General features: G+C 40.0%; 1 protein-coding gene across 3 annotated transcripts; it reads left to right on the top strand.

Annotated features, from left to right (window-relative positions):
- Positions 1-2,775: 2,775 nt before the first annotated feature.
- LOC105563579 (homeotic protein Sex combs reduced) lies at positions 2,776-29,819 on the top strand. 3 transcript variants are annotated; one of them, XM_012015278.1, is made up of 3 exons: positions 2,776-2,896; positions 4,618-5,690; positions 26,345-29,819. In XM_012015278.1, the coding sequence occupies exons 2-3, from the start codon at positions 4,877-4,879 to the stop codon at positions 26,647-26,649; spliced, it is 1,119 nt and encodes a 372-aa protein (XP_011870668.1). In that variant the 5' UTR covers positions 2,776-2,896; positions 4,618-4,876; the 3' UTR covers positions 26,650-29,819. The 3 variants fall into 3 exon arrangements, with proteins under 3 accessions (XP_011870668.1, XP_011870667.1, XP_011870666.1); XM_012015277.1 differs by lacking the exon at positions 2,776-2,896 and adding an exon at positions 2,908-2,926; XM_012015276.1 differs by lacking the exon at positions 2,776-2,896 and having other exon boundaries at positions 2,938-5,690.
- The last annotated feature ends 33,135 nt before the right edge of the window (positions 29,820-62,954 follow it).

The raw sequence follows: 62,954 nt of genomic DNA, 5'->3' as shown, positions 1-62,954 counted from the left end.
TTTACTGACTTTTACTGATGACAAAAATTATATGTTATTTGCTACAATTTACAAAAATATACACCTCTATATTAGAGAGCTATAAATTGAATTGTCAATTCACAGCGCGTATTGACTCAAAACTACTCGTAAACCGGTTACTTGGCGAAATCCGATCTCAAACTTAATAGTTACAATTAATTTGATGCGATCCGTTAAGTTCGTAATTGTCGAATGAATGACGACAATTCTATAATTGTAGGGCTCTCTGACGGGGAAGGTCTTCCCCACCAAAGTCCCGATAAATCCGTCACGTTGATATCGCGTACATAAAGTAACGCGGTGATCATATCGCTCAGCTATTAGAATCGCTATTAGAATTCGTACTATTCGATTTGCTATTTATTTATGACGTCATACAATCGACTCGCAATTGCCCGACGGTTGAACATTTACAGATGACTCGAATCATTCTTCATGTATACGATTGAAACCTAATTTCAATGATAATAATTGCTTTGGCGAAGTCATCGAACCGTCGACACTGGACGGATGATGGTGCGGGGTAGATTATAGCAGTGCAGAAAGAGAGACAGAGAAAACGCGGACGGACGGGTGCATAAACCATCCCGCGAATTACCGAGAGAAAGCATAACAGATACACGTGTCTTGGCGGCTCCGCTTTGCGACATATGATTCATGGGGGTCTTGATACGTTTTTTACACCTGCGACAGCTTTATTGGAAATTCTAATGGAGAGGGTCCACCGTGAAGAGTGACACGAGACCTTAAGGCAATGCACCTTGGATCGACTAAAATAGGCCGGCCGGGCCTTATTTCTTGCCGTAGAACCTCGCCATTATCACGCATCAATTGCGTTAAATCGAAACACATTGACCCGCTGACACGCGCGCGCGCGCGAAGAATGAGATAATTTTGACGATTAAATATAACAAAAAGACTGAATAAAAGTTTTATTGTATAATTTTATGTTATCTTTACAACTCACGTCCCCTTCTTTATATTTTAATAGTAAACGTCGTAAAGTGATCATAAATAATATCTGCATTAATAAAAAAATACGCAAAATTGCTAAAAATCACAATTTAATATTAGGTCAATAAACTTCACAATAATCATATCTTCCCACTTATTTATCTGGAGTTGTACGTGTACCCTAGTAGCACAGTGCATTGGCTAAACATAGTCTAAATATTGGTCCAATGTTGGTTATATTAGAAATGCATTGGCCGATATCCAACGTAAAGTCATGGAATAAATATTTGCACGACAATAATTATATAATATTAGATTTATATTGGAAGTGCATTGGCCAATATTTAACAATAAAATAACCAATATTCAACTAATAAGAATTCTTCAATGTCGCCAGCGATAATGAACAACGTCAGTGTTTTCTTGACCACACCTGGCATTTTTAATAATACAGAAAATTTATTGCGAAAAATTTTACCTCAGCCAGGGTTTGAACCTGGGCCTCCCTACACTCTAGGCGGGCGTTTCACCAATTCGACCACCGAGGCATATGATAATATTTGTCGCAATAATAGTATAAAGATGTCTACGCGTCTACTTAGACTTTTTAAACCAATATTGCTAAATAGACACATTGGCTAAATAAGAGAAGGCGTCCATCTTGCAATATTGGACCAATATTGGAAATACTGGATTTACATTATTTCCCAATATTGCGCCAATATGTTGTGCTACTAGGAGTAGTGATCCTTGTTTATTTTTCTCTCCCCTCTCTCTTTCTCTTTAAATTTTGTAAAAAAAGAATGTATTAGTTATTGAAATAGGTTTTTAATGTTTCGTAAGTAAATATTTTCAAGCGGCAGCATTAATGGAGAGATAGTTGGGCGTTGCTTATTGAGTGATTAAATGGAATTTCGGTCCATCGTTTAACAGATCTTTGGATCACGATTCATCAGCCGCGCGAAATAAAAGGCCTGAAGTGATAGTCGGTGTAGGACAAACAGCCGATTCTGAAGTGGCGACTGCTATGGAAATAGTGGGGATACGGCCGTATACGTACACAGATGCGACGACTCCAAGTAGAAGAGATAGCCAGTTTCGGCTGAGCAGTGGGGTAGACGATTAAGTGGTGGGGAGAAGAAGAGGAAAGGGTAGGACGGCCGGGGGCGGGCGCGCGCCACAATTCAACGAGAACAGCCGCACTCGCCACATCTGGCGAGCAACTGCCACACTATCGGCCTATATTCAAAATTCTATTCTTCCTTTCGGATTAAATAGCGGCCGATGCCGCGAATTAAATAGCGATCTATACGACAGTAACATAACGCGAATAAAAGGAGACGGAGAAAATTATGGAAAAAAAATTTTAATTTGTAGCTTTCATAATTTTATTGTGCGCGAAATAGCTGAAAATTTATTGTTTTGACGAGACTTAATATTATTATGATTGTTACGGTGAGACTTCGGTAATGGATAAAGGAATAAAAGTTTTGAACTCTTTAAGAAATGAAATATCGGGAGTAAATAACAAACTCTATAAACAAATCGCATGCGAGAGAAGAGTACACAGGGGCGTACTGTTTAAAATGTCAAAAGAATTTTGCATAAAACTCGTAAGAAACTCGTTTAAAGCTCTTATCTGCGACGAGCAAAGAGAGCTCCGCCTCCTCAACCGTCCCCTCCGCCCCGATGCTACCCCGGAGTGCCCCCCGTTTGACCAACTGGCTACTACGTCACACATGCTTCTGCTTAGAGCCGCCAACTCCGAAGGCTCTCCTCTCAGGCCGGCTCAGTGAGTTACGAGTTGCGTCCGGGTTCGCCGTACGAGCGATAACGGGGGCGTCAATCGAATCGCGATTGGGAGAGGATTCTACCTCGTGCACGCTCTTCCCTCCTTGTCTTTCTCGGCTACAGGCAACAGGTTTGAATTTATGGGACAATAAAGAGTGTGGTGCGTAGTGCGCGTGTCTCTCTCTCTCTCTGTATCTCTGTTTCTCTCTTTTCCTTCCCTTTACGCATTTCTTTCCTGCTCTAGGCCGCCCTTTCTCTCCTGTCCTTTCGTTGTGAAAAGAGCGAGCGGCGAAGACTATCAAACTCTCATAAAACTGTCAGCCGCGGCCACCGGGCTGACTTATGCGCGCCCCTTCCTTAGCCGCGGTTGGAGAACCACACGCTTTCGGGTCGAATCTGCACCTCGCGCACGACAAGCGCGATCCCGCATCGCAAACTTGTTAACGAAAGAGCGGACGTGCGATCTCCGCGGTCTAGGGGGAAGAAGCGGTCGGAAAAGTGGACCTTCCACTACTCACGGTCCCGCGCGACAATATGCAAGTACAGCGATCCGCACTTGTGAAACGTACTCGTCTTCCGTCTCCCGATCAGGAAGAGATACCATACGTATGATCGAGCTAAAATGGATTCGCGACGGGTGAAATCGGCGAAGATACGGCGATATTAATGGGCGAATCGTTTTCGGTCGATCAGTAAGGAACAATCGCGCCTTCGTGTGCCGCGTACCACCCCTTTTCTTTTTCATCCGTCTTGAGCGCGAGGCTATACAGTAGGGGGCGCGTGCGCGCGTAGCCCCCCTCGCAAAGCGGACGGAAGACTGCTTCTTGGTGACGTCGCGGCTAGAAGGCTGCAGAGGAGAACGAGAGAGCGATCGAGATACTTCTCCCCCACCAGCGGTTTCAGGGCTCCCGAATATCTCTCCATTAGCCCCCCTGACGGTGCTATCCCCTCTCCTTGACCCCTCTCTCGCCCTCTTTCTCTCTCTTACGCACACCCCTCTCATCGGTTCCTGTCACGTCGGGTAGCAGCCGGGCAACACTACCACACGACGAGCGCCAGCGGCAGCGGAGACTCGACGGAGACGCAAGGAACGGGGTTGAAGAATCGTACACGCCGACGGAGAGACCAATCAAGGTTTGACGAACGGCAGGGATTGGTCGAGGCGCTCCTCTGACACGCAGAGAGCGCGGGCACGTGACAAGCTACCGCACACACCGGCCTTCCGTTGGATCGCGGCGAGGCCTTCAGTACGATACCAACCACCCTTCGCGCACGCAACAGGAACGGCCAACTCGCGCGCGGGTACACTCTTCACCCTTTGCCGTGCTCGAGCCTCTGCTTCTGTTGCCGTTGCCGTTGCCGTTGCCGTTGCCGCGATATAAAGCCGTTTGTTAAGTGCAACACACACCTGTGACAACGTTCAAGCGCAATTAATCATCGCGTGAATTATTTTTATGCGCGCACATATGTGTTACCTCGCACGTTACTTCATTGAGGAGAGACTTTGCAAGGTCATCTTCAATGGGGCGCCTCGATAAGCTGTTCGTTACGCGCTACTGCACGGTGGGCCCACGAGTTCTCTGTAGGTAATCGCGACTCCTGAGATCGTAAAGAAGCAGAAGACAGTTTTATAGCCCAGGCCCACGTGGCCCTCATAAACTTGACTCGCAGGTCGGTTCGAATTCAGGCTCGACCCGCCTGCCGCCAGACGTCTGCCTCTCTCTCTCTCTCCCTCCCTCTCTCTATCTTTCTCTCTCTCTCTCTCTTTCTCTTTCTCTCTCTCTCTATTAGTCCTGAACCCCTCGTTCATTATCGCATCGCTTAGGGACGTGTTTCTCTCGCGTGTAACAGGTCGTGATAGCTGTGAATCGTTCGACGAACAAGGTGAAGCTTGTCGGAGCAGCTGGCCACGTGTGCCGCGCGATTTTCGTCACTGCGCGATTTTCGCCTCGTCGCACGATGACGGGTTTCTATACTTAATGACAGCGCGCGTTCTTCAGCCGCGCCTCAACCCAACCAACACAACGTCAGTGTCTTCGTTAATGACGGAACGTAGACGTGCAAAATTGTCGGTATAGTGACGTTGACGGCACGTGAAGGTACGTGAAGAATGAGTTCCTATCAGTTCGTCAACTCGCTCGCATCATGCTACGCGGGCCAACAGCCACAGCAACAGCCGAGACCAACCGCGAACTCGCCTGGAGAACCGATGCAGGCAGCATCGCCGGCCGGTGGCGAGTATTACAATCCGAATGCGGCGTCCACCAGCTATCCCGCGCCCTGCTACTCGCCTCAGCAGCATTATCCTCAGCATCCTTACGCCACGCCGGCGTCGGGTATGCAGCATCCAGCGCCGACAGGGATGATAGACTATACTCAACTGCAGCCGCAGCCTCGGCTGAGCGCGACCGCAACGTCGCAGCAGCACGGTATGCACGCACAACAGTCGCACCATCAGCAACCGCATCATCCTCAGCAACAACTTCACTCGGACCCAACGACGCCTCTTATGCAGAGCGCCTCGGCAACGTCGGCGCCGTCAACGTCCAGCTGCAAATATGCTGATTCGACCTCGTCCACCAGTGTGGCGTCCCCTCAAGATTTAACCACGTCCACTTCGAGAAATAGCCCGACGCCCTTAGTGGCACCCGGCACGAGTAAAGCCGCGTCCGGATTGACTTCACCGCCTGGTAGCTCGTCAAGGTCGTCCGTGGCTGCGTCCGCTGCCTCGCCGCCCAGCGGTAGCTCGAGGGGCGTCGGCGAGGGAAATTCAACGCTGACAACAGCATCTTCCGCTTCGTCGCCCGCTTCCTCCACATCCAGCACCTCTAGCACGGGTAACAATTCGTCCAACAAGGGGAATTCTTCCGGCACTAACCCGCCTCAAATATATCCATGGATGAAAAGAGTTCACATTGGTCAGAGTAAGTCACTAGTTTACCGTATCTTTTTCATCTTGTCGTATTAGAAATGGTGCTTCTCGAGACGCGTCTTCCGTTTCTTTTCTCATTTCTCAATGAGAAGGAACTTGCTCTTAATCTTATTAAAACGGTAAATGAGAAAATCAACAGTGTTAGCATTGTTTGATAAGCAATTTAAGTATTTTATTTATTTTATCGCTAGAGGGTTGCAACTCCATAGGATTACAAATTCTATGTATTTTATTTTATTCTTTGCTTTAATTTAACGATTTAATGTTTTGCTTAACATGTTAATGTATGTGGACGCGTATATTTCTTCATTTTAACTTTCAAAATGCCACCCATCTATTAAAAACGCACAGATACTAAATTACAGCTAAAATATACGATTTCACGTTATAAATCTATTTAATTTTGACGATAGCCATCTCTCCGCTCAAATGTTACGTTTTGTGTTTTAACGGTAAACACAGGACTATACGAGTTTCGACATTCACCGAAATATCACAATTTAAAACGCAAATATCTACTTATTTGTAGACATTTATTTATTTTTCATCGTATTTTAAGCGCAACGATGTGTTAATTTGCATAATGCTGCTTTCCGCGATTTTTATGCTAGAAGATTAGGAAAATCATTGACTTGGGAATAGCTTACGGTTAGTAGATTCTACAAATATTCGGCATTCAGTTTAAAGGCGGATGATCGTTGCAAGGAGTCATATATTTTAGACAACGGAGTAGCATTTGAGACAATTAATTAAGTACAATGTCAAAACGCATATTACGTATTGCTCAAAAGAATATTAAGCAGTATATATAAATATATTTTATATCGTGTCATACAATTACAAATATCTTCAACGAAAAGTACGGATTTTATCAACACGGATATTGCAAGAAATAAGCGGGCAAGCTATTAAAATGCGAGAGCATAATTATTAAGAATAATTGAAAGAGATCTCTATAAAATTACTCGCGTATTTTAAAACTGAAGTTACCGTCGTCGCGAAATAAATGAGAAAACGTTATTATCTATTAAAAAATTTGACGCACTTCGTAAAACAGTTTTCTGATTTTAATTTATATACGAGATATAGAAGATATTTGTCGAGTACAATTGTTAAATACCATACGAATAACGAGATGATACGAGCTAGCATTCGTCAAGTGTGAAATGTCACTGTATCGCTATTCTTGCCGCGAGAGAAAACAAATAAGGGACGAGACGATGAAGCGGAGACAGTGAATAACGTATTGAGCAGGTGAATAGCGATTAGGATACAAACGGAACAAACGCGTGAAAACCGCCGGCACAAAACGTCGGCAACTTCGTGCTCTCTATCTAAGATCGAGTGTATACGCGGAAATGATCTCGTGCCTCGCGGTTCGAGATACGAACGAAAAGCAAGTGCGGGGGTGCGGTCAGAGCCGGATAACAGTAATTCAGCGGGGACCAAGACTAGAGATTCACCTGCCCCCGTGGTTCAAAGAAGATAAAACAGCCCAGCGCGCTGGTCGCGCTCACATTAGTCGCCCCGCGTGATTTACTGCGCGGCCAGTATGATTCAGTCAGCGGGGAATTTGACGAAGAATTAATGGTATTATGATATCGTGTGTAACTCTATGTATGTGCGCCCGGGCCATAAATCAGGCTGCATTGTAAGGCGCGGGGGGTTGCCTTCTCCTTCTAGTTCTCTCGGGTTAGCTCGAACGAGGGCCTCAGATCGTTCGGCTCGGCCCCCAAACGGGATACGCGGCTCAGATCTTTCTTGTACAAGTTTCGGCTTCCTCTCCCAATCGTTCGCATCATGCCCGCCTGGTTAATGTAGCATCCTTTTACTTCGGCTTACGTCTCCGCCGCGATTATTTCGCGTACGCTTCGGCTCGCGTGAAGCGAAAGGTACGAGCAGACTCGCCGCCTCGTACCGATTGTAGCAATATCATATTGTAAAACCAGAGCCTCGTACACGTAGCGAAAAGTACCCTATCTGTTACGGGATAGGTTTCTAATATGTGATAGCAGGTTTTCAACACCTAAATTTCATCACAAGCCTTTTTTCGCAACGATTGCGCAATCCAACAATGAATCTTCCACTAAACAAATGTCGCACCGAGGGCAATAAATTCATGGGAGACTCAACTGATGATGTCCGTTAATTTAACAGAAACCCCGCTATCTCGTATTGGAATCCTATCTCGTAATAGGGGACTTTCCTCTAGGTATATATTAGCATGATATGGATCTGAACGGTCTTAGTGAAATTGGAATTAAACTGCAAAGCAATATTCGATAGTGACGTAAAAATTCGAGATTGCTGGTGATAAACATAATTAATTGCGACGATAACGCTGATAATTAAAGAAAATAATAAATAAATTTACATGTCAAGCAAATGAGAGATACATTTTCTATAAGTCCAAAAAACATTGGGTAAATAGCATTAGTCTATAGTGAGGAATACCATTATAAATTCTACTAACGTGAGAATAATTACTGCGTAGCAAAGAGTAGCGGCGAAGTAAAATCATAAATCTTGCGCGAATGCATGGAATGCCGTGGTTCTGAGAAGCTTGAAATAGTTATCAAGGACTATTGACCTGTCTTCTAATATCTTCAATGCGAAATCTTTGTCTGAACTCTTGGCATTTATTTACCGATGAAACCCTTTCAATTGCGTCCCGTTTGAAATAAATTTCAAGGGCGCCTTTTGTAAAAGAAACTGTTAAATTGATCTCAAACGTGAAACAGATTAATGATTGTTGATACAAATTTGTACTTGAAATTATGAAAGATTTACGAAACTTATTTGAATAAGCACACGGAAATCAAAGTTGCGTGCAAAATAATAGGCCAGTTAAAAGTGAAAACAAATAGTTTACGTCCACATTAAGAGGAAAATAATTGATTCGTCGAGATGAATGCTCACCAACAGATGACATTCCGTTTAGACTTCATCCAGCCGTTCCGACGCTTTTGAACCCGCTGCTTCTTCTGATGCATAAACGTTTGAACATTAGATTTGAAAAAATAAACTATTTATTAATAGCCAAAAGAATGAATAAAAGAATCTGGCTACTCGAAGTAGTACATCACTCTATGATTTTACTTCTTTGCTCTATGCGAGGGAAAATACATTTTTCATTAAAATATATAAATATATTATCATTTAACATATTTGTTGCATTATTTAATAATACATAAACAAGCAACAAAATCTTAATCGTATATTGTCTCTGCGATAAGAATATTTTAATAAACACGCATTTCTAATTAAATATAAGTTTAAGTTTAAACATAAGTGTTCAAGTGACATCGAAACATCGTACGATGTTATTCATAATTTCACAAAAATTATTTACTTGGTGCGCTGGTATGATTGTTAAATTTAAAAGGATTGTACAAATAATAGCAATTATTTGTGAACGGTTGGCGTAGGTAATTTAGAGAAAATGAGAAAGAAAGGAAGGATATTTTAAAAAGCAGGAAAAAAATGTGTGATTAGGCAAGCGGAAGGCAGATTTACTTTATAGAAAGTATAATAACACGCTGTGATTATTCTTCCATAAACGAAGCTGACGTAAAATAGTCACGAGAGAGAAAAGATTATGCGCTTTCTTTACGTGCGTCGTATCAATAGCAAAAAGCACCGCGGTCTCTGATTTTGATTATTTTATTGTAAAAGTTTTATCCCTGTCACGCTCGCCGTTTGCCAACTTGCTTCACATTTTTCGTCGCTTTAAATCATTTTAACTATCTACCAAATGTCGGAAGATACTCTTTAATAAAACTTGAGAAATGTTTTTATATAAATCTAGAAGAGGTTTTCGCTTTCTTTTTCACACGTTGTGGCACCATTTTGAAAATTGTAAAAATGATCTAAAATACGTCCTTGCTGCCGGCAAGAGCAGCCATAAGCAGCCATAGGCATGTGGGTCATCTTCGGGATAAGTAACAAGCCCGAGATAAGTATCTATCATCCGTCGAGCAGCAAACGCGAATAAACATGCAATTGATGCGTGAAATGAACAGTTGTGCAGTTTATTTCCGAAATATCGGGGCCTGCATGCGTGCGAGTGGGCGCCGCAGCCCCTGTTTAGATAAGCAGAAGGTCGTTTTCGTCATGGAGTCTGTAATTATGGGCCGATCACTCCGCCATAAATAAGGATGTGCGGAGCGCCGCGAGGAAAGGCACGTTTCTGTGTCCCGATTGATAGATGGCTACCAACGTGATTCCCAACGTACGAATCCCCCACGCCGGAAGGGTAGACACAGTCGAACCAGTGGAACTGGATCTCACTTAATGCCCTTAGCACATTTACACGTCATAAATATGTGATAGTTGGCGGAACAATTTTCTTGTCGAGGAATGGCGTCTACAAATGATTTAAATGAACCGTGATATTATGTCAGGCCGTCTTGGTTGCCATTTTATTCAATTAATTTGTCATAATTCTAAGGTTGCACGTATCTATACTAATAACGCAGCGGTAGAAAACGACCTTTCGTTCATTGAATTCTACGTACTGTATTTCGATGTGGTGCAGATGAAATAAGTGCCTTAAGCAAACATATGCACGCATGTACGTACGGTTACGGCGCACTAACAGGAGAGGGAGATACGGGGACGCGCTTCAAAGAACTGGTTTTACTAACCACATAGCATACTGCATTTTTACGCTGACGAAAATGTTTTTATTTCGAGACACTTAATCAATCCACGCCGTACGTACAACTGTTCTAAGACATTAGGGTTAGCAAAATCTAGGATTGTCCGTCATCGTCTAAAAATAATTTCACGAGCATGTTTCTTTAGAAAATTCACGCTCCGCATATTCTGCCTCGCGTTTATAAATGTTTGTGGAGTTACTTGTTAATTTAGTAATTAAATGACCGGCGACGTGAACGGTATTTTAAAAGGGGAATATTATTGCTGCTGCTATTTTAGTTAACTCAACGACATGATATACAAAGTAATGACGGCAATAATGACAGAAAAATTGACGACATGACCATTAAATTATTTGTGTCCTTTGTCTCTCACGATTATTATACGCAAATACTTAAGGGGGTCTACCGCATTCGGCAATAGGTGTACAAATTTTCGGCAATAAACGGCAATAACTTATGCAATATTAGCAAATGTTTCGCTTAACAAAAAAAAATGTTATAACTCTGAACTGTTTCAAACGAAATAAGTACCAATCTACACAGACAGTGTAGGAAACGAAGATAATAACTGCAGACATTTATCGCCGCTTTCGGCAATATAGGTGTACACTTTTTTGAGGTGCGATAAACTCCTTGCAAATACTATTGTGCAACGTACGTACACGGAGAGAATGTTCTCGTAACATTTATCCTGAAAATTATGTGATCGTGGGGCAGCAATTTTACGAGAGTTTTTGAAACTTTACCGCACATTCTACTAGTAAAATATGTACTGAGTAAAGTTGTTGAAAATGCCATGTCGTCCCACGATTACATGGCCTTCGGGGTGAACTTTGAAAGAAAATTCTCCCCGTGTACGTTTGTATAATATTAAATTTGCTTTGAATCGTTGAAACGTCGTTTTTCAAAATTCAGTCTTCCCGTCACTTCTCACTCGCGATCCTCAATTATGATGCGTGGGATCGGCCGAAGCGAAATGTGTCGCGCAACGAGAAGAAAGTTATCACCGTGCTGCAGTTTGCGTATAACCGCGGGAAGAGCGCGAATCACTTATTAGGACATAAATTTTCATTGCAAGCGCCTAGTGCAAACGGGATGAGCCGATGGGGTAATGGATGTGTGCCGGGGGCGAAGTGAGGCCGCCTGTTGCTGCGTGGCCCGGTCGCCACGGGGATCCTTGATCCTTATGCTCCTGCAGTCGCCCTTTCGGCCGACAAACCCTCCCCGAGGAGAAGATTCCCTCTTCTGAAAATTTACGAGCTAACGCTGAATGGCGTAGTAAAGGGCGATGCCGCCGGTACACACATTTCGTGGTTTTGTCGTGACGCGCGAATCGAAAAACTGCCCTGCAAAAATAACCGCAAGTATTATGTTTTCCTTCGCCGTATATCACGAGATCCCTTCAGATTTCGAGAAAATGTTTCGCCGCCACCCAACACCGCGCTGATTACGCACGAGCCGTAGTAACGTTTGCGCTAGAGGGCAGAGGGGAAGCGAAGGAAGAGAATACGAGATGCGAGTATTCAATTGTTGGATGACGGCATGCAACGTCAATTAAAAGTACACGGAGAGAATTTTCTTGTAAAATTTATCCTGAAACTCACGTAATCGTGGGACAACACGGCATCTCGAAGACTTTTATGAGAGTTTTTCGAAACTTTGCCACACATTTCACTTTAAGGGGAATTTTGTAAAAAAATCGACCAAACTGGCAAAATTGATGTTTATTTTAGTCGCTACGTTTCGACCCCTTTATCGGGTCCTTTTCAAGTACAATCTGGAAAAATTATAAGTGCTCAAACCGCAATATAGAAAAGGATTCTTTAGTGTGTATACGGACCAAAAAAAAACCTAAAGTTGATTGAACATTTTAATTTATGTCGAAACAGAATGGGTTCACGAGTCTGTGGTAGCAAATTCATAATATCATATCTGATATTGTTACAGTTGAATAATTAGATATTTTCGTAGTTAGATGAAATTAATAAATTTCACTTTACTAGTAAAATGTATGGTAAAAGTTGCGAAAACTCTCATAAAGTTATTGAAAATGCCATGTTGTCCCACGTGATTTTCAGGATAAATTTCCAGAGAAAATTCTCTCCCCGTGGTGATAATAAGTCTGATTTAATTTATCCGCTGCGACGAACCAATTTTACAATCGTATATCCTTTACGAATTAGACGAGGGGGAAACCGCTGAGGGCATTGTGGTGTACAGATTTGCGGCATTACCGGGCATTACTAGGGCATTTTTGGGGCATTACGTCTTGCTGAGACATTATAAAGATAAAATAAGATAAAATAAGATAAAATAAGATAAAACAAGATGAATAAGATAAAAGAAGATAATAAGATAAAGTAATGCCCACTGGGCATTAGTGGGCATTGGTGTACAAGATTTTGGTCAGCGGTTTCCCCCTCGGAATTAGATTATAGTAGTGAGATAACTATATTAAATATAAATGGTTACATATTTATAATTTCATGCGTTTCCCACGTGCATTATTAATATATATATCGCGATAACATTTCTGCACCTTCTAGGAGGTTCGCTAATGATTATTAACAACGCTCGTTCCGCGACGGGCGACTGTTGCGAGCCATCGTAATGCAAGAGTCGTGCGGGAAGCGTCATCGTTCGTCGCGACAACTCGATTTAGAAGATACACACAAGTTGCATGCAATGTATAATAGTCGCGTATATACCGGCCAGAGCCCGGCCGTGCCAGTGATAAATAAATCACGCGAAGATCAACGGTTCTGTGCACTTACATCATCCTTTTAAAATGTACAGCCTAATGTGATGTAATCAAATTCTCGGCCGTTTTGCTCCGACCGCCGCGAAACAAACTCTACCGTGAAATATATCCTGCGTAAATCAGATGTAGATATTTGTCATTCGTTGCTATTAGTTAAAACACCCAGACGTTCCTTCTCTGCAACAAATCGCTAAATTCAAATAACTATATCCAAGCTAAATAATCCTCCAGACGGTTCTTTCATAAATAAGTAAGCGGCATTATATATAGGAATTTATATAACGTCTTCAAAATTATTTTGTTCCGCGGCAACAGGATCTCATGTAAATTAGTCGAATGTAGTTGAAGCGAATTCCAACATAAACTCGAAAAGATAAAAGTAAAATAAATCAATATGTTATCAGGAAGATAATAAAATGCCGCGTATACGTTAAATATAAATTACTGCTGTCGGGCGCTATATTTTATCTAGTAGCTTAAAAAACATATTGAATTAAACTTATCTTGAGATCTCGTGACAGAATTTAATTAACGCCAGCAGAGAGATCCTTGAAGTAGTATGCAATTATTATTTATGTAATGTTGCTCGACGTGGACATCGCCAACGTTGATACAAACCCTTTCCACTGGGATTGAGTTTTTCAGGAACCGACACAGACTTTTTTCCACGCCTCAATTATCTAATTACTCCAATGCTTCAATCCATGAAAGTATAAACGCGCATTTTGTCATGGCAAGTGCCTCGCGCGGAATCACGCTCGGCACACAGCTCCCCTTTTTACTTCTGGCGCAACTATTTCGGTCCTGCTCGTTCAACTCATCGAAAGTAACACGGAGTGAACATTTCCGAGGAAGCTTTCTACAAAAGAAACTTAAATTTACCAAAGAAATTCTTCAAACCTATGGAGAAAGGTACAACGACCGGTGATCCCACACGTTGTATATTGTTTATCTAAACGAATAACGCTGATATATTTAATTCTTTTCATAAGATTTGGAGTAAAAGTAATTTGCGCGAATATGTTTATTGCTGAATAAGACGTTTTTAACGAGCACTCGTTGGCAAGCCTGTAATTATTCCCGAGAAAAGAATAGGATCATTACTTAAAGATGCGAGAATCGCGATCCTCCTCGCCGATACGACGAGAAAATCATGGGCGAAGATAGATTTTGGACGGGAACAGCTTTATTCCGCGGCGATGCTCTGGGTAAAGCGTGTTTGGGTGGTGCAGAGGCGGTCCTACCGTACACCCCAGCGACTCGGGACCATAAATAAATGCTTGCGCGAGGCTTATGTACCAGCACGAGGCGTTCTGAGGGCTTGCGGCACCACTCGTGTGGGGTAACTAGGAGGAACGCCATGGACGATCGGAACGGACAGCCTCCTAAGAGGAGCAACCTAACATAGGAACATAGGTACTGCATGATTCATAGAGGACGTGGTGTAGAGTTCGGGAAGGGACACGCGCTTCCGATGAGATTTATCCGCCCGACACGACGAATGTTACGCGAAACGAGGGACAAATGGCGTTTGTCGCAGCTGTCGATGGTCGGGATTTTATGACGCTTTTGGCGGGTGAAATGTTACCGCCGCACGTAATAATCTCGCGGTACACATCTCGAGTGGACAAAAAGTTACAAATTATCTAAACAGCGCATGAGAAAACGCCAATGTGGGTCACAAGGCACGATGCAGGTAGGCCAGCTTGTAAATTTTACTTTTCAAATGTCAATTCATATTCAGTTTCTTTCCACCTTTGTCCTGCGCGCCGGTTTCTATTCGGACATAACGCAGTTTTCTCTTGCGGGTGGAATTATTATCGTCAGCTAATTCACATATTCAAATCGATAAACGATTGGTAATTATATTTTTTATGCTACCCCCCATGAAAAAATATATTTAAAAATATATGTGTTATATAAATTGCATATATATACATATTTATATAGGTATATATTCTTGAGCACAGTAAAAATATATCGGCTTTACTTATATTCATCATATATTTTAAACGGCAAAAAATGATTTAATTTCATATATGCAGGCATATATTTCATATACATATATTCTAATACATCTATTTTATATATTAGATTATGTATTAAAAATATATTTTACATATTTCACGTAAATATATGGTATTTTCTTATATTTTTTCCATATCATAGGCGGCAAAAAATTATTTAATTAGTTATATGCATTCTTACATTTTATATATATACATTTGTATAGATTAACGTATAAGTATTGATATATTATATAATATATTTTGGGATATGTACCTTTTCATGGGGGTACATTTAGCATTCCATCCCTCCCTTCCCCGTACTGTAAATTATTCTTATTGCGAAAAATATTACCTCCGCCAGGACTCGAACCTGGGGCCTCCCTCAAACCGTGACGGGCGTCTTAGCCAGCTCGACCACTAAGGCTGTGTTGGCGTTTTCTCATGTGTTCAGTTTTATTTAGGTTACTTTAAGTCTATTATATTCCTCGCAAATTATCATTGCTGAAACGTATGGTCCGATTGTATGATTTGCTTTCACCTCACCCGCAAGTTTCCGCGGCGCGAGATGAGAGGCTCGGCGCGTCATCGGGAGGAATATATGTATAAATGTGCGAGCCCGTCGAATGAAAATTACGCATTTGCATTTTCTCCTAGCTCTCGATGGGAATAAATCAATTCGCAAGGTGACACGCACGAAATGTATGTATGCACGCACGTATACGCGGCTACGCGCGCGCCTGTGTGTTTTTGTTCGACCTTAGGCAGCTCGCATCACCGCGACGCGCTGTACCCAGACACGTAGAGAGTCGCAGCTGACTGTATTGTTCCCGCTGAAGGTAAGTCATTAATTTTCCCAGCGGCAGGAACGCTCTACGTGGCCCAATACACGTATGTCGCCAGCACACACGCGCGCGCGCGTGTCCGAATGGCCGTACGAACATTTATGGAACGCCGATGCCTACTTCGCGTGGTAATAGCGGTATATCGCCGCGCATGATTATTGTCAATTAGCAGCTTAAGAGTCTCTTAAACGGACCATTGTTGGGCTCCCAGTGAGCCATCCAAGTACGAGATACCGAACCCGGGTCCAGTCCACGCTGGTCGAGGACCGATGAAATTCCCAATGCCTCCCGCAATTGTTGTCGTTCAAAATTGCGTCTCGGAATTTTGCGGAATTCGCGAGACCGCTTCCGGTGTTTTCGGCGGCGAGACGGCGGTGATCGCGAAGACGCGGCAAGACGGAACAATGTCCATGAGGGATTATCCGAAATCGGACGAGAAGAGGGCCATCGGTCCAAATGATATGCGTGTGTAACCCTCGAAGGGAAGATAATGCATTCGGAAGGTTGTCGGTAGGTTTGAGTCGCGTGTGTCGGACGCGTCGGTCGGACCGTCGCCTGATGGATGGAGACGCGCGGGCCTCTATCCCTATTCTTCCTCAATCCGAGGGCTCTCTCCACCGTCCCTCCTCCAATGTGTATATATGTATGTATATGTACAGGCGCGCGCGCGATCACGTCTTGTGCCTCTCTTTCATTCGGTTGTATAAAGTAACCCCTCGGAGAGACGACAGTTTGTTGCGCGAGCGCTCGGGCTCGTGCGCGCACACATGCAGGCCTCGTATACGCGCGGGGATTGAATCCATGCAGCGAGAGAGAGAATGGATAATATGTTATTCTCGGTTCTATCAATCCCGCGGGGATGACCTAGTGCGGGAGAGGAGGATCTAATTTTAGTGGAATGGCGGTTTTAAGCGAGGCACACGACAGAGTTATCGAAAAGCGATAGGGATCAGCATAGTTTCGGTAGGACCTTGTACACGCGACTCGCGAACGGGCAACCCGTTCGCACTGTTTCGCATTCGGCAGGACGTTCCGGAGGTTCAAGGTCATCAGGACTTCGAGGCACGTACCTCAATATTCCCATGGTTCATGCGCCATGTATAAAAGAGACGAAAGAAAGACTGTACTGGCTTTTGTATGCTGTCAGCGAGTACAAAGTGCAAAATGAAGGAAGGGAGGTAGACGTGCGCGACGGTGGGGACGACGAGGCGTTAATTGAATTTGAGTCCGCGCGGATTATTGTGAAGCGTTTAAAGCGGCCAGAAACAAACCTATTTGCGTCAGAGAGCTTTCTCGTGGAAGATAACAAATGATCCGCGGAACGTCCGCTGCGCAAACTTCGGCATAAAAGCTTCAGCAAGGCTGCCACTCTCTTTCTCCCCTTTTCTGCATCCCTTCCCCCCTACGTTCCTCCGCCACTTTCGCGCCCTTCGTTCTTTCGTCACCTCGTTTCCAGCGTCTCTTCCAACTGAATCCCCGGCCCTTGAAAACCACTTGCTACTCCCCATTTGAATTGAAAAGCAATAGTTTTTGAATCTATTTATAACTGTCCGATGCACACACCCGGATGCGTCTGGCGGAAGAGGTGTCGTTGACCCAATTCGAGTATCGCGTCTCTTTTTCAGCAAATGAATTTTCCGCCGCGAGAGAACTCCTACCAGTTCTATCATCGCCATTCTTCGTGACAGTACACGGTTCGCTTTGACCCACTTACCTCGCGCGCGTCCATCTTTTAATTTTAGCGATGTCTATAAAGCGCCACGTAAAAATAACAAACACGTGTGACAACCCTCATTAACGTAGCGGAGGAAATCCCTCCCCGGGCTATATGATTGAGCGTAACAGTCGGCAATAAAAGGATTTCCATGCTCCGCGAGTAGAGCAGAAATTAATAGATCCTTTTGAAAGAGCGACTAGCTTCGTGTACCCCGAAGATTTATAACCGGCAACTTTCCGCGGTGTGGTCCGGCCGTGTCAGCTGTGTACCGATCGAAATAGATCCCGCGCGGATTCCGGTCCGAGCTCTCGAGGCGACAGGTCTCGGTGTCCGGACGTTTGGTAACAGGTGGATCGTAGACACCTAGAAGCCTGATCAGCTCGCGATCGTCCAACGTCGTCGTCCTCCTCGCTCGCCTTCCTTCGTCGTGGAATGTTGGACCGTTGATTTCGCTCGAGGAAGGCCGATCTTCGGCGCGCGATTGGCCGTCAGCTGCGCAAGTACGGGCTGCTCACAAATCAGCTCCGAGACGGACTGACGGAGCGCGCGGAGCCGCGCGCGTAGATAAATTTAAATTGTGCGTGGATTACGTTTGCTATATATCGCCAGACTCGACGCAACGTTTCGACGAAAATTCATGAGCGCCATTGGCTATTCACGCTGGCGGCGAGCCAGACGGAGGCGTGCGTATCGGATAATCTCCTATCATTGCTCCGACATCGGCGGGCCTTACATATAACTTAAGTCTTTACCTCGCATACAGATCAGCGCGAATCTATGTCCTAGCGCAGCTACGAATTGCGAAACAAATTATTGCGAGGACAAATTATTATGGCCTTAATATTTTACAATTAGATAATCATCTGACAACGGGGCACGCGCGATTATTAATGCCAACTTTCGTAAAGACATCAAATTTCTTGGCGCGCGATTAAGCGACGCAATTGACTTCTTTCGTTTATGTCATTTTTATACCAAGGTGCAAATCACACTCGCCAAGACGAGCGAAAATCTCTTGTGTCGAGTTTTGAAAATATGCGCAGCACGAATACACAAATATTAACTTTTCCTCTCGTTGTTATTCCGTGGAATTTGCCGAATAAAAAAAAGAGACGAGTAGAAAAGAACACCGACTACAAGCCTGTCATTAGTAACGTAGAACTCGGACAGAGCAGAAAACGAAGACGGGATATGCCAGCCACGCGATACCACTAGCTGAATGTCTCAGCTGAAACAGTGACAACTTTTAAGGGGACACTATCTTGTACGGTCGAACATGAGATCTTGAAGCCTTAGACCACCTATGTTATAGCGATGCAATCGTAATTGCATAATAGCCGCGGCGAACTGCTCGGGATTATTTATGAACCTCTCATTTTCTTTTGTCAGTACCGATGCTGTTTGGATGCAGACGGTGTTGGATATTGTAATTCTGAGCGTCGCCCGCTTTATCATGGGATTTGCAATGTAAATGGAATCATCTCCATTGCAATTAATGTTTCAGCTGAAATGCAGAGGGATTTTAATAAAGTCCGAACATTTTTTTAAGACCATTCCATTTTCTTCTCGCGTCGATCCTTTCGCGAGTAACGTACCGGCCGCACGAATGCCAATTCCGATCGAGTTAAGCATATAATTTTTCCAAAGCAACGGCCATACTAAGAGTTACGTAGGGGATAACTTTCGGAAACTTTCATAGATCCTCCCGTAAGCTTTGCCGTAAAAATTTGCAAACTGCCCCAAGTAAGGCGCGGACGATCGAACTTGTACGTGATTAAACCCACTTAAACGCGATTCATTAATACCGTGAGAAATTGGCGTCTGATATATCTAATGGTAACGAGATTTGAAACAATTCCCGCTGTTCATTACGTCGCGAAACTTGCGGATTTTTATTGCTTTCTTTGGAATTCTCAAATCGATCGTAGAGATGGAAAGAATTGATACGGCCGTACTTGAGCTCTCTCTCGTATCAGATAACCATTCAGATATATGCCGGGGGTTGAGGGTAGCAAAAGAGTTCTATATATACTTTCGTGGAACTTGCTCCCGACCGACATACTGAGCTTATACCTATGCGCGTACACAAACGCACGTCGCATACCTATCTACTCGCACTCGCGGAATGCAATACAGCACGGTCGCGATCACGAGATATTTTGATTCCTTTCTCAGCACCTAATCTGTAATCTATCACGAATAACGATATATAATATTTCTGATCTACACAGCCGACAAAGTCAGCTTAAATACCCACGCGTTACTTCATAGGCAAGCGAACAAACGATAAAGAGCAGTAACTGGGGCCCGGTTTCGCCGAACGTCGCTTAACTTTAATCGCGGTTTAATTCGCGTTTGTCTCTTTCGAAAGTAACAGTTGGAAAGGGACAAAGAACGAATTAAGCTGAGCTTACAGTTAAACAACGTTGGTGAACCCGGGCCCAAGTACATTTCTTTTCCTGAGGATTGTGTACAATAGCTTAGATATTTTTAACGTGTTAAAGTTATTTACGAGGGGAAAACCGCCGAGGGCATTGTGGTGTACAGATTTGCGGCATTACTGGGCATTACTAGGCATTACTAGGCATTTTTGGGCATTATAAAGATAAAATGAGATAAAATAAGATAAAACATGATAAATAAGATAAAATAAGGTAATAAAATTAAGTAATGCCCACTGGGCATTAGTGGGCATTGGTGTACAACATTTTGGTCAGCGGTTTCCCCCTCGGTTATTTATTATTAATGCATAGACTTTCGTATACATTTTTCTATTTATACAAATTACATTTTAATACTTGCTTTCAAAAGAATATTTTTTCTTCATTGTATTCTTTAATAGTAACAAAAATATTTCTAGCTAATTACATTGCCAACATACATGGAGTTAAAAGAGTTCGCGAAATGAGTTGAATAAGAAATGTAGGTTTTTTTAACTGGAATTTGTGTGAAAATAATGAATTTTACTACATATCTACTCATCGAGTCAGATTTAACAGTGTGCTATATATAATTCACGAGTATTTCAATGCAGTTATATTTTCAGTAGAGTTCATATCGTTTCTCGTTAACAAAAAATTTCTTTCACGTGTGTCACTTTCTGCTTTCACCGTGTTGTAGTTTGAAAGAATTTACACATATTGCGTACGTAGCAAGTAAAAAAAACTTGCTTACTCAAGAACCGAAGGAGTCGCGACAAAGAGTGTGAGCGCGTATTAGAAACCAAGAAGATCAAAATCAGGCATACCGGGAACACGCCATGGAGTCGGGCGGGATTTTATCCCAGTCACGTGTTACTCAGCCTTAACCAGCCGATCTGTCAGTCAGGCAGACGGAGGCAGTCGTCAGACTGGCAGTCGGTGACACGTTTGGTACAGGGTTCGGTGCAAATACACGCGCACTCCGCGTTCTATTAAGAGCGAGGCACGAAAAGGCTAGACGACACGAGGTGACATCGAGATGGGTGACGCGACATGGCCCTGCGCTTAGCCTGCCTCAGTCTTACAACGACGACAGCTATGCGCACCTCTTCGGCCCGCACATCTCTCGTTGCGTGATAGACACGCCGAGCGTTTTTATTTCAAGCTTTATCTCTTCGCTAAAGCTGCTCGTGCGTCTCGATGGGAGACTCCAGGACTTTACACGACTAACTTAATCGCCGTTGCGTGGATAACGTGTGAAGATATGCGATTCACTTCATTATAGCAACATTGACTGTTGGATGAAAACATTAAATAATTACTAGATAATGTATGGGAAAACGCAAAAGATAATAATGCATCGCCCTATGTATCTCTCCCTTAATTCACCCTTTTAATTTCTCATGTAAATTTGGATATTTAAGGTGATCTAATTACTCATTCTTGAGATAATTGCAACACCTAATTATACTGCAGCAAACAAGATAAGTAACATAGCGCGATCGATCGACTACCAACGCAATTGATTGTCGATAACGAGGCAATTTTACGGGATTTCGAAACAAATACATAAGGTGTTGCTCGCTCGGCCTTGTATATAACTAATTACTTACTCTTTTTCTCGTGTACGTAATATATTTATAAGGATTGTATCTCCTTCCGATCAATTATTTTCTGCGGAAAGTAAAATTATAAAAGAATTTCCGCGTCCCGAGTGAATTGACAAATGAGTGTACGATGCTCCCATTGCATCTGCTTAAGATTCAATGCGATTACGAAATTTATTACCGAGAGATATATAACGCAAGTCATGCGTATGATTACGGAAATTCAAGTTACAATAACATATTGGCTCGTACTCCCCTCGATGCTTTAGAATTTATAGTGCGAGAATAACTACTGAGATCACGCCAGATAGAATCTAAATGCTAATTAAACAGGTGTGCCTGACACGCGTGAAATTTAATCGGGTCAGCGATTACCGCGGTACTTTAATGCATCAAAAGGTATGGTCACTAAAAATAATAAATCACGAGTACATCGAAGATAAAATAATATCCAGCGAGATGTAACAGGCACACGTACACATACGCGTGTACAATTATATCATTCTGAGATTATTACTCCTGCGCATGTTCTTTAGGGATGATAAAAACTACGAACCTGTTACAGACATCAAGCAAAGCGTTGTGAGCGTATCGAGATCTCTCTCGTGGTATTAGTTGGAAGAATTAACATGGCGCGCCTAAGAAGCATATTTCAATCGCATATGAGCATCGTCGAGAGCTTTCTCACCAGCCTTCACCGAGTACATTCCTTTACACACCACATTGTATGGATGTCAGCGAGATATCAATACCGCCATTTTTATCGCCAAAAACATGAGAATGCGTGTTTCAAAAAAGCCATTCTTATCAGTTTGTGTACAGTCTTATATTTTATAATAATCTTACTTAACAAAGCGGAAGAAGAAATGGGTATACGCTAATATATTCCTTTACACACCACATTGTATGGATGTCAGCGAGATGTCAATACCACAATTTTTATCACCGAAAACATGAGAATACGTGTTTCAAAAAGCATTCATTCTTATTAATTTGTGAATCTTATATTTTATAATAATCATACTTATACAAAGCGGAAAAAGAAATGGGTATATGCTAATATATTTAAATCGTTATCGGGAATGCAGATACACATAACATGTATAACGAGACGATATAATAAATTTAAAAAATTTCGATAATTATGTGATAATAATGAAGTTAATGAAAATCAATTAATAAAAATTCCAAATTTTTGTTACACACATTGTATGGATGTCAGCGGGATATCGATACCACAATGTTTATCGCCATAAACACGAGAATGCGTGTCTCAAAAAAGCATTCATCCTTATCAATTTGTGAATCTTATATTTTATAATAATCTTACTTAGCGGGAAGCGGATACAAAGCGGAAAAAGAAATGGATATGTGATAATATATTTAAAACATTATCGGGAATGCAGATACATGTATAACGAGACAATAAAATAAATTAAAAGAACTTCGATAATTGTGTGATAATAATTAAGTTAATGAAAATTCAAAAGTACACAAGAAACCGAAGAATAAAAAGGATTGAAAAATTTTGCAACTCTCGTTACTACATTGTTTTTCGTTAACGAACAGAAGCATTCTATAATAATGCGAGTGACCGAAAAAGGAATTCCGTTTGTCTGTTACAAAACGGGTAGAGGTGCGCCGGATAAACGATATGCAGACCGAACGAGTCCGTGTCCAGACAACCAGAACACTATTTATTAAAAAGTCAGGCCACACGACCCAGCGACGTGTTACATCGGGAGGAAAGCGATAACACCGGACGAAGGGTCCTGTCATTAAGCCCGGTAGGAGCTTCGTTGTTCAACGCTCGCTGGTTGCCATCCTCTGCGAAAACGCTTTTCACTCTCGTGAAAGTGCCCAGTCCATGCTGCTCAGAGCCGTGGAACGAATCTTTAAACGTACTGTTATCAATGTTATGCGTAAACGCTCGAAATACTGGATAATTACGCACGCAAGGGAACTCTATACACTGAACAATGGGAAATATTTATTCGCGTACAAAAGCACTCTTCTTCTTGTCCTTCGTCTTTTTCTTCTTCTCCGACTTATCGTACATTTCATTATCGTGCATTTTTGCTCGTACGTACACACGAGTACGATTCAGCAAAGATTTATGTAAATGACTCGTTTGTTACGCGAATATTCCCAGTCGTACTTTCTACTCAGCTGCATCTTTATTTGTACGACACTCGTCAATTTTTTCCTCTTGACCTGCGCTATTAATGGCTATCTATTATAGCTGTAAATGAGCCGGCTCTTTAATATCCGCAGTGACCCGTGCTCACAATGAACCTGAAAATTTACGAACAAACGGCACCCTTGTTCGCGTAACACCTGCCGAAGCAACGAACCGAAGCCTATATTAGTGCTGCGGAAAGGGTCGAAATTACTAGTACATCGGCTGCATCGAAATTTGATACAGGTGCTATATGGAAATTACACGAATTCTTTCGATAATAAGATCGCAAAGCAATGAAGAACCATCTGCATCAAGGAAAGCATTTTTTTCCGCGTTTAACTTTTACAAGTTGTGATACACAAGATGTAGAGGAAGGTCTCGTATTATGAGATAGGCTGCTAATACGTGAAAGCGGAGTTTCTGCTAAATTAATAGGCATCATCAGTTGATGCCACCATGAATTTATCGCCCTTGGAGTGAAATCTGTATAGTGGAAAATTAATTGTTGGATCGTGTAATCGTTGCGAAAAAAAAATTTGTGTTGAATTTGGACGTTGAAAATCCACTATCTCATAATAGAGGACTTTTCTCTATTATCGTTAGCGAACGGTTTCTCGATGGAATCGCTCGCTTATTTGTCTCGATTCCGTCCTGACATTGTGAATCATGCGAGACTCACGTAGACCCACGGTCTATCCGCTGCACATTTAACTGGTGTTCACCCTCTGTCGGCTCTTTGATCTTTTCGATCCTGAGCACGTTGGTGCGCCGCCATGTCTTTGGTCCAAATCCAGCGGGTATGTGTGTGTCACAGCTTCCTAGTCAGAAGTGACACGTCGATCGACGTCGAAACCGTCATATCGACGTCGATTCGACATCGTTTCGACGTCGATCGACGAGTTATTTCTGGCTGGGTTCTATATAGCACTGGACTGCTACCTTCGAGCTGAGAAGTGAGGCAAGAGTCACTGACACACCGATGCACACATACTACTTTATTTACCTAACAAGATACGGCGGAACTCTTGCCTCACTTTTCAGCTCGAAGGCACCTGGAAATAGAATGCTGTTGAATTTTAAAAAATGAAGTGGCTCGAATGAAACGTTAACGTCACGGGCTGCCACAAACAAAAATAATTCACTCAATTGTCAACAATCTTTGTTATGGATTTTAATTTTAAGCATTGAACTAAATATCCAGATTATTAAGATAACTGTCTGATGTTTCTCATTTATATAATAGTGATGCTGTTTCAACGATTTTATTTTAATTACACTGATCTTGTTGATACAGCATCATTCTTTTTCCGCGTAGCAGTCTAGTAGTGTATAGAAGTCTGTGGCGTGTGTACGTACTGTGAGTTGTATGCGTGGTAGCGTAGCTTTGATACACTACCACACGTACTTATAATAAAGAATTGCCAGTAAGGTCGTTTCCATACTTATTCAAATTCTTTTTCTCTCGCTGGACCAACAAAATGTCGGATGCGCAGAAAGGATCGATGCAAAACGAAACAAATGACAGAGCACGCTAGTCATACGATGCATTAACGAGGGGGCTAGGTGGCGAATTTCAACACCGAAGCAAACGATGCGTGCGTGAATTTACTTTGGGTATAATCCCGTCGTTATTGACTCGCTCCAAGCGGAGCTAGCATCTCGAGACAATATATGAACCCTGTACAGTTAGAGGAAAGCGCAGAATAAATTCAAACGCTATCGATTGTATCGGAACATCTCTCTCGCTTTACACTTCTAATTTTCCGGTTCCCGCATTATCTTATCCGTTAAATTTCTAGGTATTACATGTACATGTTATCTTTTATTTGACGCAACATGTGCTACAAGTTGCTGTCTGTTTAAAAAGTAATTTACGTAACGGTATCGTTACATCAAGTTACGTCGATTTGATATAATGACGACTCATGCGGCGATTACACCGCGTTGCAAGTGACATTGGAGCTAAGTCGAAGCTCATTTCTGGCGTTGTTCGGCGGCGGATTTTTGCGAAGGAAGTAGGTGCAACAGAGTATCGTAATAATAGCGTTGCAAAATTATTTATGGCCGAGGCGTGCAAAGCAAATAGGTAAAACAGCTGCCAAGTTGACCAGCTCGCAATCCGCAGAAGCACTGGCGGCGGCATTAACCACAGCTCGTTGAAATAATTAACGAGATCGTCACGCGTTGCACGCGCCTCGGTACCTCCGGTAGTATGCATCGCCTGTGCTGTTTATTCAATCTCTCGCGCTTTTTCCACCCGTTTGCGATAAAAAGCGCGATTCATCTTAAACATTACGTACTTTGTATAAGTAAATTACTGCACAAAGATGTTTGATACGCGAGGGATCAATCCATCTTGGTCGGTTCGTCAGCACCCTTTGATAAAATCCATATTTATGTACGTCTACATTCTTCCCAATGAAATGACGAAAATTGTCGATTTCTAGGCACGGTGAACGCGAACGGTGAGACGAAGCGACAGAGGACCTCGTACACCAGGTACCAGACGTTGGAGCTGGAGAAAGAGTTCCACTTCAACCGCTATCTGACGAGGCGGCGTCGCATTGAGATCGCGCATGCTCTCTGTCTTACGGAACGTCAGATAAAGATCTGGTTCCAGAATCGGCGTATGAAGTGGAAGAAGGAGCACAAGATGGCGAGCATGAACATCGTGCCGTACCACATGTCGCCGTACGGGCACCCTTACCAGTTCGCGCCCCACCCCGGCCAGTTCGCTCACTTGGCCACATAGGACGAGTTCTCGCCCGCCGAGCTCGGAGCACACGCTGTCCGGTTCCCCGGGATGTACGGCGAGCAGAACTTCTAAAAAGGCTTTTTCCGCCTTGGATCCCGCGCTACGTCACGACGCTGTCGCACTTTGTGACTTGGCGGGATCGAGGAAGGGACTTCACTTCCAGCAGGACACATGGTGCGTGCCGCCGACCCCGCAATGCGCCCGACGCGACGGCTCGGCCGTTGACAGAGGAGCGAGAGATCGTGTCCTTCCTTCGTATGTCAATAACGTACTTAAATTATTTACGCGCTCATTCGGCCTGACTTACGGAAGGGAGAACTCTGTCTGTGTCGATGTGCGAGAGAAAAATTGTCTCCTTCCTGAAACCGGAGCAAAATCCGTTCTCGCTCGCTTTCGGTCCGCGGACACGCAAGTACTGTCACTGTACGACTTCGAAGTTGAAGAAAAGCCAAAATTTTCTGCATACATAGCGCCGTGCGCCCGACTTAATAGACTGGACGCGCTCCGAGGGGCTCTCGCGCACGTAATTACCAGATATTAATAATGATAGTAACGATGCGGACGAGAGACCACCTCAGCGGGTGAGATAAAGCCGAATCTCTAGTTTAAGGTGTAGAAAGCAACGATCTAAGTAATTAATTAATCAAATTACGAATTAATTATCTCGTCTTGGCTGCACACTGTTTCACGTTAAATTGATCGCCGGTTGATTAACAACGAAATTGGACAATGTGCTTGTGTATCTATTTATTGTTTCTTCTTCTATGCGTCATTCTCTTGTTTAGCCGAACGCATTCGTGGGAAAGGGTCTTGCGAAAGACACGCAGTAACTTCAAGAGAAACATATTTTCACGTTAAAATCCCCGTATCGTAGATCGTAAGGCGCCTATTAATACTCAAATTATTCTTCATTGGTCTTGAAAGGAGAAGTGACCTTTAGAAATCCATGTTGATTGCGTATAAATTATGCTGACTTTTATCAAGTATTCTTAGAAAATAAGAAATGGTTGGGACGCGGCAACTACATTAGTAGAATAATAATGAAATATTCGTACAGCATAATTTGCATGTGATTTAAGTATAATACGATTATTGTAGTCAATGTCTACAGAATTGATCGTAACTACAAATTTTTACATCCGTGTACTTGTAACAACTATAATATTATAATATTATAATGTAAATCATATTTTATAATATTATAATATTTTCCATATCAAATGTCCGATTGGATCTCACCCCCTCTTCACATACCCTCTTGTTTTACAATGCAAGGAGCTACTGAAGAAAAAAAAATCATACACCCTAAAAAAATGACGAATCTTTTCCCGAAAACTGACTTTCGTGTCACGCTCGACTTGCATTTGCTCTGTTCTGGAATATTAGTTTTATTAATGAAACGGTGTGGACAGCTACGACCCAGCTCTTTGTACATAATTTGCAGCATAATGTAACCAATGTCTCCCTGGAGCAGCCACGTTGTTCCTATATTGTCGATACGTAGGGAAATCTCGCGCGGAACTTACTATTCATTTTATTCTACCGCATCAAGCATTTTATCGCGATGATTGATACAACAAATGAACTATTATTGTTTCTCGCGCATCGACTATAGTAACTTTAATCCACATAGGAACTTATTAGTTTCCATAACCATAGTTTTAAAAAGTCCGAGCTATTAAATAAAGAAGAAAAAAAAAGAGGAAAAGGAAATGTTTCGTGCGGTCGAACGGGATAAGTGACCCCGGATGCATTGTGAGTACGTCTGACTGCGATGGTGCAATGTACGTGCATGTAGCGCTGAATATCTAACGCAGAATTGCGTGCACGTGCTGCCTGATTACGCGTATTTATCGGTGCAGGATATACATGAACGTGTGGTTGAGTGTAACAAGAAAAATGTCGATTGATTCCTTATTGAATATACATATTGATCGAATAAGGAAGATCTGAGAAAAAAAGATTGGGGTATCGACTAGCTAACCGGGAAACGAGCGCAAATGTGTAAACTAATTAGCTAGTATTCGAGTAATTGATTATCTTGTGATACGACAGAGGTGAGGAAAGCAGTCGCTCTAATGCTTATTGAATTGTCATAGCCGCGCGTTACGCGATGCAAATTCGGAAAAATACAGGGAATTTAGTATGTGTGTATGTTGTTCGAGATTCTAAGCGGTACAAGCGAGAGAAGAAACAAATAAAGAAGAGACCTTCTAGCTAGACTAGCATTGAATTGTACATAATTATTAAATATATAACGCGATATCGAACGAGACTCGTTATCACTGTACGAGGCGTTAACGAAAGAAGACCTTTCTTTTGTCGTATAAATTATTAATTACGTCTTGTTGCTAGACAAGAGACTGCTCACAGTTAAACAGTACTTTGCATTCAATTAATTTTAGGTGTGTAAGTGAAATAATTTCGGTATCTCTGTATTTAGATCCGTCGCGCGCAGAATGTACAGAAATGTGTTTCTTACAGTCAGGAGGAACTGAACTTTTCATTTTTATTTTTTTCGTTATCGCCTAGTACGCTATATGGATATTTAAATAAATCATAGTGAACATTATTATATTATTATTAATATTATTATTATCATTATCATTATTGAAATTCTTGATATTATCTTTATTATTGTATCGAGAGTGAGTCTGTTGCTTATGATTTGGTCGAGTGTTAATATTGTATTTTATTTGTTTCGTTATTATTATTTTTGTTGTTTACGCCGCGTGTCGTACAACACGTTCCGTACCTATGAATGATGTGCACAAATAATGCAAGATTTGCATTACTCTTTTACACGAGATCCATTGCGGGATACGTGGCCGTGCTATCTCGATGCTCATCGAAAATCGATTCGGTGTCGTTCGTAGCCTGCGCCCGCAGTTTGGCGAGGTAAGAGACGGAATGGAAACTGCAGATATTTACTATTTATTCGTCAGGTGCAAAGAAATGCGTTCTCTTCAAGTTAAATTAAGCTCAAGTATTACTTTCGCCTAGCGTCATTCAAATGTTATTTCATTCCATGTAATATACGTAAAATAGCCTAACTAAAAATATTTACTTATTACATCTACGTAACCTAGAGCACCGTACGTGTAAGATCCGTATAATTAAATATAATTTAAATTGTAATTATTAAATGGTATGACGTACAGAAATCACCGATGTCCATTTCTTTACTGGAACCCGTGAGAAGCGGAAGAGTTGATGCTCGTCATTTCGATAGAATGCCCTTAACACGAGGCGTATATAAAGTTATTAAGTATATTATACGTAATCATTTTATAAATTAATTAAGTATGTTAATAGCCATGCGTAACAAAGAGAACTGGACCGGCAATGTTAATTATGACGCACGATGATAATTATTATGTTTATAATTGCTGATACTTTAACGCGTCCGCTTTATTGCTCAAACGTGAAACACGATAAGTTTATGTTGAAGAATCGCGTGGTGACCACGCGGGTTATCTAACCGCGATACGGATTCCTCTTTACTAATAATGCATCTCATTATTTTAATTAGGCAAACGCACCGAGCTAAATCGTCCGCGGAAATCCGGAGTCAAATTTCAATTAGCGGTGCTGACCTCGAATCGCTTTAATTTTATATTAAAATGAATTAGCCTTGCGGAGCTAATCGCGAAATTCGGCCGCCGTCAGCTCACGTTCAGATCGACGTTGTACACGCTTGACCATGGACAGTTCACATTTTATTCAGTCCGAGAGGGACCGCCGCGATAAGAATCGCGTATCGGCAGCAGAAAGTCGTGTGTGATAAAGCAGAGTCACACCCTCGAAAACTACCGAAGCGGACAGGAGTCATGTAAGAAGAAAACAAGAGAAGAAACGAGGCTTAACGCAAGTCACGGTCCGTCACAAGACTCACTCAAACGACCAAGATCGTCTAAGCTACCGACAATGACGACGCGAATTCGATTGCCTTCGTAGGTGCACCTTTGTTAGGGAGTGCGGCAAGGTAACCGTGACTTTCGGTGTATAGTCCGTAACGGAATACTGGTATAAGGAGGCGCTATGGCGCCAGCCTACCGTAAGGTCATGACCTCTCGATTAAATCAGACTGCTCTTCTATTGGAAAGCATAAGTACGTACTGGAATTTCTGGAGTTGAATGTACTTCGACATCGCGATAATTAACTCGCTCCCTATCCTTGCTCGTGCACATAATTGCATACAGCGGCAAATTTAAACAATCGCATTAAAGCAATCTTGTGCCTTGCTCGATCAGCGCGCGTACTGTTTCGCTCCGAGAGAAAGAGAGAGAGAGAGAGTCGGTATTAAGAAAATTACAAGAAAATGCAATTTTCTCGAATAAGCTATTAAGCTCTGTGTGAAATGGAAAGGGGAAAGTTTTCAGACAAGGCTCTCTCGTCAGTCTATCAGAGACGAGAAAGATCCCCACGACGAGCATCAGCTTTCGCGCGAACACCGTAGGTATATAATACCTCTCGCCTGCCGTCAGTCACTCAGTCAGTCATTGATACCACGGGGTGATTAATGAAGAGTCAAGGTTCGGGATCACGGTACCGTGTGGCGAGTAGAGGGGGACCGCGGAGCCCGGAGCACGACATCGCGAAGAATGTCGATACCACGCGGCTCCGAGAAATGAGTGCGCGTAGGTCGTCTATTGTGAAATTAAGTCTTGTTCAAGGTGTGGGATTTATCGAGCAATCATGTCGGGTGTAATTCGACATGGAAACGTTTAGTAACGACCGAGACGGAGTTGGGGAAAGTCATAAAAAAAAGAACCTTTCGTCGCTTATAAATTCACTTTTCCGTTCGTAAAAACAACCGACTTCGTTATCAAAGGTTCTCCCTCGGTCGATTCTGATAAAATGCTTTTTGAGAGCACGTTCTCCTGAAGGCTCGTTTGACGTCCTTGCGAAATATCCCCTCTCGGGTCGTTCGATTTAAGGAAATACGAAAAAAATATATTAATCGTTGTGGAAATTATTTTGAAAATGCGTCGACGGAAGCGAGTCGAAGGCGAGCCATCTGCGTACGGATAAGACTCCTCTCTTCTACCCACTGGCTGTCTGACAAGCGGAACAGGGACCCAGCGCGCAACTTGAAACAGGCCGTTCACGTTTATCCATCTGTGCTCACGTCCGTTCGTTCCGTCCGTCCGTCCGTCCGTCCGTCGATGTCCGAGTTGTCGATACCCGCCCTGTCCACAAACGGAGCAGAGCAAGACTTCAGCACTTTTATGTACGGAGTCTGAATAACAAATCTGTCCAATTCACATGTCGACATCAAAGAAGATAATATAAACACTACATCGATACATCGTCTACAAAACCTTAATGTTTTATTAATGCGACTACCATTCCCGTCCCGTGTCCACCACGTTACGTTCCATCCCATCCCCAGTTAGGCGCGGTGGAACCTCCGAGGACCTCCGCACTCGCGGGCAAGAAGAGAGCTATTCGAAGAGTGCAGAGTATCGCGCTAGTGGAACACCCCGAGCCTCGGGACCGCTGTCTTTGCGTTTTATACGTTTTTGCCTTCGCTGTCCGTCCGTGACCGCCCGAAATGTTTGGTCGGCTATCGCGCCGCGATATCAAGATTCTCATCTTGACACCCAGTACATTCTCTGATATTGGCGTAACGGCAAATATCAGGGATAAACAAAAGGGATAAACGCCGAGCTGTGACTAGCGAACTTGAAGATACGAATTATGAATTTTTCCATTGTTAAGTTAAGGGAGACAGTAATTTTATTACACAGGCTAAAATATTATCAATAAGAGACAGGATTCGAAGAAAAGAAATGGAAGGTTATTAATCGTATATTAATTTGTGTAAATTTTTCAAATCGAACCAACTGCTGGATCTTGCTAACTTAATTGATAATGAAACGTGTTGCCTTTATACTATTTGTTGTGCTTGTTTGTTTAACTCATATGGTTTTCTTTTAAACTATCAGGAACCTGGGTAGCTCGTCGTGGTCAACTCTCTTGACGCCCGTCGTGGTATCCCGTGAAATATTCCGCGCTTCGGGAGTCTATGGAGCAGCGTCTATGGCTTTACTTGAAACAAGTAAGCAAGCGTTACGAACGAAATGTGTGTAAGCGCAGCTCCGTGTAATAGTATGCAGGAATGCAGGCAAGGTAGCGAAGACAGGGTGTAGGTGCTTGCTGTGTGCTGTGGGGAGGTTTGAAATCGAGAAAAAAGGAGGAAAGAGGAAGAAATGCCGAGGGAGATAGAGAGGAGTACTGATCCGCAGCTGATGTGAGAGAAGACTGAGGAGAGCCCTGAAACTCTGAGTGACAGCCTCGCCACGTACGTGGGAGGCAAGTCCGCAACAAAGGGAAGACGATAGCCTTATGCAAATGCAACCGATATCGGACGCGTGCGCTTCTTGGCCCTTGCGAGATGGGGCCACCGGATGAGCGCTCGAATTTGAGATGAATCGGATTCTGGAACTACTTTTAGGATTGCCCATTCCAACGGACACGCGTAACATCACTCCTGATTATCACTTACATGTAATTTTCGTACGCCATTTGCATTGTATCCTGTAACACTTTTCCACGCTGCATTTTCGCGATTGCAGCAAGATCTCTTAATGGCATCGTGAAGCTATTAGTTTCTTCTTCAATAAAAGAGGATTTTAGGAGGACAGCGAATATCCCGATTAATTTTTTCACGGTATTAATTTTTCAATATGCTAGTGTCCGTGTAAGAATATTAACAAAAACAGCGTCGGACATAGTTTCCTTTAAGGTAAGAAACCGAGTTATCGGTTAAAGCACCGGCTCCCTTTAGACGTCACTTGGAATTCCAAATATCCGCGAGTTTCTACGATGTAATAACGAATGACACGGGCGGAGAACAAACGAAACGAGAAAGTCTGCCGGTGGTAAGAGAGGTTCAGAGGGTTGAGTGCGCGAGAGGAATGAGGTGGTTGTATGAAGAGCGAAGAGGGCCAGTGTGGAATGGGAAAGGTGGGGGTGGCGGGGACGCTACAACCGAGTTCCAAAGGGTCTAGCGCTTTCCGACAAGAATTAATCATCCCTGGCAGCTCTCAATGTCCCTACCTACTACTTTCTTCGCATTCCCAATTATACGCTTATCTACCAAATCCGCTTTAGAGCTGAAATATTAACAACTTTCTCGCAAACGATGTGGATTGCATCGAATCGCTAGTGATTAAAGTACAATTAAAATTATCAAGTACAATTCTTGCCAAGAAAAAGAGAGATCTCTCGAGAGCGAGATAGAGAAACAACCGGACCTAAAGGATACAGTCATATAATGAAATAAGCGACACTGATTAATAATTGCGAAATTATATGAATAACTTACAAGTACATTCGGTAAAAAGAAAATTTTAAGAATAATTTTATGAACATGTAAAAACGTTGTGGCTTTAAGTAACAATTATAAGATTAGAAATCTACACATTTATGAGTAAAATATTGCACATATTTAAAAAAATTGAATTTGTCGGCTTATATTGTAATTGCATGAGAAAGTTTTGGCAAGTAAATTTAAATATATAGATGCATTTACTGAACTATAAATACGTAACGAGGAGAAATTATATTTTGGAAACAGATTATGGTAAAAATAGAGAGCGAAAATAAGAAGTAAGCGCTTCTATACATGGATGCAGGGTGGTAGCAGCACGGAATTTACGAGATAGCTACCCCACTTCATCCCTTCATCCTACTTTCCTTGTCCTATCCTCAACAGGTGGTCGTTTTGCTCAACTTCTGTATAGTAATTTATAATTTAATTGATTTATGCCCCCAAGCATGCTTCTCGCAGTCTCGAGACACTGCTTTCGAGAAATGCATCATTTCACTCATCGACATATATAATAATTCTATTACAAATTCAATTTATTGTCATGTCTTACAAATCATCGTTATTCTTCTAGCATATCTTTAATTCTAAACGTCTCATGAGTTTCAGTAACTGTCACAAACTTTGTATAAAATATTACAAATCCGTAACAGTAATAATGCAATTAACTTAGATGAAGTCGATGTCAAATACAACGAATGTTTTAACTTGCATACAGTTTCACTTACATACTTAATACAGCTGCAATACATGCTTCTCAACCGAAAGAGTAACGTCAAATAAGATTTATTAGAGCGCACACCTTCGTTTCGTCTCTGACACGAGTGGCCATGAAATGTCAGAGAAAAATCACAGAACATGTGCATTTTCTTTTGCATCACTAGACCTTGAAAATTAACAAAACCCCCGCAAATTTCAAAGGGTACTTCTCATAAATCAGTCACATAAAGGAGTTATAGAAATCTATTATTGCAAATTCAGATTTTTCACATTGAAGACATACGTTTTAATTTCAAGTTTCTTTTATCTGTGAATTTTCAAAAATCATTCTTTTAATTACGTATAGAAATACATGAAAATACTACGTTACACATTAAAAAGTATATAAAAAATGATCTATATTCTATACATAGCGCCATAAAAAAAAAGGAAAACGAAGCGTTAGTAAAAAGCTTAAATTTATATAAGTAGCATTTATACGGCATTACTTAGCATACGTAGCTGATAGCATCTTTATCGATGTAACATCGGTAAATTAAAGGTGCTTCGCGACGGATCATTAGGAGATAGATATAGAACTCTAGTCGAATCATGAGCGTCTTATCGGGCTCCTAAATCGCGGCAAAGAAAACAAGACTTGCCTCAATCCAACTTACTTGATGAACTCACCGACGAGTTCATAGTTCACGTGCGACGACGATGCAGTCGACACCTGGAAAGTTTTAGATCTTTTTGTTGCTTCTTAAGAATGTCTACTTCCAGTTTCTCTAATCGTAATTTGTTTGTGCCTTGTTTCTTTTATTGCTTCGAGATTAAAAACTCATTTTAGCAAAAGCAATTTTACTAAGTCATTAATAATATCCTTTTAAATAGCAGAAGTATTAAAATTTTACCGTTCAGGGCGAAAACTACAAAATTAAGTGAGCCTTCTACACTTTTTATTCGATGTATCTTTATACATGTATTCAGCAATAATTGATTCTTCCTCGAAAAGGAAGAGTCGTCGTGTTGCCATTTTAATTTCATTGAATTTACTTTTGAGCATTTCCATAGTTTTTTCTTTTCCGTGAGGAAAATGTCGCGAGTAGCAAGGAGAATTGCCTTGAGAATTTTCGGAAGGGCTCGTTCGCAACCCCGTATAACGCGAAATTTGAGTGACAGGCCTTAACAAAAGCAGAAGTATCCCTCGGTCCGGAATGGTACGGGCCAAGACAGAACCGCATCCTCCGATCATCGGGTTCTTTCTATTCTCGCGGGGGCGCTCTCGCACACACCGCGTTAACCCCTCTAGCAAAACTATTACAATTCCTGGTATGGCGAAGCGCGTTTCCCTCCTTTCTAGCATCCCCATCCCGCCGCCTATCTACGCCACCTCCCTTCTTCTCGTTCTCGCAGTTCCCCGCAACCCATGTCCCGGCCCCTTCCTCGCCATGTTGGCATCGCGCCCGTCAAGGGAGATTTATAGCAACTCGAATTCCTCGACTACTAGTCGGCCGTAGTTGAAGGAAGAGAGGCCGAAGAGAAGCAAAGAGTGAAAGGGGGTGCTGCTCCGCGGTTCCGGAGAACCTGGAGAGCCCTCTGAGGGTATGTGGCTGGCGGCGGTGGTATTGGGTGACGTTGGGCGGCCGACGGGTGGATGGGTTTGGTAGCTCGGAGGGGAAGGCACTCGTCACTCCGACGTGACGGCCGCAGAACTCGGCTGGTACTCCATCGCCTACTCACCTAACCCGCCGACGTTGCTGCTTACGCTACCTGAAACTGGTGTTGGTGCTTGAGGCGTGCTAGTTTTCGCGATACTGTTTCACGAAACGACATAAGACGCTCGCAGCAACGATTTCGTCACGTTATCATATAACGTAGTTACACAGTATTATGGCAATCAGTTTATTTTCAAATCGACACCATCGACTTGCCTATAAAACTTAATTTTGCCCAATGTATTCTCCATTAGATTATTAATTACATCTCACCGAAACGAGTTATTTTTGATAAAAATAACTGAATATTTTACGATCGAGCCGAGTGGGAATTTGATCGTTAAAAAAAAGCGCGAACGAAATAGTTTTCTCTCTTCGTGATGCGAATTGTACAGATGAAGAAAAGGGGAAGGCAGATATCAATCACACGGGTAGTGACGGGCTGAGATTTGGTAGCAGCTTCCAAGCCGAGGAGTAGCACGGGAAGTTCTACCCGCAAACAACTCCGTCTATTCCATCATTATTTTTCTGAGACGCCCGCTGTATTGATTCACAAGTTATCAACGTGTCAACGCGAGCCCTCATTCCGACGAACGCTTATTAAATTATCGGAATGAGAGATTACTACCAGAGTACTTAATAATAATTAATTTTAATTATTATACGTAATAACAAATTTTATAATAATTCAAATGATTTTTTAATACATTTTCTCTATTTATACTTTATTGACGGCTTGACACAATGAGGCACCTTTATATGAAAATTTGTAAAAAAAATCTAGATAAATCAATACTTTTCTTTTTCACATAAATCCGCTTTCTAGGTATTTTATACATAGATATCTTCACGTTGTGAATTCAGCCGACGTCATCTTCCATAAAGAAAGAATTGTCCTTCTTTGACCAATATCAGTTACATATTTCAGAATACTGGACCCATGGGAGTTGAACGGTTAGGTAAGACAGACAGCGAGGTTGCGCGCCATAGCACCTGCAAATGCGATGTGACGTCTACAGTAGGTCGAGAGGAATTATTATAATACGATCTACTGTAGATATGCGCTAACCAGACGTTTGAGATGCCAGAAAATCCGGATATGTAATAATAACGAATTTTTTGTTTTTTATTTATTGTACTTATATTATTATGTACTCTGTATCGCGTTGTACTTGTAGATTACCTGCGGAAAAGAATCATCGCTGTTTCTCTTTAATATACATATGTATGTCTATTACCGCGAATAATGTTAATTTTAATTAATTTTAGAAAATTTGACCAGATCGTCGGATGTTGTTTCGAATTCGATTATGTTTCTAGAAATCAGAAATTGTGCCATCTACGATAAACAGCTGAACAGTTTACCGCTGAAACTCTTTAACACGTAGTCGGTAACACTTTGTCGAAGAGATACCACATTTAATATATTGGTCCACAAATCTCACACAATAGTTCACTGAATGTCTGAAAGATGGCAATATAAGCTGAACGCAGCCATCATGAATCAAATTGTGTCGAAAAGAAGTGGGGGATGATGGTGACGAGAGGTGGTCCTTTGTTGGTTAAGCCTACTACTCAAAGGGTGGAGTTTACCGCACGCGGCCTACTACCTGCAGTTGCAGCATTGGCGTAGAACAGCAAAATGCAGTATTTAATAAAAGTAAAAAAATATGAAAATAAATTATATGTATATTACATATGCATATTTAATATCGCCTTAAATGTATCTTAAACGTCACATATAAGTATATTTAGTTGATTGTTTATTGTTTACTTTATACGTTAACTTTTATAATAATTTTTCTCCTTTAGCAAATTATTTAACTATAAAAATAAAATGAGTTTTGTTCTATCAAATACCTTCTACTGTAATATTGAATAATTTTAATAAGTTATAGTACAGAAATTTTATTATCGTAATAAATATGCAACGTCAGTTGCAGCGAAACTATTGTTGCTGCAATCAACAACAAGAACAGAAATCGTTTTATTCTTATAGTTAAATAGTTTGCTCATTGAGAAAAATTATTTATTAATAGTGTTAGTGTTCTTAACAAATAGCATTGCTGTCCATATAATAACTGACATAATTGACTTGAGATAGCATAAAATATATTATGCTAGCAAATTATTTTTCTCCGTGCAGGGTCTGTAAATTGAATAAGTTTTTAACTTGCCTGTCCATCAAGGTCGATCTAAGCAGTTACCATCTGTGTGTCGATCAGTTTAATACCAGAGTTGCAATCGGTAATCCATCTCTCATGGTAAAATGTTGGGACAGCCTTTCTGGTTCACCCTGTATAAGCACAAAAACTTATACCTTTTAATGTCGATAACATATCTTTGGGGAAGAATTCTCGTAACAATTATATCATTCGAAGTCTTACCATAACTTCTCTTCTATATCTGCTAGCAATAATTGAATCATCAATTAATAATTAAATTGTAGAACGTAATTTTACTGAAACAGCTATCTTGAAAAGAAATGACATCTCTACTGGAACAAGACGTATTGTTTTTAATCAAATATATTATACATATACTTTAAATCTAATATAATGATGATATGTACAGAAGATAAAAGAAAGTTTTAAGATCTTTTCTACTTTCTTGCAGTACATACATGATTCTTCTCACGTGGAATGAAACGAAGTTTGGTCACTAAGGTTTCTACTTTAACTACTTATGCTTTTGTGCCGGAAGCAAGACTTCAAAAAGATGAAGCTGTATTAAAAACAGGAGAATTAAAAAAAATTGTTTCTAGATATAGATATATTTATTGCAACACGTCAAATATAGTAAAATATTATAAAAAGAATTTTGATAATTGTTTTGTAAAATTGTATAATTTTTATTTTAATAGCTACCACAGATAATTAAATGATAACTTTGTATATGTATGAATTACAACTTTATCAATTTATACATATATTTTTTAATTATATACATCAAATCTAGTAACAGTATCCGTTTTAACAAAACCATATTCTCATAAATAACTTTATTAGAGTTTAATGTTTTGATCTTCAACTATTGCTTCAAGATCTGCAACTATTGCTACACAAGTGCACAAATTATACGATAAATCAAAGTAATAATTTACAATTTGCATAGTGCTCAAATTATGCAAAATCCCATAGATAAATAAAATTGATTACTTTGCGATCTTTAACTGTACGTTTTAAAATAAACTTACTTTTAGTATCAAAAATAACAATTTTTTGGCAACATTAAGTAGGATTAAATTTCCATTTATAATATTAAATAGGATTAAATTGAACTGATATATAAAAACTTTTACTGCTTAAATGTACATATAATTGCAGGAATTTTCCAATTTTTCTTTTAAACAATACATAACTTTTTAATTTTCTTGAATAATCTTATAACATAAAAATTGTTTAACTAGATTATAATAATAAATTTGTTATAACAATAATAATTATGGAAAATTTAATTTTACGATATCAAAACTATTAATGCTACTTTTACCGTTAATAGTATCGAATTAACACCATCACTAGTTCTACCGCTAATGTTACCGTTAACGAATATTCAGGTATACGAAGTATACTGTGCATTCTATGATGTAGACCGACTCCCAGCATGAAACATCCTTACCTTTTCGAACCGCATCATAAATCTTACAATAGAAACGTACAAAATTCGGTATACCTGAAGCTAGAAAGCATTTTGTGCAAACATAAGTTTTAAACAAGCGCAATATGTTTCTTTTATATTGCTGTTACAAATAGCAAATGCAAAAAAATTGATTTGCTGAATTTAATATAATGCATTTCATTATACATATATTGAGATATTGTAAAATACGAAAGAAAATGTGAGAAACTTAAATACCGACGAGATATGTTTTTGCCACGCAAATAGGTACTGCTCACTATACGTTTAATAAAGATATTGCTTCTTTTTGTTATCTTTTGTTACAATTTTTCTTTTTAATGATTATCGCACATATATCAGGTGGGATGTATATATTATGTTTCATACAAAACTGTTAAATTATATAATAGTTTGTTTGAAATGATAAAAGAACCGCTATGTCAGAAATACCGCGTACAAAATGGCTAGATTATATTTTTCGAAATAACACTAATAGAAATGTATACAAAATAAGAATGGACCATCCGTATGCGTGCTACAGTATTATGGTTGTATTCACTTTATTTTGTCCGATACTATAGAGAGGTGGTGGTGGTGGTAACTGTCACCGAAGACAATTTATGTTAATGACTGTTCGTAACCGAGGAGAGCCGAGGTCGCTCGACAGAACAGTCTGCAGGTCGCCGTAGCAGCGGTCGGACACGAAGCTCTTTGCTCGACTTTCGAATCCTCCCCACTCTCCAACCCTGAATTCACCACCTTGCCGCGTCCTGACCGTTCCATCCCTACGATGGCGACGCCCAGCGTCGATTCGTGCGCATTTTCATCCCCAGCTCGGAGATTCGTTCTCCCATGGACGCCTGTGTGCATATCAAATGGAAATCAGTTTTGTGACAAATCAGTGTATCAACGGAAAATTTGTGCCATGCCGAGGATAGTTTGACGAGCGATCATTGGTAAGTTTTTGTTCTCGTTTCATTTATTGTTAAAATCTATTCGCTGTCATTTGCGAGAGAAGCGGCGTACCCAAATTTAACGGCGTAGTAAACTAAAGGATCTCTCGAAACCCGGCCTTAAAATCCATAAAAAGGAATACGATACGTTTCGATTCATTCAGGAAGATGTAAATGCCTGTTTAAAACTGGCATCGAAGGGAACAGAAGAGATTTTGACGTATACGTATCACATCGGTATCCTACGTGCTCTTGATACTGTCTATTTTTATCGAACGAGAACCGAAAATGGCTACATAGATACAGAAAAATAATTTGCTTTAATCCACGAAACTACAAGTCCTAGATGATAACTATTAATGTTACTTGCGTTTCTTTCAAAATTTGTAGAGAAAAATCTCTTCTATTTTATATAATTATATTGTTAATACATGACATACATATTTATTATCAAGTGCTTACGGAAGAAAAGCAGGAAATGCGAAATCAAAATTTATTATTGTTGCTTCAAATACCTACGCTTTAAATTAATACAAAATGGCCGTACCTTCATTTTGTTTATCACAACATATTTACATTGGAAATAATACTTTACGTATACGTTCTCTAAAATACGCGGTAAATAGAATTCTCTCGTTCAACCTAAATAATCTCAATAACTCGTTCACGTATGATGGATTAAAGCGCGATTCAAAGCATACAACGTTGTTAATCGTATAGTGCTTGTGTCCTTCTATTGATTAACTTAATATTATCAGAAAGTAATTTTATTTAATTAAAGTAAAGCAGCTTGAACGTTTCATAGGAGAAACGAAATGCAATTATTCCATCAGGCTCTGCTCAGAGTTTAATCTCAATCGTACGAGATTATGAAAGAAATTTGATATAATTTTAGTCTTCCTTTTTATATGACGTCTTCAGGACGTTGTTTCGATGTGTTTCAAACAAGAAAAATAGGTATCATTAGCATAATACTTATCAATAGCCGACGAAATACACTCCAGCACATATAAGCCACCGACGCGGTGGCGCCGACGGTGGCGAATTTCGTGATTCCCATATAGCCTCTCGCAATCTGGCGGGATGCCGATCGATTTGCACAGTGTTCCTCACCCGCACACGGTTGCGTTTCAGTTCATTTCGTAGCTCGCGATGATAGCATATAGATATATGTACGTAATTACACAATGAAAATGATCTCAGATTGGTGTGGGCTTTCACACGACTTTCATAGTGGTGTAGTTTCCGTATAGAAATTTTGTCTCATTTTTACGAGTAAACAAGCCTACTGCATAAAAGTGGAATTAATTACAACTAGTCTAATCGTCTCAAGAAAGAGAACTACCGTGCACATTGCTATGTGCTGTATGTGGTTTGTTTAGGTTCTATGCACCGTGCTGACGCTTGAGATTTATTGCAAGACATCAGTGAATTATTGATTGAATTGCAGTTGTTGATAGTCCGCAATGTTCTGGTATTGACTTAATTCCCTGATTATTTCAATGAATATTAATTCACACAACAATTTTACAAATATATTTAACTTCTTTAGAAGACCGCAAGATGTTACAACGTCTTGAACTGTTACATTTTACATCCGATTGTATGTTAAATAATTAAATACTATAGTTAATGTACAGTACATGTTTATAGCGAAATTTCCGTGATTTAAAAACCTTTGCAGTTCTTTAAAAATTAAAAATTCTTTTACGTACTAATTAATTCAAACATCTGAAAAAGAAAGCAAATTTCTTACGTATTTATGAGCCAAATGTTAACGTATATTGCGTTTGCAATTCTTCACGGAACATATGTCTGGTGAATGCACCCAGTGTCTTTCACAGTCCTCTACAAAAGCGTGTAAAATTTGAAGCGAGTGTGCGCGAGAATAAACCGGCTGTGAATCCAATCAAGGACTTACGGCATCCACATTCCACATCTAACCTTCCAATCTCTAAACTTGTTGAGTATTTTACCGAAAAAAGTTTATCTCTAGAATAGTAGTTTATATCTTCTAATGAAACAACTGTTTAAGCAAATAACATGTATTATTCAAGTACAAAACTTGTGGTTACAGTCGATAACTCCGTCTTTAATTTTCTATCTCTGCACGGAGAGAATTTTCTTTCAACATTTACCCTAAAAATAATGTAATCGTGGAACAATATGGCATCTTGAAGAACTTTATGAGAGTGTTTCGAAATTTTATCATACATTTTACTTGTTGATATCAATTTTGCTAGTAGAATGTATGGTAAAGTATCAAAAACCTCTCATAAAATTCTTCAAAATGCCGTTGTCGATTACATGATTTTCAGAGTAAATTTTAAGAGAAAATTCTCCCCGTATACACCTATATGTTCTTCGTGAGAAAAGCAAATCTTAAAAGATGAAAAATATTCGTGGGACGTAAAATAATACATAATATATCGAAAGGAAAAGATAATGTGCGTGCGCCTGTGCGACCATAAAGCGGCACGTGAATGAACAAGAGGTAGCGTGACACGACAAAGCGTTAAGTGATCGATGTCCGTCTTGTGAGAAGTATGGCCACCGTGATTGCCATATATTTAATGGGGATGTTACCGCCAAACATCCCAACAGCACGTGTCAGGCACGCGTATTGATCTCTTATTATCCTGATCCTACATTGGCAAAAACAATCCTGTAATGATACGTAATTAAATTTACATCAGACTCCGCGTGATAATAATTGTTACAACTTGAGATATGCGAGTAAAGAAGCTATTTCGAAATTTGATATCACGATCTTGGAAGATAACGTGTTAAGATTTATTGTTAACAATTTAAGCGCTAAAATTACCTGCTATATACACTGAATAATTTTCCACTGCAAGCCTATTAACGTACCACCCAATTTTATAACTCTTAGTGCGATTAAATTAAAGCAACGGTCATAAATTAACACATTTCCGCAAGAAATGATGTCATACTGTGCATGGGAGATACAACAAGGTCTTGTTAATCTTTTTACAAGCGACCACGCAGCCAACTCCATCCTCTCCGGCTATTATATCGGTATCATTTCAGTGTGTCTACCGCCTGATATCGTGCGTGAATTTTTTTATAAATACGATAAACATGAGCAATCCACGGTTTACATATCGGATATAAGTTTAATATATTAGATAACGTATTTTGCTTTAAAAATTATTATTAATCATCGGACATTGTCATTTCATTGCGAGTTAAAGATTAGTTTTAATACGATTAGTTTTAATACCAAGCGCAAAAATGTAAGCTGACCCATGGGAGTTATTTGAAATTTCTACAGCGAACAGCTCGATCTGCGCCCCTGGCGTTTTTCTTTTTTCGGCATCGGAGCAGGTATCACGGTCCGTTGTAGGTAATAGGTCTCGGATAATAGCGACCTATTTGACCTTCGGTTTCGTAGCCAGCCTGCTGCGTATCCATTTCCAGCTTCTTCGAAGTTTGTGTCTTCGAGATCCTACGAGATACGGCTTATGCGCGTTAAATGATTCCTAATTCTCACATTATACGATACCACTGTAGCATAGCCATGCTCATTTTGTGATCGTGATTATATTAAAGTTTATTTTTTATAATTCCGACATGTAATATTGTCCACATTGCTAAAATATAACGCATGTATCACACAATATAATAATTTATAATCATTTTTGTCAAATACAATAGACAAATAATCCTGATTTGATTCGCTATCTATTTGTTTTAAAGTAAACCACTAAAATGTATTAACGTTATTTTCCGAGTTCATATTATAACGCCGAATAAATGCTGCTGAGTATTGCAAGTTTCCGTTTTGATCTTGCAATAATTATGACACGCTCGAAAGAATGATAATAATTGCATTAATTAAAAATCTTATTCTTTGACTTAACTGTATCGAGTTGCCCCGATAAAGATCCGCTATTGTAGGTGGATTCGCTTATTATCGCGGCACAAAAGCCGCGTGAGTTCCTTACGGATGCTGCAAGCCCTCACGTGGATTTCATTTCAGGATCGCATAAAATGGTGCTGAAGGGGGCAGCAGGGGGAGAGGGACGAAGGGGAGAAACACGAGGGGAGAAGAATGGAGTCGCGGTACGACCAGGGGCAGCGGGAGGGAAGGGAAAGATGCCGGCTGGCAAGCAGATGGTTGCCCCGTTTATTGGTTTATTCGTTGGTTCAGCCATGACGTTCTGTCCGGCCATGAAACAAGCCGGAGACTCTCCTTGTGTTGGAGAGTATCAACCAACGAGGCTACAACTGCTCTTCCTATTAAAACGCATCCGCGAGCTACTTACCCGCGTAGCACGTAAGTAATCGTCAGCAGAGACTGTAGCAAACTTAACTTACTATAACGTAAAGACTGCTGGTTATTCTCGACAATAAGCTCACGTGGAAGATACTTATTATTTATCGCAGTCATCCATTTCTATAACATATCCACTTGTTTTTACAGCACCTGTAATCAGTAATGCGATATTTTACATCGGGCAATTTTTATTATTTCGCAGACTTTTTGATACTTCGCATCTGATATCGCTCCTGCTATCATGCATTTGAATATTATGCATCTATAAGAGATAGAGCTCTATAAATTCTGTATGTAAGTAATGAAAGAATCTTTAAAATCGGTGTTTCTTACAAGAGTATGTTATTTTGTCAATTGTTACAGCTCGGAAGCGGTATTGTGTTGGTACGTATTTCTTCATGTATTTTATTTGTCGTGCATATACAATATTTTATCACAAAGGTTCTTTAACATGAAACTTTCACACGTATACACGGAAAAGTAATAAACTGATTATGCTTATTAATTATAAGCTTTCAATGTAGTACAAGATATATTCTTCTTTTAATTTATGCAACTTATTTTATACCATGCATTTTTAAATGTATAATATACTAAAAAACATTCGATCAAATTAAGCATAATTCATTTGAGAAAATTTTGATAGCAATGGTACAATTTTTATACCGAAAAGTATGCACGGTAGAAGAGGAATAAGCGGTTTTGGTGGCGGGGTGCAAATGTACGCGTTATATAGATGATATTCAGTAATGGCGTCCTGGGGGCGGACGAAATGCTCGGGTCGATAGAAGGAAGGTTGCTTGCCTACGAAACTCAAATACGCTCTCGACTTATTGCCGATGATCATCCCCACTTACAATGGACTTTTCTGTGGCCTGTCCCCAGGGATGTAATCACAAGGCTCAGGATATAATCTATTACATCCAGAGAAAGTAAGTATATGCAATTAGAAACGTTTATTTGACAGAGAAGAGAATTTTGTGAGAAAAATGAAAATGTGAGCGGTTTCAGAAAAATTATTAGGGATCGCAAAACAACAGTCGCTAGCTAGGGAATTTTAGTATTCTTGTATTACGTCATGGGTCGGTAAAGTCAGTCGCAAACTACTGTAAAGTACAAACACAATACATTATTATAGTAACAGCCTATTTATATAATAAAAACAGTCTAGAACAAAAAGATTATAATACAGTCTAAAGAACTTATTTTACTTTTTTCGTTCTAGATTGCTTTTATAACAAATTTTGAAAATATTATTTAATTGCACGCTGCAATTTATTCAAATTTTAATTTAAACTATACTAAAATGTAAGAGCAAGATCGAGAAGACAGACCTGATATTATATAAATTCTGTTTTACAATAGAGTTTTGTTTTTTTACATAAAATGTTCGCTTTAGCACATTAATTTATATACACTAGATATATATTTTTATTAAGACAATGTTAGGCAAAGAGATTGTTTTATTAAAATAAAACAATATTCTCTTTCTTTTGAAATTTATATTTCCTTTGACATTTTATAGCCGAGATTACTCAATAATAGCTTGATCCTTTAACAAGATACAGTTCTTACGCCAGTAGCTGTGGTTGCTATTATAAGCTGAAAGATGCGAAACATTTTGAGTAAGTCGGATATTTTCAGATCTTTTAATCCGGATTAGAACCCGAAAATCGTCGCTTAAAAGGGTTTAACATCATCAGCCAATTTTACTGGGATATTTGACACGTCCCTCAGAAGTCAACAGCTTTCAGCCAACAACTTTCTTGACATAGGAAGACTAATTTATCTAAGTCTTGTGACATTCCCTTTGCGATACGATCGCTTGTTTGCCTCGCGTCGTTTGCTACGTAAACATATTAGAGTACAATATTTTTATTTTCCGGTCTACAAAATATTCTCTCTCAAAATACGTACTTTTCAAAACTTATATTATCCTTGTAATGTTGTAATTGTTGATATGTAATGTTGCGTCATATATTTTCATAAAATATTTTCTTTTTTTTTCATTAATTGCATGCGAACAACCAGCGTGTGCGACATGACCAAGTAACCTGGAAATGAAAGGTACGTCGACACGCGTACAGGAATAAAAGGAGCTGTACCGCTAAGAAGACGAAGAAGAAGAAGGAGGAGAAGAAGAAAACCAAGGAGAACGCGACCTTGCTACATTCAGCTGTGTCATCCTTGAGCCGTTAACGCTCAGGTGGTTTCGATCCCAGGGACGAGCATCAATCATCATTGGTAGTGCAGGTGTAATGTGATCATTGTCACTGAGATAACCCAGTACGATATTCACTTACGAAGCGTGTCAAGTGACATAACAAAGTTTATCTATAACAGCGTATCTAAATATTAAAAGAAACGGCTATAGTATTTGCCCTTTGATGGCGTACAAATTGTAAAGACTTTGAATAAGATATCTCACGTAACAGTTGCTTCCATGTTACAAATATTACATTCAAATTTGAGATTATATATTTATACTTTACACTGTTAAATAATTTACACACTTAATTTAGATATAGAGCAAAGTCCCATGTTATGAGAAAGTTTCTAATATGAGATAGCAGGGTTTCTGTTATATTAATAGGCATTATTTATTGATTCCACTATGAATTTATTGCTTTTAAAGTAAAATCTGTTTAGTGGAAAATTCATTGTAGATTAGATCGTGTAATCGTTGCGAAAAAAGATTTGTCATTGAATTTGGACGTTGAAAACCTGCTATCTCACATTAGAAGCCTATCTTAAAACAAGGGACTTTCCTCCATCAATATCTAACATTTGTGTGAAATACTCCCCTGGTAGCAAGTTGACGTTAAATATCATCATTTTAATGATAAATGACGATAAATATTGTAATATTGGCTTGCTAACTAGGTCTTTACAAAGTTTTTTTCACAAAGAATTAAATGATGACAATAAAAATGAATGTTACGTCTGTACAAAATTTTCAAAATTTTATAACAAAATGTAACGTAAAATATTGCATAATAATAAGAAATGACGCGGCAATATTAGTAAGTATTGAAATGAAACGCTAAGTATTTAAAACATGTATTCTTCCTCTCGTTAACCGATCAATTTCCGAAACTAAATCACGTAAAAGAGAACTGAATACATAATTGACGAGAGATTTACTATCATTGACAGTTACAGGCTTTCTATAATATTTGTACACATTTAAAAAATTAATTTTGTTAAAGAAAGAACTTCATCCGTTTCTGCTAAACTTCATGCTTCATATATGTATATAGCGTTAACTGTGTTTAATTTTCCTAATTTGTGATGTTAATATTTTTCCAAGTTTACGCAAAGTTTGCGCATAAGAGGAGGCTCTGCCTCGCTTTCTTGAACAGTGACTCGGCATAGTCAAGCTATTTCCGTATGACTGTGCACTTTGTACGCCTGCGAGCGTTAATTCGAAATTAACTATTTTCTACAACTTCAACGATATTCATTCCTAGAAATGCAAACACCGCTAACGTAGCACAGATTGTTGAGAAAAATGTGCGTGCATATTTTATAAACGATTGCGTTATAGCATTCATATAACACATAATACATTCCTAACGGAACCAAAGCCTTTGTAGTAATAATATTTACACTACAGCGTGTTATAGAAGTTGAAATAGAAACGGATAAAGCAGTGCAAAAATGTGTTCGCAATTTAAAAAATTTAAATGATGTTAATCAAAATCACAAATTAATATTGAGTCGAAGGTCCTGGTGTCCGAATTTGTCACGTTTATTAATTCTGTGTCTTACAATTAAAATTTAAGTATAGAAATAAGTATTAATAGGAAAATATTTTCAGGTCCCTAAAATGGTAGTGCGGAGATCTACTGAAGATCACATACTGGGCGGACAAAGAAGTTAAGACCGGCACGGATACGTTAAGTATTTTTAATATATAAGGAAATAAATGATAGATGAACGATGTGCCGTACAAGAAAGCCCAGTTAATGCTCTACATCTACCCTGTAGATCCGAATTTGTTTGATAAGAGGCGACAAATTCGGTTCTAGAGAGGTTTGTGTGGTGCATACAAAGCAACGGTGATCTTTGAAGGAGAGAATGTTGATTAAAATTATATGCACATAAATCTAAAGGATTATCATAAACTTAGCATTGTGTACTCAAATATACAATGGGCAAACAAGTTTAAAATTTTATAGATTTTGCTGCGATAAACATCAATATCAGTGTCGTTGATACGTTCTCGGTACATTTATCTATATGTACACATGGCGATGTAAATTACATGCGGCATGAACTCCAACTTTATGACTATAACGGGATTCGTAATGTAAGTCGATTAAAAATTATAAGAAGTTATAATTATACATTCGTGTGGCCAGTTTGGACGTGTGTTGCCAGTTATATAATTAGATAGTTACAATTGGGTCGCTAGTTTTAAATTCACTCGTGCGTATCATGGACGAATTATTAATGGCGGCGGAAAAATAACAAATGTAAAAAATAATTAATGAACGTCATTACGCCCGTGGACTTGGTTGCATACATGTTGGCGTACTGTCGATGATGAACTGCTACGTCTAGTGTGACCTGTTGCACATAAGTTCACTCACACATCGTATTTACATTGCACACATATATTCTTCCCGTTCTTTATACAGGTAGATTCAAATTCTATTTATAAATACAATTAAAATGGAGTAAGATTACTGGAGACTTTTGTACAGCTTAGATTTAAAAATATGTCATTTCACAAAATGTGCTTTGATAGCACGTACTCAATTACTCAACAAGATTTATTTGACGATAATTGAATATTTAATCGTTAAAGCTTTAGTACATTATTTTTAGATATCCTTTTAACGTTATTAAAAAATTTTTCATATTATTTTCTACATATCTTTTTAGAGCTTTGTATTTTAATGAAATAACTTTTTTAATAGGAATATCGTCTTTTAATTTTGTTTCAAATAGAAATATATATTGTTCAAATTTCAATCTTCTATTAAAAGGGATTTAAATACAGTTGGTAACGGCAAAGACAGTAACTTAAAACCATACTAAAGTATTTTAAAAGTTTTATTTTGAGCAAAGATCGGAACAGTTGTACACATTAGGGTATAATTTTAACTGCGTAATCTTCTGTGATAAGTATGCCATAAATATCGTTTAATGTTCCAATCTAAAGTACGACACGATTTTCTTTTGTATCACATAATTTTACCGTCTTGTATCTTTGCAACGATTATTCATGAATAGACATCACAGGCGGATGCACGATTTCTTGAATCTTTCTGTAAAGGCTGAAGCAAATCCATTAATCTCTGATCGTGTTCATATTAAAATGACATGCCAGTCGTTACGCAACCACTCATAAGTGCTAATGAAGTGCATACACAGGTGTAATTACCAATCGAGTGGACTGCCCACTTTTCACTCGTAGCATAATCTAGTGGATAAAGAAAAAAGAGTGTTTCATAATGACATGACGAGGAAAAACGCTACCGCCTCGTGTAAATCAGCGATTCCCAACTGATGGTTCTCGGCAAGTATGCATTAAAATTTCTCAAAGGTGTCACAGGGAGTTCTTGCAGTATTATATATACAGTATATGATTTTTAGATTGAAAACCGAAAATAATTTCCAATAAAAATATAAAAAGATGTTCGTAATTCGAACAAGATTCGGAATTGTCGTGTACCGAAAAATATATCGAGAAATTGGTTAATTACAATTTTGCTAAACGGACAAATCTAAATAATTAGTTAACAAAACACGATTAAATATTAAAATAGGTAATATTACCTGTATGTATAGTTCACTTTAGAACGCGTTATGTTTAATTTTTTATTTTAATATCCGTGTATGCGTGTTTACTTTTAAAAAGCGTTCAAAAACGTTACATAAATAATATAAGATACGTAAGTATCGCTTGTAAAGGTGTGCAAGGGTACACAAAAGTGTGCAAAATACACAGAAAATCTTTATCAAGATTAATTACAAAATCATGATTAAAACTTTTTACCAGACGAGTTTCTTGTTGCTTATGAAACACTTTTTATATGTAATTTAATTCAAACGTGTCAATTATTAATTAAACATTCATAGTCATTAAGATAAAGCAATTATGTTAAGATGTACATTTTTGCAGCTTATCACGATCAATTACTTTATTAACTCATTAACTGCTTGGTCAAGTCAATATTCATTCAATCGAGTGGCTTGCGTATATGTATTTCATATAAAAATATAATTTTCGTAGAACTTGGTAGTTTAATCAACGGAAGACAACTCAATTACGATACAATAAGATACGACACTTGCAAGCATTGAAATTACTCTCGTGTTGAACGAATTCAATTGTATATATCGAATTGTTCCACAATTAAGGAATATTCTATTAAACGTAGCTTTAATAACTTCCACTTCGGCTTCACTAATAACGCGATGTACACGGAATTGATGCGAGAGATCCAATCACGCTTACATATTCTTCCCGGTGCAGGAAACATCGGTATCAGTATACTTAACTGCGCGAGGCGTGCCCTGCACCGGGAGTTATCGCCACGAGCATCGGATCGCGATGTTCGCCGGACATTCACGTCACCGGACTCGCCATTCTGGTTCGAGTGGAGCGGAGTGCCGGAGTCGCTCGGATGGAGACAAACGGCTGCGCGGCGTAGATACGCTTGGACGCGTTTACGTGCGTTTCCAGGGATCCTCGCGCGGAGTCTCGTCTCGAGTCTAAATCCACATTCGAATGTGCGAGAAAACATAGTAAGATTAATGATTTTGTGTGACACGGAGGGAGAGGGTGCGCAGACCGCCAGCCAGCCAGCCAGCCAGCCTGCCTGCTTGCCTGCCTGCCTGCCAGGCTGATCGTTCTCCGACGGCAGCGACGGCGACGGCGACTGCGACTGCGACTGCGACTGCGGCAGGAAGAAAACGTGAACTGCGGCAATGCGAGCTTTGCCACTTTTCTCACAGCATTGTCCGTATTTCTCCGTCACGCGCCGGCAAGCCGCGGCTTACGAAACTATTGACCCGATTCCATAGATTCCGCACCACTTCAAGCGACGTCCCTCGATCGATCGGACGGCGGACGGCGGGAGAGGGATTGATCGGTCGGGAAAGTGAAAATATATCTCGCATGATCTCCGCTCTTATCTCGTCTACGTGTAAAAGAAAACCGATTAGTTTTTATTTCGTGCGAGAGAAAGCCCGCACTGTTCTCCGCGCACACGTAATATTCAATTTATGACGACGAGATAATCGTTTCCAGGCGATGTACTGATTGAGATAACGCGGAGTGCAGGAACCGTTTTCGCGTTCGCTCGAAACGTCAGATATATATCGTCGAGAGTAATTACCAATTTCATCAGCCGGAGGAAGCCGGGGCTATCGATTACAGGAATAAGAACAAGAAAACGTTCGGAGGAAACAATATCTTCGTCGCTTTTTGCAATATGCTAATTATGTCAATTATGAGTTATATCTATCCTCCCTCGTGGCTCTAACGCGCGGTTATCTGATTAGTTTTCGTAAATTACATCGTTCCATATTTTCTTCGTAGTAGTGATTGATGAATTCTAGCCGATTAACATTCCAGCTTGACACGAGGCATTCATTAGCTGCCGGGATTGTGGCGGTGTATAAAAATACGAACCTTTAACTTGTATTAGCAACAGATCGAATGCGTTTTCTCCTCGATACGATCGAGAAATATTCCCACTCCTCGGTGATTGCATTGTTTCACACTCGACGCTCTGCTTTATTTTCCCCCTGTTTTTAATACACTAAGTTAATGTTAATCCTAGAACTCTCGGAATCTTGACAGCGGAAGGATGACGTGGACATAGTAGACGTCAGATGTGCTTAAGTATCTCCAAGTCGGGTTTTAACGGAATCAAAACGGGGAAACGTGGGGAAGGGGTTACATACTAAACGAGTCCTTTGCACAAACAATGCAAACCGGGGTATTCACCCGGACGAATTCACGTCTCTATGACTGATGAGATCTCTTCAATCACGAGGGGGGGTCCTTGACGGCGCTTCAAACATCGCTGCATCGGGAAATGAAGAAAAAAAGATATTAGGTATGCATAGGCACGTCCGATCCGTTTTGTATCAACCGTCATTCGATTTAATATTCACACGCGAAATTACCAACGGCCCATCGTCCAATTGAACGCCGCGACTGTTCCATATTAATATGCCGTATCGCCGATTTTACTACAATCTTGTCCATGACTCTCGCCGAAGCTGTCAGATTAATACAAGGTATAAGAACTCGTTCCACGAGGGAGAAATTATTGACGACACGGCCAATAATAAATTTAGAGATAGCCCTGCAACGCGAAATCACCAATGGTACGCTTGACGAGTGGCAGTCACTTGAACCTGATATCAGAAAATTGTGAGGCCGCCGCGTCCATTAATTCGAAATTCTGATCTAGAAGCTATAACGAATCTGTGGTCGATAAGACGCGCCGTGGCATAGGTCTAGTCTGGTAGACGTACGGAGAAGAGGAAGGCAGAGCCTTTGATGCCTCTGGCCTTCGGTCCAACCGTGCATCTTGTATCGGATGCGGACAGAAAGAGGTCGGCATAGATCTGACGCCCGCGATGAGCGCCGCTGCAGTATAATATTAATGATGACTCGCTCGCCCCTCGGTAGAGGCTGTCTACGTGGTCTGTCCTGCAATGTCCTTTTTCTTCAGGCACGGATGCACTTTCTTCATAATCGGTTTATGCACCTACTTCATCTATTAATTTGTCTGACGCTGTGATAAACCTCCAATTTATGCTCACGGTTTTTCCTCTCCATATGCATGCGATACACGGTGGCGCTCTCGGATTTTATTAATTATCTCTTAACATAACTAGTTAATCGAATGCCTCGCTTGTATTTTCTGCATATATCATCTGTCAAATTGTATTTCCGATTTCATTAGGTCAACGTACCAGCTTACTCGCTGCCCCAAGGGTTTCTAGCGAGCAGCGAGTTTCTGTTATTCTTTTGCGAGTTATTTGTATCATTTATGTACTATTTATTTCAAAACCGTATGTACTTAATAGTTTTATCTCTGTGTACACTATACAGGTATAAATTTTTATACTTTAATATGAGATACGTATATATTTCAAAAAGTAACTTCTTTAAATAGCAATTTTTTAACCAAACTATATAAATACATTTCGAAAAATTGTTATTACCGTAAAAGTTATACCGTCTACGTAATTTTCAACAAAGTATTGTATTTTTTTCTCGAGTTCTCGAGATGATTCTTCAGCAATATGGCGGAGGAACTTGAGGAATATAGACGATACCAGACAGTAAAGCATATCCCGCGAGGAAAGATGGCTGTGGCCCTGACCACCTGCTGCCTCTTTGATTCCGCCGCTAGAATCTCATTTAACCGTGTAATCCCGATGTTCATTGACGATGGATCGTCCCGTCTGCCGAGCATTGTAGGTGTACTAAAACACTATACGTCGTCTAATACATCATCGATCGAAAATAAAGAGTAGATCGGCAATATGCGCTGTTACCAGTGTCGGAATATCCGGTTGGACAAAAAGACAATCCGTACAGTAATTTACCTTGAAAATCAAGTAATCGTGGAACAACACGGCATTTTCAACAACTTTGTGAGAGTGTTTCGAAAATTTTCCATACATTTTAATAGTAAAATGTACACTAAGTATAATTACTAGTAAAAAGTATGGTAAAATTGCAAAAAACTCGCATAAAAATCTTCGAAATGCCACATTGTCCCACGATTACATGATTTTCAGGATAAACTTTAAGAGAAAATTCTCTCCGCATACACATTAGGGTGGATCGAAAAATTTCAAAGTTATATTTTCGATTTGCTATACCGCGGAAAAGTTGCCTTAGGTGTATACTAGCATAACAAAAAAAATTATCAAAATCGAACAACATCTTCCGATCGCGCAAAACGCCGACAGTATTTAAAAAATAACGAATTTGACAGTTTTTTCGTAAATTGTTTTTTGATTTGGGTTTTGTATTTTTTCAGCGCTATGGTGCTTAAACGTAAGTAGTAGCATTGAATAGTCTGCAAAAAAAATATCACCGCTTTTAAAGCATATCTTCCGATCGCGCAAAGCGTCTGAATATTTGCAATGACATTTACCTTGTGGAGTAGGAAATTGTAATATTAATAAATAACAGTGGCTCGTATGATAAAATCAAAGAATAAGAGGAGGGGCTCAGAGTCTGAACAAGGTTGTAATGTCCTATAAAATTACTATATTTTAATGTATTTATATGTTTGGGTCCTTATCGGACCATCCTCAGTATAAAGAAGAAATAAATACAATTGAATAATATATTGATTCGCGAATTAGAAATATACAGAGATTACGCAGTTAGTAATGTAAAATTATAATAAATTAAGAGACGGTAGTACAAAAAGCGCGACGCAAGTGAATATAGCATGATGAGTCAGAAAGTAAAAACGGTAACAGTCAAGCAACGGTAAAAAAATTAATTAATTAACAATCAAGAAACGGTGAAACTATAAATTAATGAGTTAGTGCCAAATAGAGGAGGGAGAGAAGAGAGGTACTTACACTGGAACCACGTTGGGCTGCGTGGATGACGTTACGGTAATGAGAGGCAAAGGACAAATACCGAGGATAAAGGTGAGTTGAAAGGAAGGGGAAGAAATAAGACAAAGGAAGAAAGGAGAGGGGTTTGGTGGAATTAGTGTGAGGGGGTAACATTAATGTTATGTAGCTGTTACTTGGTGTTTACTAAGATGTCAAAAAATAATACTTTAACATTTTTTCTTTGTTTTATTTCATCGGCGACCGGGTCTGAAATGCAGGAGCCACCTATCTTGTCATATTCACCGCGATATACATTTGGAGCTATGGCGCTCCAATTATTCGCAACGGACACGATCGTGTAAACATATCTCATCTCGCCTTTAAAAATCTTTTCCAAAGTAACGTGCTTTCGTCGGCTATATCTGGCGCAATTAAAAAGAAACATGGTGAAACACAGCGACAAGATTGAAGCGATGATTAGCTGCTTGATATAAAAGTGCGCTTACTAATTAATAAACAAGAGATGTATATCGCAACGTTCGAGGTGATGAGTTTTCCCAGGACGGTAAATTGCGTGAATTGTGGTCCTCAATTTTCGCGCGAGACAGTGATTCGACTTTCCCGACTACTGACAATGAATAGACACTGATTGTTTGCGCCGTGTCACGGTTTTAGAGTTGCGTTTAATTCAATTTGTGAGTGACTTACGGTGCCTGCCCTTAGTCATCGCGCAGCGCGCGCTTTGTACAGTCGGCTTCTTCGCTGCGTCTCCACGGAGAACCCACCACTATGAGTAGTGGAATAAGGAGCTCCTCACTTCGCTTAGGTCGACACTGCTATCGGTGCTGTGCAAGAATGAACATCATCAAATGAATAGTGTGTAAATAGCCAAGTTATATATTGTTATTATCTCTTACTAGCCAGTGACCAAGCGGTTTGATAACTCGAATAAATTCCAGTGTTTCTGTCTGCCTCTCTCTCTCTCGCTTCTAAAATATATTTTCTTCGTTTTAAGTAAGTGAACGCAAGGTTTTATGGATCGAAGATAAAGAACTGGACCACCCAGAGATATATACGTGTTTATCACCACTCTGCGTTATTTGTTTATAAACGCAGATCGCGGGGGAGTGACCGAAAAGGAGCAAAAAAACGAATGATTGTTGAGGCTCTGCCTTGCATCTTAGCCGCCGCGGAAAGGCAAATGATTGGTATCACAATGAGACGTGTCGGCTGAGGATGCCGCTCATCAAGTGAATCAGCAGCGAATAGTAGCGGGCTAATAAGTGCTATTATTCCGTCGCCGTGACGGTTATACGCACGTGATACTAGGCACGTAAATACGGAAGAGGAGAGGAAGAAATGAGAAGGAGGTACTGTTACGTTGATACGGACGAAAGAGAGAGAAAGTTACTGTTAGGCGCTGAACTCCCTCGTCCAGCCGCCAATGACCAAGCATATTCGCGCCCAAGTCTAGACTCGGGCAGACCGCTGGTCATGCAACAGTCCAGGTTGCCCTGAACCACGGTTGAATGGCTATCCACGCGCGTTGCCAGGCTTTGGCTGTCCAGTTTTCGCCGTGCGGCATTTCGACTTTTCACCATGGAGCTCAAGTATAACTGGGTGTTATTAATATCTATCTACCATTATGCCCGATCGAATAATGAATTCCGTCTCTAATCCTGGGCAAGTCCGATAGATATGCGGCAAGATTCGTATAAACATCGTAACGCGACGTCGCGTCGGTGTGAGATATTACAGGATTGATGCAATCTTATGCAAGAATGTTCGAAACGGCCAAACTACCCTGCTGTCCCGAGTACAAGAATATGCGGAATAACAATGCCGATATTAGAATGTCCTTTATACGTTGGAAGATAAAAGAAAATTCGCGATGACCTCAGCGGAAAAATCCTTTGATATTATTCCTTTGTGCCCACATTGAAGGAGCACGTGTGTGTGTGTGGGTGTGGGTGGCTAGCGCGTTATACGGCTCTACGTGATTCTGCGGTAGCCAGATCACCCGGTATTATCTCGACTATTCGCACAGAGCCGCGTAATAGCGGAGATACGAATAGAAGGAAGGAGACGTGGAGCCGCTGGTGACCATTTCTCGAGAGTTGCCAGCAGAAGAGATGAGGACGAGAAACGGGGTAGACAAGGACAGAGATCTAGATGGAAAGGAAAGAAATAAAGAAAAGAGGAAAGAAATGAAAGGCTGTCAGAGCTACGGAGAAGCAAAGTAAGAGAGAGAAGAAGAGCAAAGGATGCGATTGCAGAAAGTGAGCGAGAAAACGGGAAGACGAGAGCGAGACGGAGGTCTAGGAGGGTATTAGCCGGTCTGAAGGGTGGATGCGAAGAAAGAGAGTTCCCTCTTTCTTATATATTTTTTCTTGTATTCTCCAGCGTTCCTTGGGAAAAGTTTGTTGTTTGAAGCAGCGCTCTGCCTCTCACCGATCATTAATCATGCCGAGTTTTGGTTTGACTAGCAGCAGCGTCGGCATGGCTCTCTTTCTCCCCCTCCCTCTCGCCTCTCTCCCTCTCCCCCTGCAACCCCCTTTCTCCCCCTCACTCCTCTTACATTCCCTCTCTGTTCCTCCTTCATCTCTGTGCACTCTGCTCCCCTTCCCCCTTTCACTCCCGGTTCGTTCCTGTTACGTCGCGTTCCTTGAGCCAACCTCGAAGCTTTCTGGGGGAAAGAAAGAGGGTTGCTGGCTAAGCGGCGGTGGGGTTGGCTCGCCCCTCATCCCAGTCCCCTAATCTGCTTCCATCCTGCTCGATCCCACTGTACACCCCCCTCTCTGTAGAAGAAGGGGGCCTCTATACGGGAATATCATAGAAGGGTGCCACCATAGAAAAGGAAAACCCTCGTATTTCGTACTTTTCTTAGCCCCTTAAAAGCACTGTACGCCAACTGGGGCCATTTCTTTCTGCGCTTTCTACGAAGGCTTTCTTCGTAATAATAGATTGTAAATCCTTTAATCCTACGCGGCATTTCACGTACTCCACGTTTATCGTGACTGCCATCGTAATATCTGTTACATTGCTATCATCGCATATCTGCGCATCGAAGCAAAAACGAAAGCTGTTTTATAACATGCCGGCAAGGTCTATTCTCTTCACAAGGATTAAATGCAGTTTGCAGGGATAATTTGATCGATCGCCATCGTCAACAAGTGAGGTTTAATTAGAAATAAAACGCGCTTTAATCCCGAATCATATTTAGCTATCTGACACCGCGTTTGGGTGGAGATATCGAGATCGGAGGAAGAACGAGGTGAAGCCATACCTGTGGATCGGTACCTCGAAAGTTACGGGGTCCCGCTGCAGTTGATTAACGATGTGAGCGTCCAGGTCGAGGTGGGTGGCGCATGCCTTTGTGACAGCACAGCCGCTCCTCCGCTCCTCGACATCGCCACCGTTGCTATCACGGATTATTATAACTCGTACGTTTCATCTGCCTTCTTCATCGGCTGTTCGGTAGACATCGAAATGGTCACCGGTTATCGTCACGTCCGTTTATCTACGTGGTGGTTCGGAACTTAACTTTGTACTCTCCGAGTGTAAATGATGGATACGCGTTCGAAATTACTTTTTAAACGACTTTATTTATTTTCAGGCTGTGCAACTACTTAGTAAGTTTTTCTTGAAAAATTTGGATAATTTTCGGAAACGTAGACAGCTTGAAAAGCGAGTGTTTTAAAAGTCTTGTATCACTGCGATGGCGATAGAGATAGTTATTGTTGTATGTATCTGTATATGTGTTTTATACACCGTTCATAATTATTCAGACAACTTAAAGATTTTAAAAATAGAGACTTTATTTACTGATAAAAATTATTTTACATGATAAGTTTATAAACTACGCTATATAATAATATTTATTCTACGGGAAAGAGCAAGTAAATTTTGTTAAAGACATTTTTGTCATATGTTTCTATTAAAAGATATGACGGTGTAAAGTTTCGCGGCTACAGGAAACGTAAGCGTCGCGTATCCTTGTCTTTCGTCGGTGATTGCAACATAAACAAACATCCATACATTCATTGAGGTCAGTTTAACTATTCATGAAAATCTTGTCAGTTGTGTGTAACTATTCAAACAGTTACTACCGTGAAAATCGTAGCTATCACTATGGTTGATACGGAAGTGGATATGTTATTAGTATTAGGTGAATGCCAAAAGAATTATCTGCGTGCAGCAGTAATGTTTTTCGAAAGTTATGGAATTAAAAAATTACACGTATCGTTTTTTAGTTTAGAAAAGCGGTCTCATGAACATGGTAAATTGCGTACAACTCACAATAAACGTAAAAGTATTAAGTACTAATGAGAGAAACAGTGCTGATGTTCTTGGTGCAATTACATTAAACCTCATGTTAGTCAACGTGAACTTGCCAGAGCATCGGGCATCAGTCGTTCTTCAATTCAATGAATTTTGAAAGAGAATAGATATCATCCTTAATTCAATCCCAAGAACTTTTGGTGGCAGACTGTATAAAGATTTCAATAAATTAAATAATAATATAATATTGACTTAGACTATCTCCAATTACTTAAGAGTAATTGGAGATAGTTCGGTGAGTGTTGTTTGAATGATATTAATTTAATATGTGTGTGCAATGACATATTATGAAGATAATTAATTTAATTTAAATGTTGCCTGTGCAGTAAGGAACATCGGAGTAAAATACCAAATATCTGTTGGAATAATTACAAGCGGTGTATGTGAGTGTCAATTATCATTACTTAAGTTTCATAAGTATTTGATAAATCATCTTGTTAAATAAATTTACCTCCAATAACTACATCGGTGATATTAGCTTTTCATGTTATCAGTGTACTTGCGAAGCAAATAAATAGTATTTATGAATACGATAAGAAATAGAGTTAATTAATTTACATTAAATATATTAAATGAAATAACAGTGTATTTTCTGGAAATAATTAAGAATTGCGTTCAGTAAAAAAATAAGCGTGTGTGTGCAGCACACGTTATTTTATGTATAATGAAAACTTTCAATTGCATAAATACTTTACTAGTGCACAGTTATCTAAATAATAGTAGAAATTACATCATTTACACTTACTTAAATTTGTTTAACTTGATAACTAGTTTTGTTTAATGAAACATACATTCCAGTTATTATAAATAACATAATTTAATTCGGATAATGAAGTTAAATAATATAAAACTTATTATTGCATCACCAATCTTATCATATAATATTACGTTACAAACATGGTGGTCCATCACTGGAAACAACCAGGCGGAATCCATTTTGCGAAATGAGTAGGGTCCAGCAAGAGGAGAGAAAAGAAGGAAGGCGGGTAAAAAGGATAAGGGTCGATCTGACGAGGGTACCTACCCTATATTGGCAGGCGTGGCTGCGGGCTGCAGGGTGCAAGAGGGCTTTGAGGGATCGCTGATTGGTTCTCTCCAGCGGGATCGACTGAGAGAGAGAGAACGCTAAACCTCGTGAACATGGGATCTATGGGGCTGAAATGTCGAAGGAAACGAAAGAATATGACCCCTTCTCCCTTCTATCCATTCAAAAAAGGGGTACACAATTCCTTTATTCACGTAGCATAGCCCTTTAATAGAATGCACACTTATGCGAATGCTCTCGTGCTCGGATATTACCCGGAATAACGATTTTCTCCGATCTCCAATACTCTATAAGTTATATTCTTGCACATTTCATGTATTAAATGTAAAGGAAATAATGTATGCACAAAACTTAATTTAATTCCGTTTATTGCATTTTTTAGGTTTTTTTTAGACACTGTTAATGTTACTTACGCAATTTTGAAAACTCTTCGCTTCGCATTCTGTCATATTTTTAAAATACTTTCTCGAAGAATCCAAATGGTATTTGTAATAAAAACTTAAGTAAAATATAAATGTTTAATGTTATTCTGTGATTGCGATATAAAATGCGAATAAAGTGCGAATAACAAATTTAAGAATTAATTAAGTTGGTTCAAGTGGAAATTATCAACGAATAATGATTTCACGAGCAAGGAAAAAATTTTCTGCTGTAGGAAAAAAACGTTGTATGCTACTGTGAGACGCGAGTAATAAAAATAAATATTTTTCTGTGTATTTTTTGTCTCCTGTATTTTTCTTTCTTATCATTATAGCCTGAAGGATGAGAAAAGGAGAAAAAGAGCGATGGAAAATGTTCGCTTTTGATAACGTCATTTGGTGTCGAGTCTGCGAGTGAAGTTGGGTATGAGGGACACCAAAGTTTTCTGGGTGACGGCGGCTGGAGAGTGACTGGCGCGATTGCAAGCCTCTAGATAGGTGATTGATTCACTTTGAATGATTAAAGAACGCCGAAAAAGGGCAGAAAAGTGGGGGCTACCATAGCATTCGATAGACTCATCAAACTTTCAGAGGAAATATTAAAGTTTTCTCTGAATAAAGCAAAGTGAATGGAACGTCGTAATTATTCACTTGAAGAAATTGAACTTTTGAATTAAACAGTTTGTGCGCTTTCTTGCATTATTATGCCCACCTCTTACATCATTTGTTTAGATATAATAATAAAATAACAGCTATATTTTCCTAACACCATTTTTATTATATTGTAAAATTAATTTATCACGTTCTAAGGTATCAACAAAATTAATTAAGTATTTTAGACGTCCATTATTTTAGCAACGCAATTTTTTAATATTTTAAAGATTGCTTTCTTTGAAATGGCCACACATATGAGCAATACGTGTTTCTTTTTAAGAATCATGTTACTCTTGTAAAACAGATCACACGAAACTTCAAAACGTTCAAAAAGACTGACATTTTAGATAGTTCTTTTCAGAAAAGAAACGGATGTAGAAGAAAGGTTTCCGTTTAGACATAGTTATGTCCATAGTTATAACCATGGAAATTATAATAACAGAACGAGCTAGTTATTATTGTGCAGTAGCTGCCGGCACATTCCACTTCGAAATCAAAGGGTTCGGCATTCTTTGGTGTTAAAAGCCAATAAATCAACGGTTGATTTATTATTGTGTGAAAGGCTTTCTTTCCTTTTTTTTCTTAAGAACCTGTCCCGAATATCCTTCCAGAAATGTAAAAATTGGAGACAGGTCTATCTTCTAAGAATAGAGAA

The sequence above is a fragment of the Vollenhovia emeryi genome, unplaced genomic scaffold (assembly GCF_000949405.1).
Source record: "Vollenhovia emeryi isolate VEMERY1.0 unplaced genomic scaffold, V.emery_V1.0 DF939174.1, whole genome shotgun sequence".
In the NCBI taxonomy this organism is placed as follows: Eukaryota; Metazoa; Arthropoda; class Insecta; order Hymenoptera; family Formicidae; genus Vollenhovia; species Vollenhovia emeryi.
Note: the sequence above shows the minus strand (reverse complement) of the source record. Positions and strands in the feature narration are given on the sequence as shown.

Excerpts from the sequence above, each read along its gene's own strand:
- LOC105563579 (XM_012015278.1), top strand. The coding sequence starts at position 4,877 with ATGAGTTCCTATCAGTTCGTCAACTCGCTCGCATCATGCTACGCGGGC. Across the intron at positions 5,691-26,344 it reads AAGAGTTCACATTGGTCAGA|GCACGGTGAACGCGAACGGT; the intron begins GTAAGTCACTAG and ends GTCGATTTCTAG.